This window comes from Macaca nemestrina, chromosome 7 (assembly GCF_043159975.1).
Source record: "Macaca nemestrina isolate mMacNem1 chromosome 7, mMacNem.hap1, whole genome shotgun sequence".
NCBI classification, from domain to species: domain Eukaryota; kingdom Metazoa; phylum Chordata; class Mammalia; order Primates; family Cercopithecidae; genus Macaca; species Macaca nemestrina.
The window spans coordinates 54,206,439-54,278,527 of record NC_092131.1 but is presented as its reverse complement, the minus strand read 5'-3'; the positions used below and the strand labels follow the sequence as shown (position 1 = coordinate 54,278,527).

The 72,089-nt window shown below is 38.1% G+C and overlaps 1 long non-coding RNA gene across 2 annotated transcripts; it reads right to left on the bottom strand.

Annotated features, from left to right (window-relative positions):
- Positions 1–18,672: 18,672 nt before the first annotated feature.
- On the bottom strand, positions 18,673–62,296 carry LOC105481802 (uncharacterized). 2 transcript variants are annotated; one of them, XR_011625360.1, is made up of 3 exons: positions 62,053–62,296; positions 34,485–34,563; positions 18,673–19,761 (listed from the first exon to the last, which is right to left on the bottom strand). It is a non-coding gene; the product is annotated as an uncharacterized lncRNA (long non-coding RNA). The 2 variants fall into 2 exon arrangements; XR_987190.2 differs by lacking the exons at positions 34,485–34,563; positions 62,053–62,296 and adding exons at positions 50,996–51,031; positions 54,594–54,676.
- Between the last annotated feature and the right edge of the window lie 9,793 nt (positions 62,297–72,089).

The following is a 72,089-nucleotide window of genomic DNA, read 5'->3' as shown; positions in this document are numbered from 1 at the left end:
AGGTTGGAGCTGGTCAGTCAGAAGTTCCAGAGTTCCAGACTTGGAACTGGTGCCTCAGGAGGCAGTCTTGGAGACTGAGTCTTCAACCGGTGGTATCTGACACCATCTTTAGGCAGACAGTGTTGGAATTGAATTACAGGACACCCACCTGATGACTGCTGCAGAATTAATTGTTTGCCTGGTGTGTGGGAATAACACCCCACACACATTTGGTCATGGAAGTGTTCTGTGATGACTGGAGTTGTGTTGAGGGAGAGAAGAGGAAAAAGCACATTGAGTGAGTGTGATTCTCCACTCACAATTTCGTATATCTAAATCCATTGTTTTCAGAGAATTTCAGTGTGAAATTTGTCATCAGCTTTCACACTGCTTTAGGAAATATAATGCAAAAGTAGAGAAATAGAACGTACCTCAAAAATGTGCTTTAAATTTCAAAGTAACTTAGATTTTAATACATATCTGTCTAGTTTGTACTAGAAGAGATCTATCAGTTTAGTTGTCACTAGTTTTGTTTTCCTTCCAATCTCTGTAAATAAATATTTCCACATACATAGACTCATATCTGATATTGTTATGTTGTATTATAAGTGTGTAGATCAATTGCTATTTCAAATAATCCTCATAAGACCCATGGAGCCTAAAGAAGCCATAAGACCTAAAGAAGAAAGGAGAGTGGTGGTTCCTATTTTGCGATTAGGGAAACCAAAGCAGAGAGGGGTTAAATGCCTTCCTTACCACAAGGTCACAGAGAGAATCTATGCCATGGCAGGAGAAGGAAGGGGCCTTTCCTTCATCGCATACTGTTTTATATGTTAACCATCATGCACATGCTAAGTCAATGGATGCTGGCACTTTACATAAATATATGATGATGCAGTGCTATATGCAATAAAATCTGAGGCATGAAATGTGGAAGCAATTCAAGAAAACAGATCTCACATTTTTGCCTTTGTCAGAGTCAGAATCTGACATGCTCTGATTAAAATTCAACATCTGCAGGCATTTAAAATTAAAATATACAGGTATTCATGTTTTCCTCCTTCCACAATGTTTTATTGCTGCTTTTTTCATCTTTAATATTAAAAAAATTACATTATTTTATTTCATATGTCAAATTCCATGTCTCTGTATATTACATGTTGCCCTTTCACCCCTGAGCTCTGGTTCAAATCCAGCTCTTAGCTGAGGAAATAAAAAACATCTGAAAATATTTAGTAGACTCATCTCAAGGCCTAATGGACTACAGTTTACATTAACTTGACAAACACAACAAACAAACAGATTTTCCACAAATTAAAAATGTTTACATGAAAACATTCAGGAATGAACAGTATGTGAAGTCCTCTCAGACAGACCTGAAGGCTGTGCTTTTATTTCATAGAGAATTTGCAACAAAGATTGAGAAAATCTGGGCTGCACCTGTCCCACCCAAAGCAGGTGAAGAATGAGGGACCTGGATTGTAGAAATCCTCCTCTGCCACTTTGTGGTGGGGAAGACTGAAGTTTGGAAGGGCTCAGGGGATGAGAAGATAAGAGAAAGCAGCCGTAAAATAAATCGTCAGCTGTATCACATTACTTTTTTTTCATGTAAAAATTATTTATTGAGGCATGCACTGCATTAAAACACTTTGCCAGGTACTATTTCATTGGCGCCTTCCAGTAAGTCAGAAAAGTAAAAGTAAACCTGGTTTAAAGGCAAATCAAAGAAAAAGCCTGTTCAATGCTCTTGAACTTTCATAAACACGTTCATATCCATCCATAATTTAAAAACAAGGAGACAATAGGCCATTTAATGTTAAATCTGCCACCTTCCCCAGGAGTTGATGATCAAGTGTCTTCAAAGGCAAGGGGATGAACGAGTAGGCAGTGATGAGTTGTGGAAGACTGAAGAGGATACGCCCAGTATAAAGGCATTTTGATTTTTAAAAATTTTAAATGCTGTGTAATTCAAATAAAACATATGTGCAGGTCACCAGTGTGGAATCCTTGCCTTACAGCTACTCTCAAAGTCCATTTGACCTCAACATCACCCTTCCAAAGGGTCCAGTCTCTGTCTCTTCCACTACCCCATCTACTCCCTCCCCTGTAGCTTCTTCTTCAGGAAGCACCTGGTCTAAACAATTGCGACTACAAACAAAAGAGGAAACCCAAATCTCAAGTAGAAATGCAGGGTACACCAAAGTCCCTTGGGGAATCTTAAAATGCATATTCCCAGGCCTCACTCCCAGAGATTCTAATACTGTATATTTAGCACAGGGCCTGAGAATATGCATTTTAAAGGCTTGTTTGATGATGCTGATGCAGGTAGCTCAAGGACCACACTCTAGGGGAAACTTTATGCTGTTCTGTGGAACTGACTATCTGTTCTCAATAGATGTATCAAGGTGATGGGAAGAGACCAACACAGTGCAAACACTCATCCCCCATCATTGCTGCCTTTCCTCTGCCTTTAGGGCCTGCAATCTAGCAAGGTTTCACCAAGGACTAGAATTCTTATTGACAGAGGATCTGGTATGGCTGGAGAGAAAACAGCATTTCAGGTGAGGCAGAGTGGTAACAAACGGTAACAAGCTATATTCCAGCCTAAGTTTCTCTGAGCTGACAACTCACACCCTTCCTCAAATCCACTCTTACCAGCACGTTCTAGAGTTAAATGACTTCACTGGCAGAAAGTCCTGCCTCGCAGCTTACCTGCACGGTGCGTACTTGAAATTTGGAGCCATTTTTTGTTGTTTTTAATTCTGCACTCAACAGCAACAGTGACATCAGGCACCATCCTCAGATAGTTAAGAACCATTTATGCAGTATTAAGTAACACACTCAGAAAGGCCATGGTAAGGGAAATGCTAAGTTCAAGTATGCTCTGAATCAAAATTTTGCATGAATTCTTCCATGGTTTGAATTCCTCTTTATAATAACAGTTTGGAAGGTCTTCCATAGGTCCTTTCTGCTTTCAGTAGTGCAACTTGGAAATAGTTTATTCTCTCATAACTCATATGGGAAGTGTCTGCCAAGCCTCAAACAGTCTTTTTTTTTTTTTCCCTGACAAATACTTCAAGACAGGGCTGCACTCAAGCATTCAAATTTGGTAGCATTAACTCTAGTAACATAACTCTGACATTCCACTTAAGGAAGGGGAGAAAAATCATAAAACCCTTCTGCTTCACTTAATTTAATGTTTGACAAGTCCCTTAAAGAATAACTGGGATATTCTCACCAAATGCTTTAAGTCCTGTTTTTACCACATCTGTCCCTGGAGTTTGTTCATGGACATCTTATGATATAATAAATCCTTCTTTCCTGACACCCAGCCCCCAAACAAGGAATGTGTTCGACAGACGGTATTAATCACTGGGTGGCAATCTAATTTCGAGGCAGATATCCTGTGACAGGAGAATGGCATGGTTCATTTTGCATTGTCTTCACCATGAGATGCCTTTTAGTCAAAGCTGGTCAGGTGAGAACAAATATTTTTCTCTATTTAAGAATTTAATGGGATCAGCCCAAATTCAGTTCATGAACTCAACTTAGTCACATGTGATTGTGGCTAGACATCAAATCCAGCAACAGAGGCTGGATTTTTGTAGTGGAGAATAAAATGGGGATAATTGTGGTGTTTTTTTTTTCCTGTGGTCTTCTATGGATTCTGGTAGGCATTCCAAAATCGGAAAATTGGTATTTTTCTGATGGTGGACATTGCTATTTGAGTCAGTCACATTATGCAGATGCATTTCAGACTTTCTGTAGAGAGTTTTGTTGTTAGAAAAACTACCCTACTAAGTCAAAGGCACTTTCTCCTGCAGAGTAGTTTTCAAGGAGAAGATAAAAGCAATTTTTATTGGTAAAAGCTAACTCACATTTAGTTAACCAACAAGCCAACCGGAAATCATTTATTGAGCCTCTATTATTGCTATTATACTATAACTCTATATTTATAACAGTATAACAATACAATAGGACCAGTCCTTACTTTCCAGAAGTATAAAATCTGGGTAAACAGACAAGACTTACTTAGGCTGAGGGAACAATGATAACTCCCATATCCAGCCCTGTGTATGCTTGGTCCATGACAGATATTTAATCACTTCTTACATATACAATAATTGACTGCTAAACTTTAAGGTACAGATAATGAATTCTAGTCATCAGACAAGAGATAGTGTGAGGTTTTCTCAAGCTTCTTTGACCACGGAACCCAGCTTTCAGGAAGCTCTTCAAGGAATCATGTTCCATAGAACTCACTTTGGGAACTTTGGCTTAAATGCACATGGGAGAGGTGGAATTCCTACTATATCAATTCCAGGGAGAGGAGCAAAGAATTAAATGGATGGAAATGAGGGGAGAATTGAGGCAGAGAGAATAACAAAAACATAAGGTAGAGGACAAAATTAATCTGAAGCATGGAGAGGTCAAAAAAATTTACCTAAATGGTTATAACTGAAATCATTAGAGAATTAAGTGGCTTTTATAATATTCCATGTTTCTAAATAGCATCTGTTTTAGCTGAAATAGTGAAAGCCTGAGAGAGGCAAACTTGTGGCAGTACAGTAAACACTTGGTTTTATATTCTTACGGAAAACTAGCAATCAGTTAAACCATGTTTAGGGTGCAGAGCACAGACCACCAGGCCCGATAGTCTCATAATTCTCTATGGAAGCTTCTGTAGAAAACAGGGATAGGGGATGGGTGGGGGGACCTGGGGAGGAACATGGGGAAGAAGGAGAAAGTCTTATTTTTTGTACCTTTTTCTAAAGTAGGGATGCCAATACGACATTTGTAGCTCTAGATGTTTTTGTTTCTTCACTGATTTTTCTATATTTTATAATGGTCTTCTAAGGGCATTCTCATTTCTTACCATCTCCTTTACTTTCTTTTTTTTTTCTTTTTTTTTTTCTTTCCTGGCTGTTTCTTCTTCCAAATGAATCTTCAGGAAAATTCAGGTTTGCTACAGGAGTTAGACAACTTTTTCTGTTCTGTCTTGAATGTGCAATTAATCAGTCATGTGTTGAGCGCATCTCCTAAATTCTTTATTTCAGCTTCCTCTTTTGCAATAAAAGAGGTAAACTGGAAGATAGCCTCTAAAATCTTATTCTCCCTACTAAGAGAGTTATTTCTGATATTGAGACAAGTCCTGTCAAACAAAGAAAATCCACATTCCACCTAAGCCCTGTCCCAATGATCACCGCCACCTGGGGGCAGCCCTTTTGCTGTGTTTACAGCCTTTCCACAAAGTTCCATCACTACACTCAATCAGCCTATATTCTTATGGTGTTTCTGCAGATCTGTCTTTTCTACTAGAATGTGAAGTGCTTGATTCAGGGGCCATATGTTTTTCATCTTTGCTTAGCTAATCTTACTCCAGGAGGCAACACTCCAATGCAATATGGCCTAATGGTTAAGAACCTGGTGATTTCAGTCTTGGCTCAGCCACTTACATGTTGTACGGCCTTTGGAAAATTGCTTATGCTCCCTTTGCCTCTGTTTCTTCACCTGTAAAAGGAGGATTAAAATAATAGCTTTTATTTTGTGATCCCATTAAACAAACACAGAGCCCAAAGCACAGTGATTTAAAAAAATAGCTTACTTTCAGTAACCAACACATACCGAATGACAAAATCTTTGAATAAAAGAATAAGTCTACCAAAAGAAGGTATGGGAATGGATTGGTAGATTGGTTTTATATTTATAAAACCAATGTTATTATATATTTACACAAATACACATATATATGTTTCCCTGTAAATTTTATATATAATATGTTAATATGTGTATATATTATTTAAATATATTAACATATTTGTATGTCTATTATTTATATATTAATATATGTGTGTGTATATACAAATGTATAGAAATCATAGGGAAAACGAAGTTGAACAAGACATAAAGTTCATGCCACTATGAAAATTACAGACTAGAAGGGAAATTAAGACACACACACATGAATAAATAAAATGCTAGATAAAATCAGTACTCCATAAGAAAAAGCAAAGTGTAGCAATAGTTCAGGGGAGAGGAGAAGATAAATGATTTCTAACAGAGGGATCAGTACACGTTCCGTGGCTGAGCTGATATATCTTTCAACATAATAGAACTGTGTTTACACAGCATCTGTTTCATCGGCTCCCTTGGAATTCTCCCCCATGATTAAAAAAAAATCCTCCTTTACAATACATAGAAATGGAGATTGAGAGGGTAAATTTGTGTCTTGTTTAGGGCTAACAACTTAAATTCCAATATGTTTTGAACAACAAGAACATGGGATGGGTATTCCCAAAGGGTGGTTTACTATTTTGTGCAACCAGAAAATTTTTGCTGCCAAGCACCAAAGGCATATTCATGAGCGTAACACCAGGAGAGCAGCCAAGGCCCCACTTGAGCTGCTTTTATTGTTTGTCTAAAGTGGATGTTTATCCAAGCAAACTGCATTGTGTTCCAAAAGGAGATTCATCATACTTGTCTTTGTGGTTACATAGCAGGAATCAAACTGATGGGGTGATGGGTGCCTGGGCCAAAGAGAGAGATGCTCCAGATCAGAGATCCCTCTCTTTGCCTGGTCCTTTTCAAGAACAAGAAAATCTTTGGAATGAAAATGTAGTGACTGACCTTAAAGGAACCCATCCCCAGGGTTTGACTTTCAGGGAGTTTTGGACACTTGGGAAACCCAGTTCAGCCACTGGGAACTTTCATGCAGACCACATAGAGTGCAGAACCAGTTTACATTTGTCCAGCAATGTAAAGTCTTCTCAAATTCTCCAGAATTAAATCTCATTTGGGAAGTTTGGGTGATTCTGGAGTACCCAGCCCAGATTTCCAAACCCAGCACATACATGCAAATGGAACATGGCCAAAGCACTCCTAACTGCATCAAGGTTATTGTTAAGTAGTTTCTGAAAGTTAAAGCCATACATTTCTCAAATTTGAGCCAAAATATATTCCTGTCCTTAAAAGTTCATGAGGTTATTTGGGGTGTGACTTCTCAACTAGCCCTAGATTTGAAATTATGATCTTGCCTTTCAGTGCCTCAAATAACACATTAGGTTGTTTCAAATGACCAAATCTGAGTCAAGTGCAGATTTGTTTTTACAGTATTTTACTATGCTGCCCAGGCTGGACTCAACCTCCCAGGTTCAAGATATCCTCCTGCCTCAGGCTTCAGAGTATCTGGTTCTACAGGCATGCACCACTATGCCTAGCTTCAAGTGCAAAGTTTTAAGATATTAGCCTAGTACCAGTCCCTAAGAATATATCCAGGGTGTTCAGTGTGAATGAGCACCCTTCTTTCCTCACTGGGCCCTCACCTTATCTCATCCCAAGCTCCCTCAGAGAAATTAATTTCAAGTACCATCTACCCAAGCTGCTCCTACAACCATTTTGACAGATGACTGTCCCATCCCTTTCTTCTTCTTCCCTGCAGTTCTGGAAAAGGATGATGTCTTTATCTCCAGAAATATTGATCTCTTTAAGTACCTGAATTGAGAATATCTTTCCTCCTCACTAAAGGGAGATTTGCTATAGTCCTATATTCTCTCTCAGGCAGCAACTTTTCCAGTTCTTTCTCCTTGTATCTAGAACATATACTCTTGTCTGTCTATTTTTTTAAGCAGTTATAACTTTGTTATAATTCTCATTTTCACGATCTATCATTTGTTGATACTATGTGCTAAGCTCTTTATGAACTATGTTACTTAATTGTCACAATGATACTATGTTAAATATTACTGTCTTTGCAGACTAACCTTCAAAACTCACTTCCTCGGATGAGTAGTCAAATTCTACTGTCTGGTTACTTCGTGCATTCCTCTTTGTTTACTATGATCTGTTTCTGTTCTGTTCATATTATTCTTCTAAAACCATTCCCACAAATGCCTTCGATAAAGTTGATACATACACACAAACACACACTCTTTTATCCCTGAAGATCCTGGGATTATTTCCCATTCCAATAACCTGTTTCTTCTTGATCACTGCCTTGGAAATCCTGCAAGCCAAAGCCCTTCCTCCTGTACTAACTCTCTTAGGTTGTTTAGTTGCTCTAAGCATTTAGTTATCATCGAAGATGTCTGAATTGACATTCAGGCCTAAAGCACTATCTCAAGCTTCTCTCCAATTTGCTAAGACACTATTTTCCAACGTTCAGACACAAATATCTTTAGTATTTCTATATGGATATCCATTTAGGGAAACATATAAACTATTTATTGAATTCAAGGTTCCATTGCTGCTTAGGAAATATTTAGGATTTTTAAAAAGTGAGCCAATAAAAATTAAGTAAACAAGAGCAAAGATAGTATGCAGACATGGGCCAAAAATTGTAAGGGTGACATTCAAATTATAAAAAATGTTATACCATCTTGTTCTATTGTCAAAAAGGAAGTGGCCCCCCAAATTCCTAAGTATTCCCTTTCTCTCAGTCTTTAAATCTTTCTATTTTACCTATTACATTCAACCTATTACGTCCTCTAACTTCTCAGTATTCCAAACTTGTAACCTTGAAATCCCTCTGTTTTCTTCATTTTTTATATGCAGTCTGTCTCCAAGTTTTGCCAAACATTCTGTAATCATATTTTTCTATATGTCTCTCAATTTGTAAACCCATGGGGAATATTCCAGTAAAAAAAAAAAAAAAGAAGAAGAAGAAGTAGAACAACTTTCTAACTTATCTCCCAGTAAAAGGTCTTCAAGAGCCATATTAAATTACAAGCCCAGTAAAAGACTCAGCAGAAGTTTGTAGCCACATGGCAACTATTGCTCCCTCCTCCATTTTCTTTGCCATGGAAGCTGGGAGAATGCCATTTACAGAAACACTTTATAGCTAGGGAGAGAAGTTTACAGGGGTAGGCTGTCTCAAACTTCCTGCAGTCATATCAGGACGAGTCACACTGCCTTTCTTTCCCAAAGGCTTGCCCTCAGCTTGTTGCCGACTCCTGCTCTATCATCATGCCTATATCCATAATCACTTCCCTGGGTGGCCTTTCACAGCCAGCTCCTCCTCCACTATCCGCTATGATGTTTAGTCTGCTACTTCCCCTTGTCAGTTCTGCCAGACCCAACCCTCTACTAACCTATGTAATCACAACCTGTGGAACTCCCAAGTTACTGGAGTCCACTCTTCTAAAGTTGTTCCCTTCGTCCCATGCTGATTTCTCAAGTTGACATCATTTCTCTTACAGTTCTCAGAGGAGGCTCTTGCTACCTGAGTCTCCTCCAATGCTCTCCCCCTCCTTGTCTAGAGCTTCAAACCATAATTTGTTTCCCTAATCACTCAGCAAACTCTCCTATTGAAGTCTACCATATTCTGTTATACCATCCTCTTTACTAATTTCAGATTTCTACCATTCTCCTCACATGCTTTCATGCTACTAAGAGGTTCCAGCACCTGGTGGAATGTTTTCTTCACCTTATGCGAGGCCACTGGCCTTGTTACCTGTAATATGCAGCACCATGTGCTTTTCTTACCCTTCTTAATTTCATCTCTCTGTCACTTGACAGAGGTGACTCTAATCCAGTCCTTGAATCCAAGTCCTCCTTTGTTTTTGTGACACTCATCATTCTGATCCTTCCTTTTTCATGCTGACCACTTCTTTTTGTTCTCCTTTTCTAGTTCTTTCTGCTCTGTTCTCTAAATTCATGTGTACTCCAGGATTCTGCCTTCGTTTCCTTTTTTTCTTTTTTTTTTTTGTCTTTACACTTTAGAAATATCTATTCTAATAAACCTAACCATTAATTCTACACTAACTCTGTAGTTCTGACACTTTATCGAGGCTTGGTGGCCAGTTCCACCTACATGTGTTTTTGGCATCTCAATATGTCATCAATTCCTCTTATTTCTGTTACTGGCAAAAATATTTTTCCAGTCATCCAAGTTGAAAACCTGACAATTATTACTGCATGCCCCTTTTCAATCCTGAGCCAAATCTATTAGTCCCTACTAATTTTTTGTTCTGTTTTACCCTTCCAACTGGTTTCATTCTTTTTATTTGTGTCCTTAAAATGTGAATACCAAGTAACTGGCAAGATGGCCAAATAGGAGCAGCTCCGGTCTGCAGCTCCCAGTGAGATCAGCACAGAAGGCGGGTGATTTCTGCATTTCCGACTGAGGTACCCAGCTCAGCTCACTGGAACTGGTGAGAGAGTGGGTGCAGCCCACAGAAGGTGAGCTGAAGCAGGGTGGGGCATCACCTTACCCGAGGAAGGGCAAGGGGTCAGGGAACTCCCTCCACTAGCCAAGGGAAGCCTTGAGGGACTGTGCCATGAGGAATGGTGCACTCCAGCCCAGATACTACACTTTTCCCATGCTCTTTGCAGCCTGCAAACCAGGAGATTCCCTCAGGTGCCTACGCCACCAGAGCCATGGGTTTTAAGCACAAAACTGGGTGGTCGTTTGGGCAGACATTGAGCTAACTACAGGAGTTTTTTTGTTTGTTTGTTTCATATTCTGGTGGCACCTGGAATGCCAGCGAGACAGAACCATTCACTCCTCTGGAAAGGGAGCTGAAGTCAGGGAATCAAGTGGTCTAGTTCAGCAGATCCCACCCCCATGGAGCCCAGCAAGCTAAGTTAACTGGCTTGAAATTCTTGCTGCCAGCACAGCAGTCTGAAGTCAACCTGGGATGCTCAAGCTTGGTGGGGCGAGGGGCATCCACCATTACTGAGGCTTGAGTAGGCAGTTTTCCCCTCACAGTGTAACAAAGTAAACAAAGCCACAGGGATGTTTCAACTGGGCAGAGCCCACCACAGCTTGGCAAAGTCGCTGTAGCCAGACTGCCTCTCCAGATACCTCCTCTCTGGACAGGGCATCTCTGAAAGAAAGGCAGCAGCTCCACTCAGGGGCTTATAGATAAAATTCCCATCTCCCTGGGACAGAACACCTGGGGTAAGGTGTGGCTGTGGACGCAGCTTCAGCAGACTTAAATATTCCCGCCTGCTGGCTCGGAAGAGAGCAGCGGATCTCCCAGTGCAGCGCTTGAACTCTGCTAAGAGATAGACTGCCTCCTCAAGTGGGTCCCTGACCCCTGCACCTCCTTACTGGGAGACATCTCTCAGCAGGGGTCTATAGACACCTCATAAGGCAGAGCTCTGGCTGGCATCTGGTGGGTGCCCCTATGGGATGAATCTTCCAGAGACAGGAACAGACAGCAATCTTTCCTGTTCTGCAGCCTCCGCTGGTAATACTCAGGCAAACAGGGTCTGGAGTGGACCTCCAGCAAACTCCAACAGACCTGCAGCAAAAGGGCCTGACTATTAGAAGGGAAACTAACAAACAGAAAGGAAAAGCATCAACATCAACAAAAAGGACATCCACACAGAAACCCCATCCAAAGGTCACTAACATCAAAGACCAAAGGTAGATAAATCCACAAAGATGAGGAAAAACCAGTGCACAGTGGCTGAAAATTCCAAAAACCAGAATGCCTCTTCTCCTCCAAAGGATCACAACTCCTTGCCAGCAAGGGAACAAAACTGGACAGAGAATGAGTTTGACAAATTGACAGAAGTAGGCTTCAGAAGGTGGGTAATAAAATCCTCCGAGCTAAAGGAGCATGTTCTAACCCAATGCAAGGAAGCTAAGAACCTTGAAAAAAGGTTAGAGAAATTGCTAACTAGAATAACCAGTGTAGAGAAGAATGTAAGTGACTTGACGGAGCTCAAAAACACAGCATGAGAACTTTATGAAGCATACACAGTATGAATAGCTGAATCCATCAAGAAGAAAGGATATCAGAGACTGAAGATCAATTTAATGAAATAAAGCATCAAGACAAGATTAGAGAAAAAAGAATGAGAAGGAATGAACAAAACCTCCAAGAAATATGTGATTATGTGAAAAGATAAAACCTATGTTTGACTGGTGTACCTGAAAGTGACAGAGAGAATGGAACCAAGTTGGAAAACACTCTTCAGGATATTATCCAGGAGAACTTCCCCAACCTAGCAAGACAGCCCAACATTCAAATACAGGAAATACAGAGAACACCACAAAGATACTCCTCGAGAAGAGCAACCCCAAGACACATAATCATCAGATTCACCAAGGCTGAAATGAAGGAAAAAATGTTAAGGGCAGCCAGAGAAAAAGGTTGGGCTACCCACAAAGGGAAGCCCATCAGACTAACAGTGGATCTCTCTGCAGAAACCCTACAAGCCAGAAGAGAGTGGGGGCCAATATTCAACATTTTAAAGAAAAGAATTTTCAACCCAGAATTTCATATCCAGCCAAACTAAGCTCCATAAGTGAAGGAAAAATAAAATCCTTTACTGACAAGCAAATGCTGAGAGAGTTCATCACCACCAGGGCTGCCTTACAAGAGTTCCTGAAGGAAGCACTAAATATGGAAAGGAAAAACTGGTACCAGCCACTGCAAAAACATACCAAATTGTAAAGACCATTGACACTATGAAGAAACTGCATCAACTAGTGGGCAAAATAACCAGCTAGCATCATAATGACAGGATCAAATTCACATATAACAATATTAACCTAAATGTAAACAGGCTAAATGCCCCAATTAAAAGACACAGACTGGCAAATTGGATAGAGTCAAGACCCAATGGAGTGCTGTATTCAGGAGACCCATCTCATGTGCAAAGACACACATAGGCTCAAAATAAAGGGAAGGAGGAATATTTACCAAGCAAATTAAAAGAAAAAAAAAAAAAAAAAAAAAAAAGCAGAGTTTGCAATCCTAGTCTCTGATAAAACAGACTTTAAACCAACAAATCAAAAAAGACAAAGAAGGGCATTACATAATGATAACGGGATCAATGCAACAAGAAGAGCTAACTATCCTAAATATATATGCGCCCAATACAGGATCACCCAGATTCCTAAGGCAAGTTCTTAGAAACCTACAAAGAGACTTAGACCCCCACACAATAAAAGTGGGAGCTTTAACACCCCACTGTCAATATTAGACAGATCAACGAGACAGAAAACTAACAAGGATATCCAGGACTTGAACTTGGCTCTGGACCAAGTGGACCTAATAGACTTCTACAGAACTCTCCACCCAAAATCAACAGAATATACATTCTTCTCAGCACTACATCACACTTATTGTAAAATTGACCACATAATTGGAAGTAAAACACTCCTCATCAAATGCAAAAGAACGGAAATCATAACAAACAGTCTCTCAGACCACAGTGCAATCAAATTAGAACTCAGGATTAAGAAACTCACTCAAAATCACACAACTACATGGAAACTGAACAACCTGCTCCTGAATGACTACTGGGTAAATAACGAAATGAAGGCAGAAGTAAATAAGTTCTTTGAAACCAATGAGAAAAAAGACACAATGTCCCAAAATCTCTGGGACACAGCTAAAGCAGTGTTTAGAGGGACATTTATAGCACTAATCACACACAAGAGAAGGGAGGAAAGATCTAAAACCAACACCCTAATATCACAATTAGAAGAATTAGAGAAGCAAGAGCAAACAAATTCAAAAGCTAGGAGAAGACAAGAAATAACTAAGATCAGAGCAGAACTGAAGAAGATAGGGATATGAAAAACCCTTCAAAAAAATCAATGAATACAGAAGCTGGTTTTTTGAAAATATTAACAAACTAGATAGACCACTAGCCAGACTAATATAGAAGAAAAGAGAGAAGAATCAAATAGGCACAATAAAAAATGATAAAGGGAATATCACCACTGATCCTGCAGAAATACAAACTACCATCAGAGAATACCATAAACACCTCTATGCAAATAAACTAGAAAATCTAGAAGAAATGGATAAATTCCTGGACACATACACCCTACCAAGACTAAACCAGGGAGAAGTGAAATCCCTCAATAGAGCAATAACAAGTTCTGAAATTGAGGCAGTAATTAATAGCCTAGCAACCAAAAAAAAAGCCCGGGACCAGACAGATTCACAGCCAAAGTCTACCAGAGGTACAAAGAGGTACCATTTCTTCTGAAACTATTCCAAAGATTAGAAAAAGAGGGTCTCCTCCCTAATTCATTTTATGAGGCCAACATCATCCTGATACCAAAACCTGGGAGAGACAAAACAAAACAAGAAAATTTCAGGCCAATATCCCTAATGAATATCAATGTGAAAACCCTCAATAAAATACTGGCAAACTGAATCCAGCAGCACATCGCAAAGCTTATCCACCACGATCAAGTTGGCTTCATCCCTGGGATGCAAGGCTGGTTTAACATAGGCAAATCAATAAACATAATCCATCACATAAACAGAACCAATGACAAAAACCAGATGATTATCTCAATAGATGCAGAAAAGGCCTTTGATAAAATTCAACACCCCCATGCTAAAAACTCTCAATAAACTAGGTATCAATGGAACGTATCTCAAAATAATAAGAGCTATTTATAACAAACCCACAGCCAATATCATACTGAATGGAAGCATTCCCTTTGAAAACTGGCACAAGACAAGGACGTCCTCTCTCACCACTCCTATTCAACATAGTATTGGATATCCTGACCAGGACAATCAGGCAAGATAAATAAAGGGTATTCAAATAAGAAAAGAGGAAGTCAAATTGTCTCTGTTTACAGATGACCTGACTGTATATTTAGAAAACCCCATTGTCTCAGCCCAAAATATCCTTACGCTGATAAGCAACTTCAGCAAAGTCTCAAGATACAAAATCAATGTGCAAAAATCACAAGTGTTCCTACATTGCAATAATAGACAAACAGAGAGCCAAATCATGAGTGAAATCCCATTGCTCAAGGAAATAAGAGAGGATACAAACAAATGGAAAGACATTCCATGCTCATGGATAGAAAGAATCAATATTGTGAAAATGGCCATACTGCCCAAAGTAATTTACAGATACAATGCTATCTGCATCAAGCTACCATTAACTTTCTTCACAGAATTTGAAAAAACTACTTCAAATTTCATATGGAGCCAAAAAGGAGCCCATATAGCCAAAACAATCCTAAGCAAAAAGAACAAAGCTGGAGGCATCACGTTACCTGACTTCAGACTATACTACAAGGCTACAGTAACCAAAACAGCATGGTACTGGCACCAAAATAGATATATAGACCAATGGAACTGAACAGAGGCCTCAGAAATAACACCACACATCTGCAACCATCTGATCTTTGACAAACCTGACAAAAACAAGCAATGGGGAAAGGATTCTCTATTTCATAAATGATGTTGGGAAAACTGGCTAGCTATATGCAGAAAACCGAAACTGGACCCCTTCCTTACACCTTATAGAAAAATTAACTCAAGATGGATTAAAGACTTAAATATAAGACCTAAAACCATAAAAACTCCAGAAGAATATACAAAAAAAAAAAAAAAAAAAGCCCATCAAAAAGTGGGCCAAGGATATGAACAGACACTTGTCAAAATAAAACATTTATGTGGCCAAGAAACATATGAAGAAAAGTTCATCATCACTGGTCATTAGAGAAATGAAAATCAAAACCACAATGAGATACCATCTCACGCCAGTTAGAATGGTGATCGTTAAAAAGTCAGGAAACAACAGATGCTGTAGAGAGTGTGGAGAAATAGGAACGCTTTTACACTGTTGGTGGGCGTGTAAATTAGTTCAACCTTTGTGGAAGATAGTGTGGAGATTCCTCAAGGATCTAGATCCAGAAATATCATTTGACCCAGCAATCCCATGACTAGGTGTATACCCAAAGGATTATAAATCATTCTACTATGAAGACACATGCACACATATGTTTATTGCAGCACTATTCACAATAGCGAAGACTTGGAACCAACCCAAATGCCCATCAATGACAGACTGGATAAAGAAAATGTGGCACATATACAGCATGGAATACTATGGAGTCATAATAAAGGATGAGTTCATGTCCTTTGCAAGGACATAGACGAAGCTGGAAACCATCATTCTCAGCAAACTGGCACAGGAACAGAAAACCAAATACCTCATGTTCTCACTCGTCAGTGGGAGTTGAACAATGAGAACACATGGGCACAGGGAGGGAACTATCACACACCAGGGCCTGTCAGGGGGTGGGGGGTTAGGGGAGGGATAGCATTAGGATAAATACCTAATGTAGATGATGGATTGATGGGTGCAGCAAACCACCATGGCGCATGTATACCTATGCAACAAATCTGCACGTTCCGCAAATGTATCCCAGAAGTTAAGGTACAATTTTAAAACGTGTAAAATAAATAAAATGTGAATGCCATTATTATCATTTTAGAAGTAAAGGCTTGGATGGTAAGTAAAGGCTTGGACTTTACCAGCGTTAGAAATCTGGTGCATCATAAGGGCAGGATTAAAGTCCAGGCCAGTTTTAGGCCAGAATCTGATCTTTTCCTCTCATCAAAGGGCTTCTTAGAAAATAGCAACATTGTTACATAAAATAAGAACAATATCAAAATATGGACAATTGGAAATAAATATTTCCACTTTTATAATTCTGTCCTTTTTTATAATAGATCATATTAATTAACTGAGTCCTTATTTCCAAATGTCAACTCTCATAAACATATGTAAATTACAAAAGCAACTTAGGGTGAGGTCGAAGAAAATCAACTTTAGAATGAAGCTTGCCATGGGTTCTACTCCCAATTCCACACTCTAATGGTGTCAATTTTGGTGTAACCTTTGGCAAGTTGCCCAATCTCTCTGTTCCTTGCTTTCTTTGTCTGCAATAGCTGGGCTCACCTTCTGCAGTAATTGTGAGGCATCCATGAAATCTAATGTGGGCAAAGCACTTGACATATACTACGTGCTCAAAAGAAGTGATGTGACACAAAGCATATGTTTAGCCAGCTTTGGGTGTGTAGGAGAGGACGATGTATTGCATCTTCTGGACTTTCACAGGTGGGAGGTACCTATGAACAAGGAGGGGCCCTGGACGACACACAGATATGGATATTCCAAATGTAGGAAACGGGAAGGTACCTAAACTTATTGATCAGCAATACCAATATTTGACTCCGATATATGATATATAGGTCTATTTATTCACAGTATAGAGCCAGGCATATAAATAAGATATACTCAATATGTTAAATCTAAGTGCCTTCTGACTACTAAAATGATTAAATGCCAGTGCCTGACTACATTCTATGACTTAAGCTTTGGATCTCCAAAGTAGTTACAAATAATTAGATCTAATTCAAATTCACCTAGTCATATGAGTATGTGAAAAGTATAATGTAATTTCACAGCCTAAGTGCTATCCTCCCCTCTAAGCCAAACCTTAGTCTGAATCTTTGATGCCCTATTTCATCACTTCCATCCAAATTGGATGACTGTTCACTACTCTCCAATGGCCTTCGGGTCTTCCCCAGCACTCACCTTCTATCAACATCATCTTCCATCACTGTAGCTATCCATCTTACTTATCCTTATAAATACAGATCCTTTTATTTACCACCCAATAATTTTTCTCATTTCCCTTTCCATTAGGTTTAAATGCCTACAAACTACCAACTCCTATTCATCAACTCCTTTTTTACTTTTCTGTATAGCCGCTGCTTTGTTTTAACTAACCTTCTCATTAGTCCTTTTGAACTTTTCCTTAACTGTTTATAAATAATACCTCCTATGTGACCTATTCCACAACAAATCACCCAATCTGACTTCTCTCCATTGAAAACCTGAAAATTCCTCTTCTTCTACAAAGTCCTCCAGGGTTAAACCACAAATAACAATAATAATAATAATAATAATAATAATAATACTTTTTCTTTAACCCAATAACTTACTCATATATTCATCCACCTGAAATTAAAAACAGTTCACTCAGCAAGTTATCTAAATATTCATTTTTTTAAATTACTAGACTTTCCACTTTACTGTCAAGTCTATTAATCCCTGCTATATTTTGTTCTCATTTTACCCTTTCAACTGATCTCTTTTATTTTCATTCACGTCATTCATTCGTGTCATACCATTTCTTACTTCTTGTACTCTACATCTGTCCTGTTATAAAATTATTTGGGGTGACTATAATCTACCTTAGGCAGTGAACATCTAAAGTATTGTTTCTTAACTAGTACCTCCTAACTCTAAGAGGCATGATATCATCCTCAGAGAGAAATATTCACTTCTGCCAACTTCTGAGTAGGGACTTGGGGTGCGTAGATGATGCAGTGTAGACATGGCAGGAAACAGAGATGTCACAAAGTAAAATCATATCTAAATACACTGTATATGCCTGAACATTAGGCAAAGCTTCCTCAAAACATTACCTCTTAAAACACAGTCACTTCATATTTGAGCCTTTGCCAAATATCTCATAGCATGTGGATGCCTTTTCAAGGACTTTATTATGAACAATAAATGCCATTGGATGGAGATTCATTAAGCAAAACAGATATCAATTCTAGGTTTGGAAGTTTGTGGAAGTATTATAATGTGACCAGATTTTCAAAAGGAGAAAAGTTACTATAGACTGAGTTATTAATCCTAGGTCTTTGACAATTCTATACATTAGATATCATGTTGATGAGACTTTCAGGATTCACTTAAATAGTTATATTAAAGGGATCACAGGGTGATTTTATTTTTTAAGAAAAAATATAATTTTAATACTACACACATGGGTAGATGTGGCTGGGCTAAATTTCCAGAAACAGTATTACACATTCAGATTCAAAAAATGAAATAGAAGTAAAGGCAACAGTCTTTAGAAAACTGTATTAAGCAATTTGAAAAATAGCTCTCAGAATGACAAAAGCTCTGATGCTTCTTGCCTGTCTCCACCATGCACATGAAGAGTTCAAATAAAAATGATCTTGTCAAATGTGAACTCAAAAAATTCGTTCTAAAATACTACATCATTACATAGAAGATGTGATTTTAATCATATGAGATTAAATTAATACACTAAATATCATAAGTAAATATTTAACTCAACAATATCCATTACTCTTACCATATTAAGCTAGCCAAAAGGCTTTTTTGGGGATTATATCATGAGAAAAATGGTGTCTCACTATATCTTAAGGTTGGCCTTACTTTCGGGCACCCATGGGGAGCATGATTACACATAATGTGGGCGGGGGTGGAAGGCTTGGAATGGACAGACAGCTGGACGAGGGGCTGGCTCAGGAAAAAAGAATGGTGACATATTTTCTTATTTTTTCACAGCAAGGTCACAAGTGTGTCCTGTACTAAGAAATACTGGGACACTCTGGTCTAGAAGACAAGAACTGATTCACTTGAGCTCATTTTGTTCTATTCTCAGAACGGCTAGTGCTCATGGAATATTATTCATTGATGCTTAGGATGTGCCATGAGACTGTTGACTGCAGTAGCTTTCTAATTTGTTACATAACAAAAGAATGGAATCTGAAAAACACAAAAGATGGAGAAACGTTCAGTATAGTAAAATCATATGTGATACATATTTAACCCTCTTTACAAGTTTCTCTAGCTAGTTCTTTAAACCCACTGTTGGGCTTTTTCCCAGATAAAAGTCCTTTTGTTGAACAATTTCAATGTATAGTCACATTTTGAATTGTTGCCAGGTAAAATTCTTGCATTAGGCTCCATGGCTGTCTGTTCCACCAAGACAAATAAGAACTGGCCCAACTCCTCATGTGAGTACATTGTTCACGGTGCTGAGCAGTGATTTTCCATATCTGACTGTCTTTGTGTTCACCCCAGGAGGAAGGGTGAGCCTGGTTTATTGAGTTCTCATTTCTCACAAAGCAGCAACATCTGGAGGGCTGAGCAGTTTGTTGGCAGGTCCAGCCCGAAGGAATTCGGCCATGGTTCCGATTGGCGCTTATCAGTAGGTGTCACTAAAGACAGCTTCAGAGACAGAAAAATAAATAGGCCAATTAAGCAATGCCAAGAACAAACCATTTTATAGTCATCTCTGCTCTCTTTATTGTTATTCCAACTGCAGAAGTTTCAAGACTCTAATTATTCCCTGGCTTTTTCCCCGCCACTGCAAATGAACATTTTTCCATTTTCCAAGTACCTCCCTTTAGATTTTAGAGAGTGAGACATTTAATTAATAAACTTATTTTGTGGTGCCTGATGTAGTGGGTTAGCAAAATGAAAACAGATGAAGAAGATTAATTCTAACACTTTATTGCAGTGAAGCTCCAGCCACTGCTCATCTGCAAACTGGCTGATTCATGCCTCACCAGCTCCTTTCTCTCTGCAATATGAGACACTCAGCATATTAGGGAGCATGAGTGCATCTCACCCGGCCATGTTTTTGTGTCCCCAGAGGATGCAAGCATAGAAACTTTGGTGTGAGACCACATATTTCTGAGACGCTCGGAGGGGGATCTTCCAGGCTACTTCCAGGAGAGGGGCCAGACTTGTCTACAGTGGTCATTCACGGTCAATGAAGCTCATTGGCTTTATTTTTGGTGACTAAGGTTTTTCTACCTGCAAAGACAAAAACTCAGTGGGGAACTCTAAATTTGATCTCCAAATCCAAGCGACACCACAAAACTAAGCATAGTTTAAATGAGAAAAACAAGTTGGGAAACATTCAAATAGATGGACTTAATTGGTAAAATAAGCTGCGGACAATACTTGGGCATGGGTCCCAGTACCAGCACATTTGTAGCACATGGCAGATGCCCCAGGCAATGTTGATGAAATGAATGAGGGATCTGCCAACTTAGAATATCAATAAACTGTTCTATAGGGATCATAGATAGCTATGTGATAGAGTCTATATATATGATCCTTACAGAACAGTTTATTGATATTCTAAGTTGAACAGTAAGTGTGCTATAGAACACTATGTGTGCTAAATTTGCATGCATTTTGGTGGGTGCTTTTTTTCTTTCTAATTTTAAAAATATCCCCACTTCATCTGGTGGGTAGGTTCTTAGGTTTAAAGACCAAACCAAATATTTTTAATTCCAAATTACTTACAATTACAAATGTAAAGGTAAATGACAACTAATAATAATAATAATAGCAGCTGCCATTCATTGAGTACTTTCTTTGCGCCACACTGTTCTGTGTATTATTTCATGTAATTTCACAGCTCTAAAAAAAAGATGTGATTGGTATCCCCATTCTACATATAAGAAAACTGAGACCTAGCCCTGTTAAGTTATTTGTTCAAGAGGATACAGCTAGAAAATCGTAGAGCCAGGTTTAAGACAAGTCTGTCTGACTCTAAACCTGTTCCCTTAACTGAGTACTTTACAACCTTCTCTTCTAACATGGAATTATTAGTAGTGAATGGCGGGTATATTTGGAGGAGGAAAAATGGAGAGTGAAAGCAAATGAGTGAGGTTTAAATCTATACTGTGAGATTTGTTACTGGGATGTTGGTGTTTAATACATGCTGGGCACAAGAAGGCATTGCTTGTTGTCATGCCTGAGAGTTATTTATATTCACAGCACTGTCGTCTAGCCCCCAAACTTAACAATGAATGGCTAGTGGCCTGAATTTTTACCATGAACCTTCTTCTCTTTGCATCTTTCTGCAATTTTTGACTCCCAAGTCCAAGCTACAAGATGTCATTTTCCTTTGTTGAATATAGTTACCAAATTATACAGGCCACAAATCTATATTTTTTGTTCTCCAAAAAAAAAAAAAAATGGTTTTGTGAATTGAAAATTACATACCAGAACGCAGAACCCAGTGGCCCCAGGATGTTCCAACATCCACGGTCCCTCTACACAGAACTCACAGAGAATTCTATAATAAAAATGTAAAAAGGCAATATTGCACTCCTATTTTAGGTTGAAAGTTTCAAAATCTAAAGGAGCACATATGCAGCTAAAATCTAACAAAGGTATTTCTCACACATTTTCATAGATTTCATTATTTGAAAACTATCAGAATACTTAGTTTTAAAAGGATTTTTTTCAGAAATATTGTATCCTCTAGCAAGGCATAACATGTCCACCATCGACATGCTCCACCATGCTTCAAAGAATATTGCTTGTCTATTATCCCAGATAAGGAAGATCCTTATGGAATTTTATTTGTAACAGGATTATGTTCAGAAAACTAGGTTTGGAAGTTAATTCTTCACACCTTTAAGGGTCATCCTGATGTCAAGTAAGAGATGAGTATTTAGTGGGTGATTATCATCCTTTTGTAAAAGTTCATAATATGTTTTATCCAGATGACTCAAAATATAGGGAAGGATTCAATAAGGGTATACCTTGTCAGTCATAACAAAAGAATTTAGAACAGGCTTTGCTAGAAGCTCTGATCCTCAAAGATTCATTTACAAAACCCAGATCTGCAGACATTGAAGTGTCCTATTCATAATTTTTGCCTTCAAGATCAGCATACAATTAAAATAAAAGCAAGACGAGTGTTACAAAAGATTCGTCTTGGGAGGAATGAAGGACGATCTCCACTAGAGGCATCAGGAAAGGCTTTTTTGCAGAGGTTGCCTTTGAAATGGTCCTTGAAAGATATGGAGAATTCATTGTTGAAAAGTAAATAAAATGGAACAGCATTAAGCAAGGGTCAAGCAGAAACTGCAGAACATATTGGGAGATGCATATAACTTAGTAAGAATGGGGCTGGAGATTAGGCTCAAATGATGTTGGCTAGAGAGCCCTGAAGGCAGACTGAGAATTCTGTACATAAATAATTAGGCAGAAAGGAGCTATTGAAGTTTGTAAGGCGAAAGTGTAGTCAGATCAATCCCAAGCTTCTGGATAAATCTGACAGCAATGTCTTACATGAGATGCAAAGATGGCAGAAAGGAGTGCAGGCTGTGGATCTGTTAGGTTGCTATTGCAGCAATACAGATATTAGGGCCTGGAAAATGATACATTTTAGTAAATCCTGGAAGATGGAAACACAGAGGTAGAATCTATGTGGAGACTCCCCAATGAATTGCTTGGGGCAGGGTGGGACTGCTTAAGGAAAATAAGGGAGGAAACGAAGGTTTAGAATTGGTGATAGAAAAGATGGTGGCACTGTTATTAGAAATGAGAAAGTCAGGAGGAGAGCAAGCTTTTCCATGGGTAGAAGTCACAGAGTTTAACTTGGATCATAGGTGGTTCAGTTGCCATTAGTACACGCATAGGCATTTTGAATGGGTCTAGAATTTGACCCTGGGGTTATAAACTTGGAATCTTCCACCTCAGCAGTAGCAATAGAAGCCATAGAAGCTAGTCAATCTTCAGGAAATAGTGGATGGAGAAGTTGACCTTGTATGGGCATGGAGGCAAAACACCAGAAGACTGTAACAGAGTATAGAAACAAACAGTACAGTAACAGAAACCTGGATTCAAATCCAGACCCTGTCTCTTAACCATGTGGCCTTCAAGAGTCTTTTTTGAGAATTAAATAAGATATATATGTAAAGTAACAGTAAAAGTTTTTAAAATCCAATTAAAAACTGAGTGAAAGAGACAGTTGATCCAAGAGAATGTACAGATGGCAAATAAACACATGAAAAGATATTCAAGTTCTTTAGCCACTAGGGAAGTGTTAATTCAAACCACAAAGAGCTAGCACTATGCACCTATCAGAATGGCTAAAACAAGATATAGCAACAACACCATAAAAGCAGGCAAACTACATCACTTCTATGTTATTACTGGCAGGGATGGACACCCTGGAACACAGTTTGGCAGTTTCTTTAAAAAATACATACAACTACCATGTAACTTTGCAGTTGTACTCCTGGGCATTTATCCCACAGAAATAAACACTTATGTTCACAAATATTCAAACAGCTTTATTCATAATAGCCTAAAACTGGAAACAGCCCAGATGCCCTTTAACAGGTAAATGGTAAGACAAACCATGGTACATCCATATCATGAAATATTACTCAACAATGAAAAGAAACAAACTACTAATACATGAAACAATTTGAATGAATACCCAGAGAATTATGTTGAGTGAACAAAGTCAATCTCAACAAGTTACATACTATATGATTCCATTTATATAACATGCATGAAATGACAAAATTATAGAAATCAATTAGTGATTGACAGTGATTTCCAGTGGTTAAGAAGAGAGTTGGAATGGGAAGGTTGTGGTTGTAGCTACATAAAAGAGCAAAATAAGAGATGACTGTAGTGATGGAAATCTTCTGTATTTTGCCTGCATTAATGTCACAATCCCGGTTGTGACATTGTATGATAGTTTTGCAAGATATTTCCATTGGAGCAACAGTGATGTATACATGGTATCTCCCTTTCTTACAACTGAATGTAAATCTATAAATATTTCAAAATAAAACATTTAATTACAAAAAACTTAATCTCAGTCATCCTCTCATATTTAGATGAGATTCTGCAGAGAATCACTATATGTTAAATGGCTCTTTGAAAGAGGGGAAGGAAACAGGAAAGAAGGAGGAGAGAAAAGAAGAGAGGGAGGGAAAAAGGGATGGTTGGGAGGGATAGGAGAAATGGAAGAGAAAAAATAGGAACAGATTTTGCAAAAAATTACCAGACCATTCTTCAAAAACTCTGGGCGAAATGGAGGCAGGAAGAATAGCTAGGAGCTTCCAATAGGGTTCTAGGAGGTGAAATATGATATATTTGATAATGGAGAATAAACTGAACCCTTACCAACAAAGAGCATAAACTTACTGAATGTAAACTCAGGAATTCCTCTTGGCATGAAGTCCCTGGAGCGTCCAAGAAAAATTGATGGCCCACGGGGTATAATTTTGCAAATTTAAAAGTTAAAATGAAATCTCCCTATCTGTTCCAGCACATGTGTGTCCTTGCAACATGATATTTATTATGTGAATTGGGCTGATTACATCCATTTTAGGGTTCAGGGATTTGCACAACCTAAATATCCTGGTTCTCAGGGAATGAAGAGCTTCATATTTCCTTCGCATATTTAGTCTTAGTGACATCAATAGGAAGCTGTTAGTGATAAGGAGAACTCGGCATGGGAGATTGGGGGGTGGGAAATTTAGCTATGCACAGTCAAATGTCAACCTGAATACAAGACTCCTCAGCCATGATTTCATGAAACCTCTTTTATGAGCCCCCACCTGGGACTTTCATACACAGATGGTATATATGAGAAAGTTTGACATGAGATGTTTCTCAGAGTTAGTAAACACAGAAGTGATGGACGCTAGAGATAGAGTAAACCTCATCATGAAATCTGGAGGAAGGTAACATTCCTGCTGGAGACTAAAAAGGAAAAGGCAAATTAACCAGTGAATTAGACTCAATGCTGAAACCAAAATCATTACACATGCCAAGCCCAAACTCATAACCAAAACTTACAAAGTAAAACACAATAGAACAAATTATTATCCTCCTGCAAAGTCAGCTCTGGTAGACCCTATATCACATAATGGCAAGAACTTAGTAACCCCCTGAAATAAACAGATCTGTTTCAAAGGAGCCAAAGAAAGGTCCAGGCAGTATATTATCTTCACTCTGGGCAACTCCCACTGGACAGGATTTTGAATACTGTACAGACCTAGCAAATCTTTGGGTGCGGAATCTCTCATGAAGCTGGACTTGTCAGACTCCTTGTTTCTCTTTATTAATATCAGACTGGAATTACAGTAACAGGCCAAATAATGATGTAAAACCGAAAAGGAAGAATGCTGTTAATTGCCAAATTTGTTATGGAATTATCACATTTTCTGTTTCAGTGCTAAGTTTTGGGAGATGCATTGAATGAAAGCTCAAAATAAACCATAGATCAATGTCAGTCATTAACATTGAGGCGGAAAAAATTCAGAAGGCAAGCCTGTAAGCTTGGGCATTTGATATGTCAACATAGACACCTTTGTGGAGAACAATCAATGGAAAGATATTTGCTGCTGAGCACAGTAATGAACAAAATTTTTCGCATATAAACTTGAAAGTATAATGGATGTTTAGATGGCAAAAATCTGGTTCTTCTCTAAAGATTTAGGCAAGTCTTTTATTAAGATTCATTTCTGTCTTGACCTCCAACCTGTCACTGCTTCCTTTCTGCCTTTCATGTTTTCTCACCTTGATGCAAGTCAAAATACTGTCTTGCTATATTGCTGACATTTTATTTTAGGTAACTGTACAGTTCAACTTTGCTCACCACCGTTCTTAACATATGGAAACAATTAATTCATTTTCTTTGCCATCATTAGGATTGCAATCCTAGGATATTCTACATGTAACCTCATCACAGATTTCCCTTAACTAATTACATAATATCTAACCCATTTTATTAAAAGTAAAACTTACTAGTTAAGGAATAAAGAAATGGCATTGCTTAGAATGAACTCTGCCTGTTACAGTGTAATTTAAACTGTACTGTTATGTATGGTGAAGGACTGAAAGTTTAGAGTTCCTCCTCTTGGCCAAGGTTTTTTTTTTTTTTTTTTTTTTTTTTTTTTTTTTTAGGTTGCTTAAATAAGCAGTACAGAAACCAGATGTCATTTGGTAAGAGTATCTGAATGACCAAAAATTTGCTGTCTGGGTATTTTTTCCTTTATAAAAACAAGAAAAATTCTTTGGATTTATATCATATTTAGCAGCTGTGAAACAGTGCAAACATCTGTTTGTACCTATGGGGAGCTGACCCACGGGGCCCTCATCTCTTAATCACCAAGCATCAAGCCAGTCTCACATGCACAGTTTATTGTTTTATTTGCAGTTGCCTCCCACACTTCAAAGTTTTCATACACTCATATTCTATTGGCAGAATGGAGGAACTAATCCATTCATTATAAGACCAGATGATTAGAATTTTTTGACACATGATCACAGCATTCTCTCCACCAAGCCCATGTCCAGAAACACATTCATATTTGCCTCTAAATTCATTTTGGAGTGTCTACACTTACTCCAAATAATGTAAGATTTATGAGCCTGAAGCAAGCTTGTAGTAGCACATATACTAGACTGCACAAGACTTACAGTCACCATTTGGGGCCATAACCTTTAAAAGGCCATCTTAAAATAATTTGTCCCTTTTTAAATATGAGTACAGACATTACACTAAGTCTTATTTTGGAGTTTTTCTGTTAGGATTTTGCTACAGTTTTTTTTTTTTTTTTTTTTTTTTTAAGAGCAATAACAACAACAACAACAAAAAGTCTTTACCGCACTTGCACATCCAGGGACTATCAGTTTCTAAAGGCCAACATTTTTACTGCACTTTATAAATAGGAAAAGTATGCTGGATTGGAATTGAAGCTTGCCAGGTCAAATCAGCTGTTTTATTTATACATTCATGTAAAAAAAATCTGCCAGATAAAGCATTCCTATTGCAAAACAAGGTAAGAATCAGCTTCATTTTCCTATATTTATAAAAACTAGTTAAAACAAGGTGTCATTACAATTACTTCCATTACAAACAATTACATGTTCTATATATCAATTTTATTTGTGAAAATGATCCAATCATTAAAATACTCTATTAATAGGGGAATAATGTTATCTGTAACAATTGAGTTTTGATCAATGAATGCCTTCAGTTGCCCCTATTTCTGTAACAGACATTCTCTACACTATGTGTTATTTGCATTGCACTGTGGAAACAAAGAGGAGGTCATATTATATCTGTATGCTCACCACCTAGAAACTACATTTTGTTGGTTTCTCTGTTTTACGCATTCTGACCACCTCCATAGAATGGAGTGTGAGGGGAATGTACCCAACAAATTAAAGCCATAGGAATAGCTACGAACTTGAAGCAAGATGCTAAAGTAAAAACCACATGCACTACACCTCCTTTATTATCCTGCTGAGTTCAAAGCACTTCTGTAACTTGATGAGACACTAAAGAAAGACTAAATCTTTATAGTAGAATGATTTATAATCCTTTGGGTATATACCCAGTCATGGGATTGCTGGGTCAAATGGTATTTCTGGTTCTAGATCCTTGAGGAATCGCCACACTGTCTTCCACAATGGTTGAACTAATTTACATGCCCACCAACAGTGTAAAAGCGTTCCTATTTCTCCACATCCTCTCCAGCATCTATTGTTTCCTGACTTTTTAATGATTGCCATTCTAACTGGCATGAGATGGTATCTCATTGTGGTTTTGATTTGCATTTCTCTAACGACCAGTGATGATGAACTTTTTTCATTTGTTTATTGGCAGCATAAAGGTCTGCTTTTGAGAAGTGCCTGTTCGTATCTTTGGCCCACTTTTTGATGGGCTTGTTTGTCTTTTTCTAAGTTTGTTTGAGTTCCTTATAGATTCTGGATATTAGCCCTTTGTCAGATGGATAGATTGCAAAAATTTTCTCCCATTCTGTAGGTTGCCCATTCGCTCTGATGACAGTTTATTTTGCTGTGCAGAAGCTCTTTAGTTTAATTAGATCCCAATTGTCAATTTTGGCTTTTGTTGCCATTGCTTTTGGTATTGTAGTCCTGAAGTCTTTGCCCATGTATATCTCTTGAATGGTGTTGCCTAGGTTTTCTTTTAGGATTTTTATGGTTTTAGGTCTTACATTTAAGTCTTTAATCCATCTTGAGTAAATTTTTCTATAAGGTGTAAGAAGGAGTCCAGTTTCAGTTTTCTGCATATGGCTAGTCAGTTTTCCCAACATCATTTATGAAATAAAGAATCGTTTCCCCATTGCTTCTTTTTGTCAGGTTTGTAAAAGATCAGATGGTTGTAAACGTTTGATGTTATTTCTCAGGCCTCCGTTCCGTTCCATTGGTCTATATATCTGTTTTGGTGTCATTACCATGCTCTTTTGGTTACTGTAGCCTTGTAGTATAGTTTGAAGTCAGATAGCATGATGCCTCCAGCTTTGTTCTTTTTGCTTAGGATTGTCTTGGCTATATGGGCTCTTTTTTGGCTCTGTATGAAATTTAAAGCAGTTTTTTTTTCTAATTCTGTGAAGAAAGTCAATGGTAGCTTGATGGAGATAGCATTGAATCTATGTATGTTTATTGTGGCACTGTTCACAATAGTAAAGACTTGGAACCAACGCAAATGTCCATCAATGACAGAGTGGATTAAGAAAATGTGGCACATATACACCATGGAATACTATGCAGCAATAAAAAAGGATGAGTTTATGTCCTTTGCAGAGACATGGATGAAGCTGGAAACCATCATTCTCAGCAAACTAACATAGGAACAGAAAACCAACCACCACATGTTCTGACTCATAAGTGGGAGTTGAACAATGAGAACACATGGACACAGGGAGGGGAACATCACACACTGGGGCCTGTCAGGGGTTGGGAGTGCTAGGGGAAGGATACCATTAGGAGAAATAGCTAATGTAGATGACAGGTTGATAGGTGCCGCAAACCAGCATGGCACGTATATACCTATGTAACAAACCTGCACGTTCTGCACATGTACCCCAGAACTTAAAGTATAATTAAAAAGAAAAAAAAAAAAGAAAGACTAGACCTTGAATTTGTCTCATCTGTATAAGCAGTATGGTCTAATGTATATTTTCTGAATCTGGGATTCATGAAACAAGACTAACACCCAAAATACCAATAGATGTTCCTGGGGGGAAAAAGAAAAGGTTTCATGCTCAATTAAACTTGGGAAACACTCATAGAATGCCCCCTTTTTTGGATAAACACAAAGCCTATTAGCAAATTAAAGTCCCTGAGAACTATTGCAATAAAGGCATCTTACATTATTATTTGTAAAACATTAGGACAACTTTTAAGACATAAGAAGATGTAAAGAATGATCAAATAAACCTACCTAGCAGCTTACAAACTAAATATTACAAATACAGTCGGCAACTCTGTATACCCTTCTGTCATCATACCTGTTCCCTCTCTCAGAGGTAACAAAATTCTGAATGTTATACAGATTGTTCATGCTGTTACTAATATCTTTATTACGTTTCTATATATACCTAAACAAAAGGTATACTTTTGTTTGTTTGTTTTTTGAGACAGAGTCTCACACTGTCACCCAGGCTGGAATGCAATGGTGTGATCTCGGCCCACTGCGACCTCTGCTTCCCAGGTTCAAGCAATTCTCCTGCCTCAGCCTCCCTAGTAGCTGGGACTACAGGCACCAGCCACCATGCTCAGCTAATTTTTTGTATTTTTAGTAGAGACGGGGCCTCACCGTGATGGCCACGCTGGTCTCGTATTCCTGACCTCAGGTAATCCGCCCACCTTGGCCTCCCAAAGTGCTGGGATTAACATATACTATTTTTTACTGTTTTAATTTTACAAAAATGGTATCATGCTCTAGGTATTATTTTGATAATTCTCTTGAGGAGAGGAGCTCAACATTATATTTATGAGATTTTAATGTGTGTAGCTCAAGTTTATTTTCACTGTTGTGTAGTACTTAGTTGTACATATATACCACGATTTATTTATCTAGTTTCCTCTTGAGTATTTAGATTGGTTTTTTTTTTCAATTACAAATAGTGCTGGTATTGGCATATGTACGACAGAATAACCAAATGTCACAGTATAGAGAGGCCAGAACAGATCACTAATGTGTAGAAATTCCACAGATGATGGAGGTAACTCCTGAAGGTCTGTGATCAAATGTTGCAGGGGCAGTTATTTATCCATATGGGAAAAAAATTAAATTAGATCTTTATCTCACACTATAGCACCAAATCAGTTCCAGGTATATTATCATCAATTCTAGGTATATTGTATATTGACTAAATGTAAAAAGCAAAACAGGCCGGGTGTGTTGACTCACACCTGTAATCCCAGCACTTTGGGAGGCCTAGGTGAGTGAATCACTTGAGGTCAGGAGTTCAAGACCAGCCTGCCCAACATGGTAAAACCCCATTTCTACTAAAAATACAAAAAATAAGCTGACATAGTGGTTGGTGCCTGTTATCCCAGCTACTCAGGAGGCTGAGGCAGGAGAATAGCTTGAACCCAAGAGGCGGAGGTCGCAGTGAGCTGAGATCTCGCCACTGCGCTCAAGCCTGGGGAACAAGAACAAAACTCTGTCTCAAAAAACACACAAAAAAAGCAAAACATTGAATTTCTAGTGGAGAATATATGACACTACATGAGAGTATGGAGGAATTCCTAAAACAAAACACTGAAAGCGTATACTATGAAAAAAGCATTAATAAATTAATCAACTGTTTAATTTATAACTTCTATTCATCAAAAGACACTGTATAAAAGTAAAAAGACACGGCTCAGAATGAGGAAAGACATTTACAAAACACATAACTAATAACAAGTTAAATCAAGAATGCTTTTAAAAAATACTTTAAAATTTAAACCAGGATTGCCTAAATTACTTGACCCTTCCTCAGAGGAATACTTGTTGACATCTCATTTTTTAAAAAAAGATTACGTGAGGCACAATTTAGGAAACATTTATATTAACAAACTTGGAAAAGATCTTGGTTTAGGCCTCCACCCAGCTCTTTATTCTTCAACAATGTGACACTAGACCAACAATTTGCTAATCTGAGCCTTGATGTTTCATTTATGATATGGAAACTAGCTCTATCCTGGGTATACAAAACTAAATATCATGGAAATATGGAAACTCAGCTAACAGTCACAAAGCCACATTAAATAGTCCTTTAACTCCTTGCAGTGACCTCTCAGAACTTCTTTAACTTTACAAACAGTAGCAAGAGATAGCTTAGGGGTTAGGTAGAAAAAGAATCAATTCTCGGCAAATTTTGTCTGAAAGATTTTCTATTCTTATGAAAATTTCTTCTCATGGTACTTATTCAATTTCTCACTACCAAATACTACAGTTGTAGATAGCAAAATAAAAGGAACAAAACACCCCTGAGGATGGAACTTAGCTAAACTTTCAAACAAACTATTGCTGTTTATATCCTGACGTCTACATTTAGGCCACATAGATATGGCCACAATGCTTATGAGAAATAAGTGAGAGTATGAAACATAAGTAAAGGAAGCAAAAATAATTTTACTAAGATTTTCAACCCCAAAGTACTCCCAATGAACTATGCAAAAGCCATTTCAAATGAGAGACCAATACATTTTTATTCTTGAAGATTAACCCCATTATCCATGGAGACGCCATTCTTAACGAGGGTCTACACAGACTTTCTCTTCTGTCTTGTCATGAAGAGAGAGATTATCAATGCTTATGAGAAAGGCTATTTTGTATGCAAAACAAGGGCAAAATCTTCATTTGCATAATGAATTAGTTCTTTTTTAAAATGTAAAGTCTATATTTTACAATATTAAAGCAAAATAGAGGGTATAAAGGAATCCCCTGTAGTTCAGATATTAGGGACCAACTAAAGAATTACAGTAAGAAACAAGTTTAGGATAAGTATTATAGTTGACTTATTTTAAGTCCACTAGAATTAACTTTGCGACTTTGATTTCCAGTAATATCACAAACTACAAATCTAGAAATGTTTTTGTTTTTAAAAGTGGTGAATAAAATGTACCAAATATTTTAGTAGCAAGAAAGTAAGGAAGTGGCAAAGGTTAAAATGAAGTAAGAATTCTCTAAAGTTATCTACCATTTGTCTAGCTTCTAGAAATATAATAGGAAGAAGAAACAACTTTCAAAGAGATAACAGCTGAGACTTTCCCAGAATTGTTGAAATATACCAATTATCAGATTCAGAGATCCCAACAAATCACAAGAAAAAAAGAATTATACTCCTGTACATAATGATAGTGATACTTAAAAATACAAATGACAAAAAGTTTTCTTCAAACAAGCCAGAGAGAAGACATTATATTAAAAGAAATAACAATTAGACTGATAGCTGTTACTTTCAACAACCACAATGTCACCAAACAATAGAATGATTCCTCCAATGAGCTTAAAGAAAATGTAACTGGACCTCTGTATCTGCGGCTTCCGCATTGGCGGATTCAACCAACCCTGGATGGAAAATGTAGTTAAGCCTAGAATGATTGTAACTGTACTGAACGTGTATAGACTTCTCTTCCTTGTAATTCTTTCCTAAACAATGCAGTATAACAACCGTATAGCATTTACAGTATATCAGCTATTATAAGTAATTCTAGAGATGGTCTAAAGTGTATGGAAGGATGTGTGTAGGTTATATGCAAATACTACAACTTTTATATGAGGACTCAGCCATCTTCAGATTTGAATATTGGCAGGGAGTCATGGAACCAATGCCCTGTGAATACTGAGGGACAACTGTAACTCTCAATCCAGAATTATAAATCCAATAAATTATCACTTTAAAACACAGGAAAAAATAGGGACTTTTCTCAGATTTACCAGAAACCAAACCAAACCAAAACAGATTTGTTACCTTTTGCCCTATAGACTCATTAAAGAAAATTCTAAATTATTTATTTTAGGGAGAAGAAAAATGATGGAAGTGTGAAATATGACAGAGCAGTTAAAAAAAAAAAGATACTTTTAAATAAGTGGGTAGATCTAAATCTGTGATTTTGAACCAAGAGCAATTTCCCCCCTTGGAACATTTGACAATACCTGGAGACATTTCTGCTTGTGGCAACTGGGGGAGGGGTGTGCTGCTGGCATCCCGTGTGGCAGCCAGGCCTACTGCTGAACATTCGCAGTGTATCAGACAGCTCCACACAACAAACAACTATTGCCCAAAATGTCAGTAGTGCTGATGCTGAGAAATGCTGATCTAAATTAATACTGTGTACACCAATAACAATAATTTGTCTTGTACAGTTAGAACTAAAATATCATCCACTAAAACATAAAGTATAAGCAGAAAGGATGATGATTAAAGTGTTCTAAGGTGTTTGTCTAATTTGGGAGGAGGGAAAAGGTACTGATTAACTATAGGCTTTGATAAGTTAAGTGACCATATTAAAATATTAAAGACAACTACCAAATAAATACACCTTAGAAGTTATGTTCTCTATCCAAATATAGGGTAATATGGAAAGAGAATAGAAAGAAAAACAATAAAGAAGAAGCAAGAAAGGAGAAAGAAAACTAAAAAGGTGGAAAAAATGTAAAGAATATGGCAGAAATAAATACGAATATCAGTAATCAAAATAACTATAAATAGACTAAAACTCTCCAGTGCAAAGAAAAATCTTCTCAGTCTAGAGTGAGGGCAGTGCCATACACTTTTAAACAACCAGCTCTCATGAGAAGTCATTCACTATCACAAGAACAACACCAAGGGGATGGTGCTAAACCATTCGTGAGAAACCATCCCTATGATCCAATCACCTCCCACCATACCCCACTCTCCAACACTGGGGATAACAATTTGGATGGGGACACAGATCCAAACCATATCACTCCCCAACTCATTGAGTAAGGCTAATACACCTGTAACATCAAAATAGATAAGAATAGTACACCAAAGGAAATCACAAGATAACAGGCATAGATAAAAAAAATAACAATTCTAAGCAAAACATTAGGACCCAAATCATTAGCATCCAAATCTGTCAATGTATAAAAGAAAATTTCATGAATAAGTAGAGTTTATCCTAGACATGCAAAGTTGGTTTAATATTAGAAAATCTGATATAATTTACCACATTAATAATTTAAAAGCAGAAAAAACGAGGACCAACTCAATAGATGCAGAAAATTTATTTAATAAAATTTAACATATTTTTCTTTTTATGATTCAAGAAAACAAGAATAGAATAAGATGCTACTAAATGATAAAAGACTTTTGCAAAAAGTAGGTACAAAAATTATGTACTTGTAAAATATTAAGAGCTTCAAATCCAATACAAATATGTCCATTCTCACCTCATCAATTCAAAGATACATGGAAAAACCTAGACAAGAAAAAGTAAAGAATAAAAAAGTAAAGATCAGAAAGAAAAAAATCTGGTATTTTTGGTAGATGATGTGATTGTCTAATTGAAAAATTCAAAAGAATTTCCATATAAATTATGAAAATTAATAAGAAAGTTTGTTAGTTTAGTGAGTTTTCTGGATATAAAGTCAAAGTTAATTGCATTTCTATACACCAGCAACAAACTATACAAAATACATATGTATATTTAGATATATATATGTGTATATGTATGCATATGTATAGATATAATTTGTAAATATAAAATGTATATATAATTTTCTAAAGTGTTGTTCACTACAGCAACAAAAATAACATACCTAGGAATAAATCTTCAAAATGTACACAAGATTTTTATGAAGTAAATTATAAAATGTTACTGAAATACATTAAATGAGATCTTTATAAATTAAGAGATATCACATTTACGGATAGAAAGACTCAGTAATAAAAACATGTCAATTTCCCCAGTTGACTTAGAGATTTTATATAATTTCAATCGAAATTCTTTTTTTTTGTTGTTGTTGTTTGTTTTTTAAGACGGAGTCTCGCTCTGCCACCCAGGCTGGGGTGCAGTGGCCGGATCTCAGCTCACTGCAAGCTCCGCCTCCCGGGTTCACGCCATTCTCCTGCCTCAGCCTCCCAAGTAGCTGGGACTACAGGCGCCCGCCACCTCGCCCGGCTAGTTTTTTGTATTTTTTAGTAGAGACGGGGTTTCACCGTGTCAGCCAGGATGGTCTCGATCTCCTGACCTCGTGATCCGCCCGTCTCGGCCTCCCAAAGTGCTGGGATTACAGGCTTGAGCCACCGCGCCCGGCTCAATCGAAATTCTATAGAACTTTTTTATTGCATTAATCAGGACAATTTTAAAATAGAGAAACACGAAGAACCAAGAATCGCCAAAACACTCCTGAAGAAACACAAGCTGAGGAGACTGCATCTACCAGATAGAAAGACGTTTTATATGGCTGTAATAAAAATAATATAATGTTAGTTAAAAGAGAGACAAAAGACCAATGGAACAGATTAGAGAATCCAGAAATAGAACCATAGTAATATAGATAAATCTGCTTTATGAAAGAGCAGGCAGGGCAAATCAGTGAGTATGAACTCTAAGATATGGCACTGGGACAATTAGATCTCCATAAGGAAAAAGATTAGCGAAATTGTATCTTCATCTCACACTATTTACAAAAGTTCATTGCAAGCATTATACTAGGAAAATTATAAAACTTTAAGAAGACATTGTAGAAGAATAAATGTATGCCTTTGGTTAAGGAAGGATTTCTTAAAGAGCATACAAAATGTGCAAGCCATAAGAAAAAAAGTTTAAGTGAAATTAAATGAAGAGAAAGATCTTTGTTCTTTAAAGGATGCTATGATGAAAGTGAAATTACCAGCTACAAATTGGGATAACTTATTTGCCACACATATAATGGACTAAGAATGACAATCAAAATATTGTAAAAACTCCTAAAAATCAATTTTAAAAAATCAAACAATCCAGTAGAAAAATGCACGAAGAACTTAGACATTTTGAGGAAGAAAAAGCAATGATGACCATTGAATATATAAAAGTATGGGCAACCTCATTTATCACTAACTCGATATGTTAGATTATCTTGTATCAACGTAGTTAAGCTGGGAGCTCTTTTTCCCAGAGTCACTGTCCTTATATCATAATTGATTAGAGTTGATAAAACATAGTAATCTGCACTATATTTGGAAGGTGGATGTGAAATGGTTATAACTCTCTGAAGGTCTTAGTGATGAAGAAATGCAAAGGTACCCCACAGGTTATAGTTTAACCAAGAGCTGTGACCAACTCTTCTTCACTACTGGCCCAGTAGTCAATGGCCCAGGCCCCTCAACCAAATGCTTGGCTGTGGAGCCACCAGACAGTTTCTGCACAGAAGCAAGAGTTTCCTCTGCACCTCTTCACAAACTTCCTCTTATGGTCCTACTTTCTCAGCAGGATGTGCTTGATTTATCAATCGCCCTGCAAGCTTTAGCTTGCCCCTCATGCCAGTGCTGTGGGAAGCTGGTTAGGGACTAGCCATCTCTGACCCCTCAACTCCTTCTAGTCTTTCACGTCCCTGGTTCCTCCCACATTCATGTAAGCTCTAATTGCAATGATAAATTCTTTATCTTGTAATAGTTATCATGACTGTGCTTCCCGGACTAGACTCTGATTGATACATCAAACAAAACACAACAGTGCTATTGGTATAACTTCCTCCACCTCCTTCTGGTCTTTGTTCAAATGCCCACCTGACCACTCTATTGAAGTTCAGTCCCACCCCAGCACCAGCACTACCTAGTCCCACTCTGTTTTAATTTTCTCTTTAGCACTTACCAGATACTACAACACTAAATAACTTTCATATATATTTTATTTGCTGTGTGTATTCTCCACTAGAATGTAAGTTCTATGAGGGCAAGGGCTTTGGATTTTGTTTTGTTTTTGTTTATTTTGTCTGTTTTATTCACTGATACGTCTCTATCAAGCACTTAATGAATATTTGTTAGGTTAAAAAAAATGGGATTTAATTTTGCATACATTAGATTGGAAAAATAAAAAGTCAGAACATGCCCAAAATTCACAAGGATGTAGAGCAAAGGGCATTTTGGTACATTTATACTACAATCACTCTAAGAAAAACTTGGCATTACCTAAAAATTTAAATATGTATATATCCTACAACACAGGGGTCCTCAACCTCTAGGAACTGAGCCGCACAGCAAGAGGTGAGTGGCAAGCAAGCGAGCAAAGCTTCATCTGTATTTAGCCGCTCCCCATGGCTTGCATTACTGTGTGAGCTCCACCTCTTGTCAGATCAGTGATTCTATTAGATCTTCACAGAAGCGCGAACACTATGGTGAACTGCACATATGAAGGATCTTTGTTGTGCTCTCCTTATGAGAATCTAACTAATGCCTAATGATCTGTCACTATTTCGCATCGCTCCCAGATGGGACCATCTAGATGCAGGAAAACAAGCTCAGGGCTCCCACTGATCCTACATTATGGTGAGTTGTATAATTATTTCATTACCCATTACAATGCAATAATAATAGAAATAAAGTGCACAATAAATATAATGTGCTTGAATCATCCCAAAACCATCCCCCGCACAACCCCTGGTCTATGGAAAAATTGTCTTCCACGAAACGAGTCCCTGGTGCCAAAAAGGTTGGGGACCACTGCTACAACACAGAAATTCCACTTCTAACTCCTCACTGAAGGGATAAAGGATAAGCTGTGCCATAGTTGTAAAACAGGAATCTATACAGCAGTGAAAATGAATGAATTAGATTTGTACACCAAAATGTAATTAATCTCTTAGGTATAAAGTTGAGCAAAGAGGTATTCATAGCATAGAGCATTATTCCATTAACATAAAGCTCAAAAGTATGAAAAACTAAACATTGTATTTCTAGCGAGACATACAGATGTGGTAAAACTATTTAAAGAAAGGAAACAATGATAGATACAAAATTCAGTCTAGTGGCTGTCTTTGGGGCAGGGAGAGGGATGAAATTGAGGAGGAGTACCTGGAATTTTTCAGGAGATTATTAATGTTCTATTTACTAAGCAGGATGGCATTTTAGTTTTATTTTGATATATTTAATATTTTACCTAAATTTTTATTTATTTTTTGTTTTGATTTGTAAATTTCTATATATTCATAGTGTACAAGTGCAATTTTGCTACATCGATGTATTACATTGCAGTGAAGGCAGGACCTTTGGCGCATCTATCACTAGAGTGATGCACATTGTACCCACCAAGTGACCACCCATCATTCACCCCCTTAAAATTTTATTTTAAAACTTTGCCAAAGAGATGATACATTGTCCACAAACATTAAAACTTTGTCATGAATTAGTATAAAATTGAATCCTAGTTTTTATGCCTTTTATTCATCCTTAAGATAGTACTTGAACTGACAAATACTTCTTAAATTCTTCCAAAATTGTATATTTGAAGTTTTGGCCTAGACTTTTGGATTGCAAGAAACAGAAGTCCTCTCAAGCCAGCTTAAACAAAAGTAGAAATGAATTTTAAGGAATATACTGTATGTCTCATGGACCCCAAGGATAAGAATGTAGCCAAGCCTGGAATCGGGAATGGAAAGAGGTCATGACAGTTTCTCTGTTTCTGCTTCTTTCCTCAACTGGTCTCATTCCTTCCTCTTTTCACAGTGGCTTTCCTTGCTATTCAGTCCACATTGTAAAACCATACTCCCTGGCAGCTATGGTTTATTTGTTAGAGTTCCAGTGTGAGACAGTGATTAATTAGTTCCAAACCCCAAATTAAAAATTTCACAAAAGAGAATCTGATCACCCCAGCTTGAGTTGGGTGTAATATTGGGCCAGTTGGCTATAACAACAGGGTCTGGTTCACATAGCACAAACATAGCTTCCATGAGCACTGCAGTTTTAGTGAAAGTTCAAGGTAAAGGGAGTTCTACTGCAAAGGCTGCAAAGGCTGCTACTACAACTGGACAAAATGTAAGGCATAAATGGGGGGATCATCATTTTACACATTTAATCTTCTAAGTGTTTCTGCCTTATTTATCAAGCAATCTTACTGGCATTTATAAAATCTATTCCAAAAGAGTCTTCCATGTCTTGAGTAGTCATCACAGACTTTGAAAAATCACTTTGGATAAGCACAGTGGCTCATGTCTGTAATCCCAGTGTTTTGGAAGGCTGAGGTGGGAGGACTACTTGAAGCCAGGAGTTCGAGACCAGCCTGGGCAGTACAGCAAGATCCTGTTTCTATGAAAAAATTAAAAATTAGCCTGGGTGTCACGGCGTGAGTCTATTAGAGTCCAGGAGCTTGAGGTTAAAGTGAGCTGTGATCATTGCACTCTGGGCTGAGTAAAAGAGCAATAAGTGGTCTCTAAAACAAAAGAAAAAGAAAAATCACTTTAATAAAGATGTAGGATTTCATTACAGGTATTTTGAAAATTTACTTCTGATAAAAATGTAAATCTATAGGTTCAATAACACTAGGGAAATCTCCTTTCCTCACCCTCAATCCATATTTTGAATTAAAACTACCATCCTCCTACAAGAATTTACATCCTTGGCCACAGTGTTCGGGCCACAGATAGTCATATGACCCAAGCCAGGCTATTAAGAGCCTTTTCGTGAGATTTTTTTTCAAATTGGAGCTGGGAATAAAGAGTTCTTTCCTTTCTAGTTGCAGAGCTGTTAACGAGTGAATCTGAACTGTGCCATATGTGATGTGATATAATATTTGAAGTTTGACTATGATATGTTAAAAATACACATTATAATGATTACAGTGATCACTAAAATGGCAAAACAAAGATGTATGGCTAATAATCTTTTAGTGAACTAATAAGCCAATAGTGAACATAAAAATGGAACACTAACAAATAATCCAAAAGCAGGAAGAAAAGAGAAAGAGGGAACAAAACCCACAAGACTAAAATAAGACAAATAGCTGGATGACAGATTTGAATCCAATCATATTAGTATTTATATTAGATGTAGATGGTCCCTCCAAAATGAAACTATGATGATGGTTGAACAATCCTGTGAATATACTGGAACACATTACATTGTACACTTTAAATGGGTTAGCTATATTGTATGCCAATCATATCTAAATAAAGCTGTTTTTAAAATGTAAATGGTCTAAACAAACACCCTCATAAAAAAGGCAGCAACAAAAGAGCAATGTCCAACCTAATTTTTAAAAGCACTTACAATATCCTGTCTATAAGAAATCTACTCTAAAAATAAAGATACAGGTAGGACAAAAGTAATAGGTTTTAAAAAGTTATTCCAGAAGAACACTAGAGTAACTTTATTAACATCACATAAAATATTACTCAGAACAAGTAACTTTACCAGGAATAAAGGGCATTCAATTATAATGAAAGAATCAATTAATTAAGACAACCTAACAATTCTAAATGTATATCCTCCTAATAATAGAGCTTCAAAACACATTAAGCAAAAACTAACAGAACTGCAAAAAGAAATAGAAGAATTTATAATTATACTTGAAAATTTTAATACCCTTCTCTTAATAATTGATAGAACAAGAAGACATAAAGTCAGTAATTAATTTGGAAAACTTGAGCAGGGAAAGGGAGGAAGATGGCAGATAGGAGGCAGAGCTAACTTGCAACTCTTGCTTGGACACACAGAACAGAGTATGGAGACTCACACATGAATGTTTTCTCCAAGAACCAGTGTGGGAACATACCAGGACAACCAAAAGAATTCACACATCTCACACATCCTTTGAAAGAAGCAGCACGCCACTGCCAATTCTGCGAGATGTGAAACACTGTGAGTACCCAAAGTGTGAGGGGAAAAATCTGCCTCTGAACATACATCTCCACCACGGACTCTGAAAGCCAGGTCACAGAAGAAGGATTTAACCTTACCTAGAGCTGAAACAAATTTGGGGAGTCAGCAAAATATAAAAGTAGAAGCACCAGTGGGAAGAGCCTTGTAGGCACTCCCAGTCCCCAACTTGAGCCCAGGGAAGCCATCCCTGACTATATCTAACAGGGGCCCTCAGGGAAGGCAGCCAGTGGAATTAGGGAGGGGTCATGGGGTAAAAGAAGCTTCCAACTGAATTTTGTAATAATTTCGACCGGGAACAAACTGTCTTGAGCAGAATTCGGGGAGCAAACAGGAACTGCTGCAGATATAAGCACAGGAGCTGCCACCAACATTAGGCAGACAGGGAGGGACAAGGCCTGAAAACAGTGCTTGCTTTCTCAGTGGGGAAGCTTTAGGCCTGGGGCAAGGTCTGAGTTCCATGTGCAGACTGACTGGATCTAAACTTGGTGCTATTAGCGGGGTACTGTGGGAATGAGACTGGCCTTGCCAACTGTGTGGGAACTGGCTGAGGCCTTTCACTACCAGCTATCCCCCTCTTCCATTGCAAACTATATGGCAGCAGAGGCAGCCATAATCCCCTCTGGAACATAACCCTATTGGCCTGAGAACCATCCTCGCATCTCTCACAGTAGCCGTGACAAACCCTGCCCAAGGAGGGTCTGAGGTCAGGCCTGTCTAAACCTTTCCCTACCTGGTAGCATTTCTCTACCTGCCCTGGTAACTGAACACAAAAGACATAAGCTCTTTGGAGCATTATGGTCCTGCTCATCACCAGACAAACCAGAATACCTACCTGGCTAACTTAGGGCAAACTTATATCCCCCTTCTACTACTGCAGCTGGTGTTCTCTTGAAAGCATCACCTCCAGGCAGGAGGCCAACCAATTGAGGCTATTACAGCAATGCATGACAGAGTAACCCTGCTCCCAGGAAGGAGAAAACAACAGCTAATACCACTGCCTGGCATATCCTGGTTACCCAGAGGTCCTTAGTCTGCCCACATGACAGCTTCACTGTTAGCATAACCAGCATTCAAGAAAGCCAGAATGCTGAACAAAACTACAATGAAGGACTCTCACAGAGTCTACTTCATTCCCCTGCCAACTCCACCAAACCAAGTGCTGGTATCCACAGGTGGGAAACCTGAAGACAAATCATATCACATGACTCTTTTCAGACATTCCCCAGCACCAGTCCAGAACCTGGTAGCTCCGCTGGAAGGCTAAACCTAGAAGAGCAACAACAATCACTGCAGTCTGGCTCTCAGGAAGCCCCATCCCTAGGAGAAAGGGGAGGGAACCACATCAAGGGATCACATCATAAGACTAAAGAATCTGAACAGCAGCTGTTGAGTTCCAGATCTTTCCACTGAAATAGTCCACCCAAATGAGAAGGAACCAGGAAAGCAATTCTGGTAACAGGGTTCTATAACACCCCTAAAAGATCACACTAGCTCCCCAGCAATGGATCCAAACCAAGAAGAAAGCTCTGAATTGCCAGAAAAAGAATTTAGAAGGTTGATTATTAAGCTACTCAAGGAGACACCAGAGAAAGGTAAAAAACAACTTAAAGAAATTTTTTTAAAAAACAGGATATGGATGAAAAATTCTCCAGAGAAATAGATATATTAAATAAAAACTAATCACGACTTTGGGAAATCAAAGACACACTTAGAGAAATGCCAAATGCTCTGGAAAGTTTTAACGTAGAGTAGAACAAGTAGAAGAAAGAACTTCAGAGCTTGAAGATTCAGCTTTCAAATTAACCCAATCAGACAAAGACAAAAAAAAAAAAAAATCTAAAAAATGGACAAAGCCTCCAAGAAATTTGGAATTCTATTAAATGGCCAAACCTAAGAATAACTGGTGTTCCTGATGAAGAAGGGAAATCTAAAAGTTTGAAAAACTTATTTGAAGGAATAATTGAGGAAATTTTCCTTGGCCTTGCTAGAGATTTGGACATCCAAATACAAGAAGCTCAAATACCACCTCGGAAATTTACAAAAAGATATTCACCTAGGCACTTAGCCATCAGGTTATCTGAAGTCAAGCTGTGAGACAAAAGCATCTGCTAACCTATAAAGGAAAACTTATCAGATTAACAACAGATTTCTCAGCAGAAACCTTACAAGCCAGAAAGGATTAGGGTCCTATCTTTAGCCTCCTTAAACAAATTGATAATGAGCCAAGAATTTTGCATCCAGGAAAACTAAGATTCATAAATGAAGGAGATAAAGTCTTTTTCAGACAAGCAAATGCTGAGAGAATTTACCACTACCAAGTCAGCACTACAAGAAATGCTAAAAGGAGTTCTAAATCTTGAAACAAATCCTCGAAATACACCAAAATAGAACCTCCTTAATGCATAAACCTCATAGGGCCTATAAAACAATAACACAATGAAAAAAAAAAAAACAAGGTATTTAGACAAACACTAATATGATGAATAGAACTACACCTCACATCTCAATACCCACTTTGAATGTAAATGGCCTAAATGCTCCACTTAAAAGATACAGAATGGCAGAATGGATAAATATCCACCAACCAAGTATCTGCTGGATTCAAGAGACACTCCTACCACATAAGGACTCACATAAACTTAAGGTAAGGGGGTGGAAAAAGATATTCTACATAAATGGAAACCAAAAGGAAGCAGGAGTAGCTATTCTTATATCAGACAAAACAGACTTTAAAGCAACAGCAGTTAAAAAAGACAAAGAGGGGCATTATATAATGATAAAAGGATCAGTCCAACAGGAATATCACAATGCTAAATAAAAATGCAACTAACACTGGAGCTCCCAGATTTATAAAACAATTATTACTATATCTAAGAAATGAGATAGACAGCAACACAATAATAGTGGGGAACTTCAATATTCCAGTGACAGCACTAGAGAGGTCATCAAAACAGAAAGTCAATAAAGGAACAATGGGCTTAAACTGTACCCTAGGACAAATGGCCTTAACAGATATTTACAGAACATTCTACCCAACAACTGCAGAATATATATTCTAATCATCAGTGCATGGAACATTCTCCAAGATAGACCATATGATAGGCCATAAAACAAGTCTCAATAAATTTAAGAAAATCAAAATTATATCAAGTATTCTCTCAGACCACAGTGGAATAAAACTGGAAATTAACTCCAAAAGGAACTGTCAAAACCATACAAATACATGGGAATTAAATAACCTGCTCTTGAATTATCTTTGCGTCAACTATGAAACCAAGATGGAAATTTAAAAATTCTTTGAACTGAACAATAATGGTGACACAACTTATCAAAATCTCTGGGATACAGCAAAAGTAGTGCTAAGAGGAAAGTTCGTAGCATTACATGCCTACATCAAAAAGTCTGAAAGAGCACAAATAAACAATCTAAGGTCACACCTCAAGGAACTAGAGAAACAAGAACAATCCAAACCCAAACTCAACATATACACTATGGAATACTACTCAGCCATAAAAAGGAATTAAATAATGGCATTCACAGTAACCTGGACGGAATTGGAGACCATTAGTCTAAGTGAAGTAACTCAGGAATGAAAAACCAAATATCATATGTTCTCACATATAAGTGGGAGCTAAGCTATAAGGGCACAAAGGCATAAGAATGATATAATAAACTTTGAAATTCAAGGGGAAGGATGGGAGGGCATTGCGGGATAAAAGACTACACACTGGGTACAGTGTACACTGCTTGGGTGATGGGTGTACCAAAATCTCAGAAATTACTACTAAATAGCTTATCTATGTAACCAAAAGCCACCTGTTCTCCCAAAACTATTGAAATAATTTTTTTAATTGAAAGACACCACTAAGCAATTAGACTTAATTGACATTTTTAGGACACTTCACCTAAATATAACAAAACACATTCTTTTCAAGTGCACATGGGACATTTACCAGATAAATAATAAGCTGTGCCATAAAACAAATCTTGATAAATTTAAAAGAAATGAAATTATACAATATGTTCTCTGATGAACATAAAGTAATTACATTAGAAATCAATAACAAAAATCTAGAAAATTCCCCCAAATATTTAGATATTAAACAGCACACTTCTAAATAATTCCTGGAACAAAGAAAAATTACAAGAGAATTTGGGAAATATTTTGAACTGAATGGAAAGGAAAACATGATATCTCAAAATTTATGGGATGCACCTAAAGTATGCTTAGAGGGAAATTTATAACTTTAAATGCTTATGTTAGAAAAGAAAAAATGATCTATAATTAATCATCTAAAGTTTCATTTTGAAAAGATGGAAAACAAAAAGCACATTAAGCAAAAGTAAATATAATAAGTAATAGAATAAAGATAAATGTGGATATCAATGTAATAGAAAACCAAAAATTAAGAAAATCAGCAAAGTCAAATTGTTCTCTGACAAAAATTAATGAAATTGATAAAATGCTGAGAAGACTGATTAAGACAAAAAAGAGATAAAACAAAATTACCAATAACTGAAAGGTAAGTGGAGATATCACTGGAGATTATACAGATAGTAAGAGAATAAAAAGACTATATTATAATCAACTTCATGCAAATAAGTTCTAAATTTCTTAGATAACAAGGAACTTACCAAATTATTAAATAAAAATGCACTTGTTCCTCAAAAGATAAACTTACCCAAAGTGAAACCAAAAGAAATAGAGTATTTAAATAGTCCTATATATGTTACAGAAATTGAGTTTGTAAATATAAATCTTCCCACAGAGAAAACATTGGGCCCAGATAGCTTCACTGATGAATTCTACCAAACATTTAAGGAAGAAATAATATCAATTCTACACACTTGCAAAATATGGAGGACAAATACATGAGGCCACCATGACCCTGATACTAAAACTTCACAAGGATATAGCACAAAAAAGGAAATGAAATTTATTGACCAATATCCAATATTTTTTATGAATGTACATACAAAATATTAGTAAGGTGGTGAAAATGTTGAGTAACTGAAACTCTGTTACCTTGCTAGTGACAGTGTAAAGTGATACAACCACTTTGAAAAACTCTTGGACAGTTTCTTTTAAAGTTAAGCATAGGTTTAACCTATGATACAGTAATTACATTCCTAGTTATATATTCTAGATAAATGAAACTACATGCCCACAAAAATATTTGTGCAAAAATCTTTATAGTACTCATATTTATAATAGCCCCAAAATAGAAACAGCCCAAATATTCATGAATAGGATAATGGATGAGCAAATTGTATATTTATATTATAAACTGTAGTTGTTAATTTAAAAAACACTACTCACACACATGAAAGCATGGATAGATCTCAAAATCATTATGCTAAATGAAAGAACCCAGACACAAAAGAGAATATACTTCATGATTTTATTGAAATTAAATTCAAGAACATTATCTATGATAATGGAAGTCAGAACAGTGGTTATGTCTGGGGTAGAGGGAACTGGAGATATGAGGAAACCTTAAGATGTTTATTGCATGGATGTAAATATGTCTTAAAACTCTCATAGACCTACACACTTAAAATCTGTGCATTGGTTGTATATAAATTTACTTCATTGAAACATGACATTAAGAAAAGAGCAAAAAACACAAGGGACTTCCACTAATTAACAGTCCCTTCATTCTCTTCTCTTGACACAGTTTTCATTAGAGCAAATCTATTCACAGCCTCTACTGCCACATCTATTCCCAAATGGACTTCCCTGAACATCATTATTTATCTGCCAAGTACACCAACATTTTCCCTTTCTCTCAAGCTTGAAACATTATACTCAAACATCTGCAGACATAGAGATTGAGCGAAAAAAGACAGTCACAACTCTTTCAAATCCTCCCTTTTCCAATATTCTTAGCATTTAACTTCTTTCCTCTCTCCTGTCATCTTTCTTGCTCAAGTCTATTCACCTCAAACTTGATTCATTGTAAGAATTTCCTGACTCAATCTCTTTCACTCTAATCTGTCTCACAAACCCACTGCTATCAAATTAATTTTCCTGATATATTTTTTTAACTGTGTTATCTACCTACTCAAAATCTTTAGCAGGTGCCCATTCCTTAGAATGGAACTCAAGACTCATAATTTGGCCAACTCAGCTCTATCCACTGATGTGCTGATCGATGCTAAACAGCTGGGAAAGGGGCCTGTTTCTCTGGTGTACATGCACCTACCATGACTAATTTTGAGCTACCAACGGCTTAACAACTGACTCACAAAACTCTTAGAAATTTAACAATCAGCTCTCTCATGAGCCAGTATGACCTGACTCCAGTATTCCATTGTCTCTACCTGTTGGAATTGCAATAATATCTTCTTTTCTAGCTAAGCTATTCTGCTGATTACCCTGACAAGTTCACAAATATTGTATAAAACATACTCACACTAAAACAAAATTTATTGTTTATCTAAAGTTAAATTTAATAAAGTGTCCTGTATTTTATCTGGCAATTCTAACCTGGATTGTCTTTTCCCCTCCCATAGTTTAAATATTTTCTCACTTGTCCCTAGAGTCACTCACACCCTTTATAGCATTCCTTAGCACATTAAAAAATACCACTATTAAACTATCCAAGCTATATAAGAACCACAATGTATAAACACCCCCCAAGAAAATTAAAATAACAGTCTCTTTGGAGTTATGTTATAAAGTGAAATGAGGATGGATCCAATCCAACGATGGATTCCTACAAAGTTATAAAAAATCAAATTAAAGAAAGAGACATGGGACTACGCATTATCAAACAGATATCAACTCTTTGTATGGTCTGTAAAGATATCTATGTCAATAATCCCTAATTTCAGTGCAATTTAATCAAATTCCCTTAAAGATTTCATGAACTTAACAAATTCATTCTGAAATTTACACAAAATAATCAAATTGCAGAAATCAATCAATTTAATACCATTTAACATGAAAAACAATATGGGTCGGGGGCAGGTAATACAAGGAAGAAAACAGCACCTTTTCCTTCACCTTCCTTAGGCTTATGGCTGAGGTTCCTATAATAAAATATAAATTAACAAGAGAAAGCATACAAATTTATTTAATAAGTTTTATGTGACATAAAAGCCTTCACAAGAAAATGAACACCTGAAGAAATGGATAAATCTGTGTATCTTTAAGCTAGGTTTGATGAAGAGCAGAAAAAATGTGGAGAAAAATGGTAGGGAAAAAAGGGTATGAGCTAATGGTAATGAACTGGGGGAATGTTTGCAAGGCCTATTTCTTCAGATTCTTGTCTGTGAACCCTAAACAACCAAATCTCACGTGAACACAGAACAAGAACTCACTCATTATCTTGAAGACAGCACCAAGTCACTCAGGAGGGATCTTTGGAGATAAGGATACTTTTTCCTCCAAGTCTACAGAGGGCGCCTCTCAATGAGGGTCTTAGGACCTGCTGCAGGGGAAGGTCAGATGATCCTTCCCAGATTTTATGACCTGCTTTGGGGAAGAAGGGCTGGGAAAGGTGAGCATGACCTTCCTGTTTCAGTCATCTCCTCAAGTTATTTCAGCTTAAAATATTCTAGGGTATTGTTTTTCTGAATCCTATCAGAAGGTTTTTTTTTTTTTTAAATAAAATAATCAAGATGTATTATAAACTTCTTGGAACTAAGAAAATGTGTTACACATTTATTAAAATAGTTGTAGACAAATAGGCCAATGGGACAAGATGCACAGCCCAGACACAGACCCACATTTACATAGAAACTTAATACCCACAGGTCTTACCTACAGATCTGATTAAAATGTAGACTCTGATTCATTAGGTCTGGGATAAGTCTAGGATTCTGCATTTCTAACAAGCCTTCAGGTGATGCTGATGCCCTGGTCTGTCACCCACACTTTGAGAGCTAGGTTAATCTGGGATATTAACCATGGTGAGGAGATATAAATAAATAAGGAACTTCTAAGTAGGCCAATCAGAATTTTGTCAGCAGAGGGAAATGTTTCTCCTCACTGAGTTCCTTGGCCTATGAAATAGGAACTTCTACCAGTCATTCTGCACTCTCAAAGAAATAAAACGTGATTCTTACACGCTCTACACCCCTCAGCCAACCCTTTCCATAGGACACTGCAGTGATTTCCATACATCCTCTGAAAGCTAGGCAGAGGCTCCCAAACCTCAACTCTTACCCTCCGTGTACCTGCAGCCCCAACACCATGTGGAAGCCACTAGGGCTTGGGACTTCCACCCTCTGAAGGAATAGACCAAGCTGTACCTTGGCCCCTTTTAGCCACAGCTGGAGCTGGAGTGGCTAGGATACAGAGTGCCATATTGTGAGGCTGCAGAGATCAGCGGGGCCCTGCACCTGGTGCACAAAACCATGTTTCCCTCTTGAGCCTCTAGGCCTGTGATGGAAGGGGCTGCTTTGAAGTCTCTGAAATGCCCTGGAGGCATTTCCCCATTGTCTTGGTTATTAACATTTGGCTCCTCTTTACTTATGCAAATGTCTGCAGCCTTGAATTCCTCTTAAGAAAATGTGTTTTTTCATAGGCCAAGGCGGGCGGATCACGAGGTCAGGAGAGAAAGACCATCCTGGCTAACACAGTGAAACCCCATCTCTACTAAAAATACTAAAAATTAGCTGGGCATGGTGGCGGGTGCCTGTAATTCCAGCTACTCAGGAGGCTGAGGCAGGAGAATGGTGTGAACCTGGGAGGTGGAGCTTGCAGTGAGCCGAGATCGCGCCACTGCACTCCAGCCTGGGCCACAGAGCGAGACTCTGTTTCAAAAAAAAAAAAAAAATGTGTTTTTCTTTTCTACCACATGATCAGTCTGAAAATTTTGAAACTTTTATGCTCTGCTTCCCTTTTAAATATGAGTTCCAGTTTCAGATCCTCTCTTTGTGCACATATATGAGCATATGCTGTTAGAAGCAGCCAGGCCACATCTTGAATGCTTTGCTGCTTAGAAATGTCTTCCACCAGAAAGACACTGTGGTGATTCCTCAAGGATCTAGAGCTAGAAATGTCATTTGACCCAGCCATCCCATTACTAGGTGTACACGCAAAGGATTATAAATCATGCTACTATAAAGACACATGCACACGTATGTTTATTGCAGCACTATTCACAATAGCAAAGATTTGGAACCAACCCAAATGTCCATCAATGATAGACTAGATTAAGAAAATGTGGCACATATACACCATGGAATACTATGCAGCCATAAAAAAGGATAAGTTCATGTCTTTTGCAGGGACATGGATGAAGCTGGAAACCATCATTCTCAGCAAACTATCACAAGGACAGAAAACCAAACACCACGTGTTCTCACTCATAGGTGGGAATTGAACAATGAGAACACTTGGACACAGGGCGGGGAACATCACACACTGGGGCCTGTCATGGGGTGGGGGCTGGGGGAGGGACAGCATTGTGAGAAATACCTAATGTAAATGAGGAGTTGATGGGTGCAGCAAGCCAACATGGCACATGTATACCTATGTATGAAACCTGCATGTTCTGCACATGTGCCCTAGCACTTAAAGTATAATTTAAAAGAAAAGAAATGTCTTCTACCAGATACCCTAAATCATCTCACTCAAGTTCAAAGTTCCACAGATCCCTAGAGCAGGGGCATAATGCTGCCAGCTCTTTGCTAAAGCACAGTAAGTGTGGCCTTTGCTCCAGTTCCTAATAAGTTCCTCATCTCCATCTGATACTTACTCAGCCTGGACTTCACTGTCCATATCACTATCAGCATTTTGGTCACTACCATTCAACAAGTCTCTAGGAAGTTCCAAACTTTCCTTCATCTTTCTGTCTTCTTCTGAGACCTCCAAACTGTTCCAAATATGCCCATTACCCAGTTTTAAAGCTGTTTCCACTTTTTCAGGTATCTTTATAGTCATGCCCCACTTCTCTGGTACCAATTTTCTGTATTAGTCCATTCTTACACTGCTATAAAGATGCACCTGAGACTGGGTCATTGATAAAGAAAAGAGGTTTAGTTGGCTCACGGTTCCACAGGCTGCATAGGAAGCATGGCTGGGGAGGTCTCAGGAAACTTACAATCATGGCAGAAGTCAAAGGCGAAGCCAGCACATCCTACATGGTTGGAACAGGAGGAAAAGAGACAGAGTGAGGGGGGAAATGCTATGCACTTTTAAACAACCAGATCTGTGAGAACTCACTCACTATCATGAGAACAGCAAGGGGGAAATCCACCCCCCATTACCTCCCACCAGGTCTCTTCCCAAATATTGGGAATTACTACTTGACATGAGATTTGAGTGAGGATGCACAGCCAAACTATATCACCTATAGATAGAAATGAGAATAAAACAGGGAAAGAAAGATACAGGTTTCTGAAAGGAATGAATTAGTTAATGACTGAGATGCACTTCCCATGGGAGAAGGGAGCAGAAAGAGGATGCTCAGGTGCCAGGACAGGTGTCTCTGAGCAGGTGAAAGCAGTGGGACATCAGGCCACTCATGGACAGAGACCATTGCCCAATGTCTCCACCCAGATATGTCACTGCTGTGTCTTATAGAAAGGGTTGAGTGAAGGGGGTAGAGTGTGGAAGAAGCACCCTTTACTTCTTTGAGAGGGCAGAGGAATTGGTAGACGTTCCTATTTCATGGACCAAGGAACTCAGTGAGGAGAAACATTTCCCTCTACTGATAAAATTCTGATCGGCCTACTTAGAACTTCCTTATTTGTTTATGTCTCCCGGCCATGACTGATCTCCTGGATTAACCTGCCTACTCAAAGTGTGGGTGGCAGACCAGGGCATCAGCATCACTTGAAGCTTGTTAAAAATGCAGAATCCTAGACCTACCTCAGAATTAGTGTTTTAGTTTGTTTTGTGCTGTTATAATGGAATACCTGAGACTGGGTAAATTTTTAAAGAACTAAGATTTATTTCTTACAAGTCTGGAGGCTAAGAAGACCAAGATTGAGGGGCCAACATCTCACACTGGCCTTTATGCTCTATCATTCCATGACAGAAGGCGGAAGGGCAACAGAGGGTGAGAGAGAAAGCAAGAGATCATACTTGCAGCCTCAAGCCCTTTTATAACTGGCATTAGTCAATCCATGAAGGTAGACTCCTCATGACCTAAACACCTCCCATTAGTCCTCTTCTCCCAACACTGTTGCTTTGGGGAGTAAGTTTCCAGCACAGGTTTTTTTGGGGACACATTCAATCCATAACACCTAGTAAATCAGAATCTGAATTTTAGTCAGATCCCTAGGTAAGTTCTATACATATCATAGTTTGAGCAGTGTTCTCTAGGAGATTCTCAGACCAAGTCAATTTTCTTGGCATATACTGCTTAATTTGTTCTGTCAGTGAGATTCCTCTAGATAGCTACTGTCCAAAAGGGAAGCCACTAGCCACTTATTGCTATTAAACATTTGAGATGTCCTGTCAGTGTAAAACATATACTGGATTTCAAAGACTTAATAAACAAAAGCAAATGCAAAATATATTATTTTTTATATTACATTTTGAAATAATACTTTAGAGATACTGGGTTAATTAAGATACATTATTAAAATTAATGTCATCTGTTTCCTTTTACTTTTTTATCATGGCTTCTAGAAATTTAAAAATTATATATGTGTCCTCCATTTGTGGCTCAAATTATATTTCTACTGGCCAGCACTGCTCTTGATCCTGGTCTCTGCCTCCTCATCTGAGATTGTATGACTCATACACCCATCTCCATAGTAATTAACTTCCTGGCTGCAATCCCCTGATGTTCACCCCTTGATATGACTAATAACCCCTTGGTCTGACAAGCCTTCTAGTCCTGGTCATCCCCATCAGGTTGTTAATGCTCCTGCAAAATGCAAATTTTTTTCTTAGTTTAGGTTTTGCTGAGGTCTGAAAAGGCCCTATAAATAAGAGAACAGGGAACAGGGCTCTAGTTCAGGCTATGCCTCTAACCTTTTGCATTCTCTATGACCTTGGCCACAATATTTTACTGCTAAGTATCTCTTCCTCCAACCTAACCCTGTTATTTGAAAAGTGAGAGGTTTCAACTAGATGATCTTTATGATTCTAGAAATTCCTAACACAAACAATTGTTTATTCTCAATTATTATTTATGCTCATTTACTGTCACTCCAATTAGATTGTAAACTTCTTGAAGGCAGGCATTTTATCTTATAATTCTACCTCTAACTATTTATGCTATGACTAATCTTCAGGGTTCTCAAGAATTGTCTTTGATGATGACTTTTGTGCTGAAAGACAAAACACTCATTCAACTAATCTAAGCTTTAGAAAAAACTTGAGGTCCTATAAGGAAACAGAAGTAGAGACATAATCCAGAAGCAGTTGCATTTTGAGGTAAATCATGCCTGCCTACTTGTGTGTGCACATTTGTTTTTGAAAATTTGACCATCTGACTGTAACCTGAGGAATCTTGGTTAAATATTTCTTTATGCAAAACAAAGAATGTTGAGTAGTTAAATATTTTACCTCTGAGGCTAAAATTGGGTTATTTTTTGTTTCCTTCCCTCTGAGTATTTAAGGTGGAAAACCAAGTGTAAATGTTCAAATGATTTCCAGAGACAAAAATCCCATCATCTATGAAAGAATAGTGGTTACCTTTGGATGGTTAATTAATTCGACAAACATGGATTACACACCTTCTATTGTAACTGAATGAATCAGCAATCTTTGCTGAGAATCTTCTAAATACAGAGAGCCCTTAGGTAATACAGAGGAAATTGAAGACCAGTCCTTCTTCTCAAGCATCTTACAACCTCACTGAGGAAAACCAAACATATAAATTGAAGAGAACTAAATGGATATTTACACAATACAATAGTAAAGAATGAATATTTGTTGAGTTCCTGCTATATGCAAAGTGCTCAGCAGATACTAATAGGAACGAGGCTAATATATGCACTCTCAACCTATGTTCAGGTACTAAAGATTCAAAGGGAGGTCAGATTAGCTGGATATTCAAAGGGTTAAGGAATTGTTTGAAAAAGTAGGAAGCCAGGAGAAGGCAACTGTGCTGTCGGCAACAGGGCAGATCCAAGGACCTTTAGGTAGCAGTGCATTTCAATCCTTTGCCCAGAGAAACTGGAAAAGATAGGAAACCCCAGAAAAGGAGTTCAGTCATCTGAAGTCCACCTGTGGCCTTGTGGCTTGAGGACCACCTGTGGAGAATCACTTGGTAATTTTGTTATAAATGCAGTCTTCCCTAGCCTACTCCAGGGCCATCACATCAGAACCTTTGAGGGTGAGCTCCAAAAATCTGCACTTTGAATACACTGCAGGTGATTCTTATGCACACAGAAATTCTCAAACCATGCATTTAATGAGAACAAGGATATCAGACTGATTCTGACCCAAGTTCCAGGCCTGTCTTTTTTCCTCTTTTTTTCTTTTGAGACAGGGTCTTACTCTATCACTCGGGCTAGAGTGCAGCAGTGCCATCAGCTCACTGCAGCATCAACCACCTGGGCTCAAGTGATCCTCCTGCCTCAGCCTCCCAAAATGCTGGGATTACAGGCATGAGCCACCATGCCTGGCCAAAACCAGGCCTGTCTTCACAAATTTATGATCAATTGTCCCCCTCCTTCTGTACAACCTGTCTAAGCTTCAGTGTCCCTATCCATCAAATGGAAAAAATAAATACTACTTACCTATAGTCTCATTGTGAGGATCAAACGATGAACAATCTAAGATGCTTAGATGTAGTGTGCACTCAATAAGTGCAATAAAAACTATAATAAGCTCAAAAAGAATTCACCAAACAGGTGAACAGGTAAAGGAGATGTGATGACAAAATGAGACAGAAGAAAATTCTGAAAGGGCAGAGTTAGAAGTCCAAGTAGGAGGTTGGTGCTCTCAGATTGTGTTTCCAATGAAAACCTCCAGTTACCGATCAAGGTCTATTGCCAAGTTACATTCACATTGACTCAAATGACCCTTAAAGCCACCCTGTGAAATAGGAATTTAATAGGACGTTAGCTAAAGATTGGCAAGGTTAAGCCTCTTGAGCAAAGCAACCCAGCTAGTAAGACATACAACACACATTAGGCAATAATTTGTGTCACCATCAAATGGCCAGAATCCAACTGTGAAGCACCCAGCATGCCTTTCTCTGGATGGAGATGAACCAGGCCAACACCAAGCAAACTCTGCAATAGAGCTACATTCTGAGACTAAAGAGTACACAAAGGTATCAGGGCTCAGGAATGTGGGGTCAACAGTAGAGACGTATTACACAGTCTGCCAAGAACTTTCCTTATTGCCCAAGCTATTGTTAGTACCCATAGAGATGAGGAAATAGCAGACATTTATTTCCTGCCACATTTCTAGAAGTGATGAAATTTGAACCATCCTGTTACTCTTCAGTCATGATTTTCTATTAGTATTAAGTGAAAATGTCATATTTCACAGTATTTTTGATACAGGTGGGTAGGGTTCAAAATCCAAATACAGAAATAAGAACTCTGAAAGGATCACAGTCTGCCTAGGAAGGAGATTATAATGGACATTTGTGTTTGCCTAGCCAGCATTCATTCCCGCATCTTCTGTACTAACACCCTTCTTTTCATTTGGATACCACTTCCCCCACCTAAGTTCTCCTGGTTTTGGTTCGAACTGGTTCAATTAAGAGCTGATCTGAAAGGTTGCACTGCAATGTCAGGAAGGAAAAGGTTTTCTTCTGCTGGGATTGGATTTGTCAGTTTTGCCAGGCCCACCTCACGGAGGAAGTCGGAAGTTTGCACCGCTGGATCCACACATGCCAAAAGTTCCACCCCTAGACTTTTCAGGTCTGTGAGCCAATGATTTTTTTCTCTAAGTCTGATTAAATAAGAAGTTTTGTAATTTGGGAAAAATAATCCTGACATTGAGAGCTACATGTAACTCAAAGGCTATCAATTTTGTCACCAATTTACACTTAAAGTGAACTGATTGTGTGAGTATAGTGCACGGGTAGGTAGAGAATGGTGTGAAAAAAGGAAGATTGGTCCTTAGTCCATGGTCTAGGATAATGATATTGAGGAGAGAAAGAACTCAAGCAAATGAACAAGCCAAACAAAATGAAGCTACAAGCCATATGGGTGAGAGGCATCAAAAGAAAAAGAGTGGGGAACATGCACCCTCACTCTCTGAAAAATAGAAAAAATTTAAATATGAAAACAGAGGCTTTGCAAATACATGTGTCCCTGCCCTAAGGTACAAAGGAGAGAGTGTTGGGAGGGGCTAAATGTTTTTAAAAACACAAGGAGACTAGAATGGAATAAGACAAGGACAAAGCATTTCTATGTGGGGCATATTTGAGACAACATTCAGCAGATGGAGGCATTAAAGTCTAGGATCTTCCCTTAAAATTTAAATTAAGCAGTTAATTTAGTCTGCTGCTTAGTGGACAAACTTAGAAAAATCTATCTGAATTTATCACCAGCAAATATCCTATTTTCACATGTAGTAGAGGGGAATTGGGAAAATCACCAGCACAAAATTCATAATGCTAGAATGCGTTCATAACCAAGACACCATGCTGACAGACAAAAGCAAAAACAATTTCAGCATATAATTTCATTTAAATACAAAAAAACTCCCTAAATTATCTCAGGCAAAGAAATAATCTCTGTCTTCATAGATGGATTTAATTCCATGCGACTCAGTAGTATTTGCTTTTAATATTTTTCATGAGCAGCAATTAATAAGATATATAATTCCGCATACCTCTTCATGTGCCACACAATCAAATAAAAATAGATTAAATGGAGGGAAAGCAAGAGCTGAAAGCCACTTATTTGGTAATTTGGGGCTGGGCGTGGTGGCTCACGCCTGTAATCTCAGCACTTTGGGAGGCCAAGAGGGGAGGATCTCTTGAATCCAGGAGTTCAAGACTAGCCTGGGCAACATAGTGAGACCCCAGCTCTACAAAAAACAAAACTAAAAATTGAAAAAAAAAATTAAAACAGTAATTCATTCCAACCGGAAATCTGATTCAAGGCCTAACTATAGCTAGATGGCATGAAATGCCTCATTTTGATCTCAAGGACAAGGACTTAGTTACAATAGAAAATACAGATGAAAAGATGTTAAAATTTAAGAGACTACATAAACTTAAAAGTCAGATAACTAGGATGAAAAATGGAAAAACACATTAGTACTGTGGTGAAATTGTATTCTATCCCTTTCAAATACTTAAACTCCAGACATATTTGCTGTATAAACTTAGGAGTGACTCCAAGATGCAGCAGAAGTTAATGTACCGTAATTCTAAGTAATTGTATTAATTACAACCACATGAAAATTAATAACTGGGCATCAATATGGAGGCATCTGATGGCTAAAGTTGGGAGAGACTATAAATATTTTCTTCTCTGGTGATTTCTTCCACTCACTGATTCCTTGCATTTTATTTATGCCGCTTAGATCCCTGTACATATTGTATCACAGTTGACTGTTTACATGGCCACATGTGTCCCCAGACTGTCAACTTTTTCAGAGCAAGAACTGCTTCTTGCTCGTTATCCTACATCTAAGGTTTTTCCACAGGGATTTCCATCTTAGTAGAGTTAAGGGGAGAGACAGGGGCTATCAAAAAGATTAGTATTGTTCTTGAATAGCAATAATATAAATGCCTTAAAAACTCAGGGGTCGTAAAAGTCATATAGTGTGGGGTCCAACTTCTGGCTTCTTCGCTTATTGGCTAAGGTATCTTGGAGCAGTCACTTAATTCTTCACACTGTATTGTTCTCTCTAAAATTGGGATAAAGGTGACACCCACACTTAAAAAGTTGTTAAACAGACTTCATGAGATGATGAATTTGGAAGCACCACATATATCATAATATATGTTTACAATTTAGCATTATGATAATTTACTATTATTCTATCTATAGGATAATGACTAGAGTTTAAGTATATCACTCTTCAGTCTTCCTCTTGGTAAATGCATTTCACTCTGGTTTATTGTTACTTGGCTTAGTTGCAGTCCTGTGTGAACCAATGAAAAACTACTCCAGGTGTGAAGACAGTTCCTAGGTACTGTATTGCACAGCCCATAACCTGGATACTGATGCACTAGACAGCTTAATAAAGACAGTCATTTGGTAATACATTGGAATGTGTTAGTATGATTTTGCTTTGTAAAATTTCCTCATACTTGACAGGAAAAAAAACTGCTCCAAGGAAAAGAGTAAAGGGAAGAGGGAAGCAAAAAACTAATATTTGAGACCCTACTGTGTGCCAGGCACCCAGTTAAAGAAACAGAATCCAGACCAGCACAACCTTCACAGCCCAAGGGTCAGTGCCAGAGGCATGGCAGAACCTTCCCAAGGTCAAGGCCAGGTTACAGAAACTGGCCTTTTTTAAATGTTTACATTTAACAAAGCAATGCCTTTAACAAGAAAAAAAATCCAACGCACTGTAATGTGCTAGTCATAAGATAATTATTTTTAATATCAACTCAAGTGCATCCCAGTCATGTCGTGTGATAATAGGACACACATAGAAAGGTTTGTGATGAATCACTTCTACTTTCCTGGTAACTGTAGTTACAAGATCACTTGGAGATAAAGTCAAAGGCTTACTTTGTGAGTGTGAGGTTTGATCCTGCAATGCCCAAGCCTCGCCCCTGGGATGGGTCTGGTTCAAAGCAGGGCATTTTGATCTAACACTTTAATGCAGCCATTTGATGTCAAACCACCTTGTAAACATGTAAAATCTCCGTGTTTTCAAAAACATGAAAATAATATCCTTTACTAGTGTTGGAGTCAAGTCTTGTAGGACCTAAGTCTTATATTTGATTTTTTTTAAAGGCTAAATTAGATATGAAAACAAATATTTGTTTAAAATGAGAAAAAAAACAAATAATTTGTTTAAGTTGGAAAAGCACAAACATCAACAACAAGGAAACAATTTTTTAATGAACTGCCTAGCATACCTCTGAATAATTTTTTCTACGTTTCTTGACTACATTTCTTGATTATCTTCCTGATAATCCCTTCATATGCCATTGTTTTTGTAAGATCAATCCTTAAAAGAGAAAGATAATTCTCTTTCTTCTAGGATCATTGATCAAAATCTATTTTTGATTACTAATAGTTTAGAAAAGTTGCTCTTAGCATCATAATTTTTACAGGCAATGCATATATTAATAAATTCTTAGGATGTTGTCAAATTTGAGGAACCTTCTATCAGGTTTTTCATATATGAACTGTAAGATTTCAGCACATCTCAAGTTTTCTCTATGCAGTGACCACTCTTAAATACTCTTTGAATGGACAAAACTGAATAACTAGTCAATGTACTTGATATAAGTCTTATGTTATTGTTGCTGTCAGCATTTTAAGTCAGACATGTAAATATTTTTCCAATATATCCATGTAATTGACATGTTGGGATGAATGAAATATGTAACTTCACAAAGATTGTTTGTAGTACTTCTACATATGTGTGTCCTACAAACATAGTAATTCTGATAAATTTCCTCTTGAGAGATTTCTAAAATACCTCTAAATATATCGAATACTTTTTTTTTTTTTTTTGAGATGGAGTCTCACTTTATTGCCCAGGCTGGAGCGCAGTTGGCACAATCTTGGCTCACTGCAACCTCTGCCTCCTGGGTTCAAGTGATTCTCCTGCCTCAGTCTCCCTACTAGGTGGGATTACAGGTATGCACCACCACACCCAGCTAATTTTTTGTGTTTTTAGTAGAGACAGGTTTCACCATGTTGGCCAGGCTGGTCTTGAACTCCTGACCTAAGGCAATCCACCTGCCTCGGCTTCCCAAAGTGCTGGGATTACAGGTGTTAGCCACCATGACCGGCCTATCAAATACATTTTTAAGCAGCTTCCTGGAAGCAGAGAACTTGTTTTGATGAGCACTGAATGATTCTCTTAAAATTGTACTTGCCTGATGATTGGAAAAATCTTCCACACACTAGCTTCTGGCTTTGTATATTTCAAACCGTATTTCTCCTCCATCACCCACAGACTTTCAGCGCTTGCAGCCATTGCTCGAGCACGTGCCCACATGCAAGCTCTGGCTCCACACTTTTGTTTCATAATGTTGGCAGGTCGGAGCAATGGATGGTAGGAGTGGTTCTGGAAGTAATTTCTACACCAAAACATATGGCTAAATAGCTCTACCTGGATCTGACCGCAAACAGCAGATCCTGTGACCTAAACCTAAATGGATCCCCAACTCAGCTGTCCTGTACCCCGCTCTCCAAAATGCCTGTGGCAACCCAGTGCCACTCCAGAGCAGGCGACAGTGGAAAGAAAAGCCTTCATTGGTTGAAGTTAAAATATTTTATTTTTATCCATTTTATAGAAGTAAGGGACTATATGGACATATGACTGGGGCCCTCCTAGGTCTCCTGAAAGGGCCCATGCAAGTCACAGACCGTGAAGCTTCTGCATCAGCAATTCACAATCAATTTGCTTTGGTTCCTGACTTTTACTCCATCCCTAACCTCAGACTTGATAATGGAGAATGTTCCTGTTTTAAAATCTCACCTCTAGATTATTTGAATATAGAAAGTATGTTATTCTGTATGAATATATTCTAATTTTAAAATCAGAAAAGCAGCCGGGCGCGGTGGCTCAAGCCTGTAATCCCAGCACTTTGGGAGGCCGAGACGGGCGGATTACGAGGTCAGGAGATCGAGACCATCCTGGCTAACACGGTGAAACCCCGTCTCTACTAAGAAATACAAAAAAAAAACTAGCCGGGCGAGGTGGCGGGCGCCTGTGGTCCCAGCTACTCGGGAGGCTGAGGCAGGAGAATGGCGGGAACCCGGGAGGCGGAGCTTGCAGTGAGCTGAGATCCGGCCACTGCACTCCAGCCTGGGCTACAGAGTGAGACTCCGTCTCAAAAAAAAAAAAAAAAAAAAAAATCAGAAAAGCAGTACAGGCTTTTAAAGTATATTAGAGTTGATCGGGTTAGGCTATAACGCTGATCACCTGTTTCCCCAAAAACTCCATTTTGAAGGAGTTTAACAATAAATTAGATGCTTAAATATAAAGGGCTACTGAGGAAACTGTTAGAAATTGAACTGAGTGTTTTCTGTAAAATCTGGAGAATATGAGATCCTATTGTGCTACAAATATCCTCTTCCTGCTACCACCTCCACCTTGCCCAGTGGATAATCTGTAACCACTCAAATAGGCTCATAGAATCAAGCAGTCAACTTAAAACAGAGGTGTTCATCCTACAGGTTTTTCAAATAAAAAGACCAGAATGAGTATCTCCATTAAATGAACACATCTATGTATTAACTAAAAGAAAATGGCAATAACAATGATCATTTCCGAGAGAAATCTGAGGCACTGAGGTACACATAATACAAGTGAATTCACTGAAAACAAGCAGCCTCCTGACTTAGAATGATGGGTGGCTCCTTCTGAGATGTGCAAGTGTGGTAAGAATGTGATTCCTCTTTCAATGTAGTTTGCCAGCCTTTTGAGTCCTCATTTCTATACCCTCCCTCCCCCCGCCTTGTCACTGGCCCATCCCTGATCTCATCTCAGCCCTAATCCCTACCCTGGGGAGTATAGGTTGAAGACGGGGCGAAGTTCAAAGATGGGATAAATCTGAGTCATAATGTATTCATAATTAAAATAGATACATTTTTAGAGTTTGCTTTTTAGACTATGTCAAACTATTTTCCACCAAAACCAAACGACCACATTCAAACCTCAGGAGCTCTAGTGAATTAATTACATTACGAAGCAAAAATCATAGAAGATTGTATAAATTTTTGTTAAATTCTTAAGGAATGAATTTATCCTCATATTGCATAATATTTTCTGGGTGGAACACAAAACACATTTCTATAACTCTATCATGTCTCTTATTGTTCCTTAGCAGCTTATTTTATGCATGTGTCTCAACAGCTATTTTCAATAGAACTACATTTTAAGAAACTTAAAAAGCATACTCTCTCTTTCCATTCTGATGTCAGATTATACAATAAAGCAGCCCACTGTGATTATCAGGACATAAATTTTACCTTTGTAGGGAAGAGGAGTAGTGAAAAATGCCAGGGGAGCATCTCCTGGTGGGAGAAAGCTAAAGAAATCCCTGCGTGTTCCAAGACAGGTGGCTAGGCATTCATATATCATACATACTTTCTTTGGGGACCCTTTTGCTGAGTCAGCAGAGTGAAATCTGGTGAAACAGATCCACAAATCTTCCACTGGCATCCGTTTCCTTCATCTAACCTTTGTTGCAAGTCGATGTCTCCAAGACTAGGCATTCATTCATTCTTTCATCCGTCAAAAAATGATGACTTTCTATGTGTTAGGAAACGAAGATACTTCAAGTGAACAAAGCAGGCATGGCTGTTGCCTTCATGGAACTAACAGTTGAGCAGGAAAGCTGGAAAATAAACAAAACATTACTCAAATAACTAATCATAGAAGATTTCCCCCAGTTGCCAGGAGTGCTGGGTTTGACCCTGTGAGGTGGGGGGAGAAAGATGGTTGCCAAGAGCTTCAAATTCGTACCTTTCCACTATGAAACCAGAGGCAAAGCTGCTCCTACTCTGGCCCCCAAAATTGTAAGGCAGGAGGACCCTTGATAACCTGGAAGGCTTGGATCACCATCCGCACCCCGAGAGACCTGATCATATGCCCACCCGGTAGGTTGGGGGTCAGGAAGATATGTTCCAGAGGAGTACAGATGAGGAAATTAGCTGATCAGACCAAAACAAACAAAAACTCTACCCCTATATTCACATATGTATAGGCCATAAGTATCTGTGGCTTATTTTAAAATCAAGCAGAAAGCCAGTGCAATGTTTAAGCAAGGAAGTGATTGATCGGATATATTTAAATCGCCCTGGCTGCATTGTGGACAATGGCTTGGATATAACCTAAGAATAGAGGCAACGAGAACAGTTAGAAGATTATTTCAGGCCAGTGAAGATGGTACCTTGGTGATGGCTTTGATGATAAAAACAGAGTCAAGAGCTATTTAGTAGATGAAATATCAACAGGTGGCTGACTATAAAAGGATAATGAGAAGGGAGAGATCAAGACAAATGGATTTCCAAGTTGAGCAACATATTCAGCAAGTCTTAACCTCGCCGTACCTTAAACTCATGTGGAGACCTTCACAACAGAAATTCTGATTTAACTGGTTCAGCAGAGCGTCCAGGAGCAGGTATATTTCAAAGCCCTCATATGTTTCAAAGGTGTACTCAGGTTAGAGAGTCCCTCTAAATTAGGCAATAGTTCCAAGGTAGATAACACTGGACAGGGAGGAAGTTGCAGAGAAAATGCCATACATTCCATCCTCTATGGATTTTTTTCAGAGAGGCTTGTAACTCTTCCAAGTGAGATATCAAATTAAGAGTTGAATTACATATCCGGGTGTTAGAGGAAAGATCTAAATTGAAGACAGGTGAAAGTGATTGACATTTCTATTGTAACAGAAGTCATGGTAGAAAAGGCAATGGCCAAGGAAAAGAATGTAGTGAGAAAATAAAAGGGCCCTGAAAAACCTCTACATTAAAGATAGAGGATGAGTCAGCAAAAGAGACCATGAAGGAATGTTGGTAAGTTAGAAGGAAACCAGGAAAATAGGCGTTGCCAAAGTCAATGTAAGAGAATGTTTCAAGAAAAAAGTGCATAAGCGGGCTGAAAGTTGTGTTTAATTTTGACAAGTCCTGGAACTCCATCCTTCTCCCAACCATCTAACCTCTCGGTTGATTTTAGGCTCTCCCCGTGATAAGGCTCTACTTTGGCAAGATAACCATTAGCAGAGAATCATGATTTCAAAGTCAAATTGTAGGAAACTCCAAAGCCCATTTTTTGAAGATTTGGAAAATAATTACAATCTCATTTCAGATACTAGACACAAAAGATAGCATTCTATGTTCACATGCACTCATGATTTCTAGCACTTTCATATATTATGTTCGCCTGTTTGTGGGTTTGCAATTGGCAAGGATTGCAACTCTTTTAGTGTTTGCTAGCATTCTCTCTGTCGCCAAGCGGACACAGGACAGCATGAACACAGAGTGATCTTTCAGGACTTGTCTTCTCTTTGGGCTCTTGCTGTAACATATACAGATTTTTTTTTACTGTCACAGTATCCATGTCATTTTTTTTCTTTACATGTGTGTCTTCTTATGCTTTCCCTGATAGAAGGTAATATTATTAGATGAGCTTGTAACTCTGGGGCCTGTCACAGTGCCTAGCACTGTGGACTGAATACGTGTTTGCTGAATGAATGGAAAGTTGTGCAATTTTTCTGTGAACTCATGAACAGCCAATCTGGAAATTCCATCTCTAAGTACTCTTTCATCGTAGACTGTAAAATATTGTTTAAATAAAGGATGTGGTTTATCCATGTTTAAATTTTAGGTCCATTTTCTATGGAGTTAGTAAAATCTCGTTCCAACACAAATTGTTTAATCCCTTGGTGCTGGGGATTTTCTGCCTATAAAATAAGAATGGCAATGCTGATTTCCCTTGGCACTGCAGTGAAGACTGTAAAACTCAGAACTCTACTTGTCTGTAAGAGGTACTTGGGTTTGACAACCAGTTGATAACCATTTTTGTCTTATTCTCTCTCTCTGAGTGTATGTTGGTTCAGGCACTGTGAAGGGCAACAGATAAATTCTCTGGATCTGTTTACAGCCGTTCCTGGAGCAGTTGCTGAAGGCTGGGTCGTGTTGAGTGTGTGTGTGTGTGTGTGTGTGTGTGTTTTCAATCATTGTTTGTTTGCCACAGGAATGATTTTTCTAGAGTTCTCCAGCCCCTTTTGGGCTGGCCAATAGGAAGTAGGGCAGACCTAGGCCAGCTACAGCAAATGTAGTCAATACTGCCTTTAAGGTCCATCAGACTTGGGTAAGATTTTCAGAACTAATCTCCCATCTAGTTCAATTCTGCTATCCAGTTGATGTAAGGGTCTCTTGATAGAAAACATGTAAAAGAAGTGAGAGATTACCTTATCCAAGGGCAATCTTTCTGACTACAATTTAAATAATAAAACGTATCAACTCATTAGAAGCATTGATTGATTGCCAGGCTCCTGAAGTGACTTAACACATTGTCTCATTTTATATTCATGCAGGTATTGTAGCTATCCCCATTTTACACATGCAGAGAGTGAGGCTCAGAGATGTTAAACAATCTGCCTAGCATCACACAGCTGGCAATAGGCAGAGACCACACAGAAACTCAAATCTCCCTGACTCCCAGCTCAGCCTCTTTACTACTATTCAATATTGCCCAGTAGATGCTCATTTTCTCTGTGTAGGCTTCTAATGTGCTTTTATCGTAAAGCTAATTTTCATTAATAGGCTGAATATATGCAATCTGACCTCAAAGGACATACATAGGGGTTTTCTTCCCATTTAAGATTAGTTTGAGGCAAAAACGAAATATGAAATAAGATCAAGTATAGTTGACCTTTGAACAGCACGGGTTAGAACTGTGTGGGTCCACTCATACAATTATTTTCTTTTGCCTCTGCCACCCCTGAGATACCAAGTCCAAACCTCTCCTCTTTCTCCTTCTCCTTAGCCTACTCAACATGAAGACCACAAGCATAAAGACCTTTATGATGATTCACTTCCACTTAATAAATAGGAAATATATTTTATTTCCGTATGATTTTCTTAACATTTTCTTTTCTCTAGCTTACCTTATTGTAAGAATATAGGATATAATACATATAAGATAAAAATATGCGTTAATTGACAGTTTATGTTATTGGTAAGGCTTCCAGTCAACAGTAGGCTTCCAGTTAATAGTTAAGTTTTGGAGGAGTCAAAAGTCAGACATGTATTTTCCAGTGCACAGGGGTTGGTGCCCTTAACTCCTGTGTTGTTCAAGAGACAACTGTAAAATATTTATTCTGATGAATAATCTTGTTAGATTTTAACTGAAATCTAGCTTTCCATTCCTTTTAGCAATTTTTATCATCTACTTTTAAAAGAAAGCCAATTATCTTACTTCTATAGCTTTTCAAATTCCCTTTCTTAATTCTCATACCATTTGTGCGTCTCATTAGATTTATCAGTAGTTTAAGGCAAATAGGTAGTGCATTGAATATTTTAGTAGGTACTCTACTCACGTATAGATGATAGTGGCCCCTGCTCTTGAAACCTACAAGTCTGGATTTCGGGGCTTTTAACATTATACCCAGAAGGATGATTGCAGATTCTTAAATTTTCGTCTACAAGAACCTAACAGCTTCATGGGAGCAAGATAAAAATTAATAAAGGTCATGTTGTGGTCCCTAGGGAAAGACAGTTCCATTTTGTTCAAGAAGTACTAGGTAGACTACAGGGTCAATGTAAGAACGCAGGTCAAATTAATGCTGGGGATTGAAGATAGTGAATAGTTTTCTTGTTAGAGATCAACTCCAAATGTTTGGTACTAGTTCCCTGAAATTCTGGAATGAGCAACATTCTGAGGCTGTGTCCAACTTAGTGACAAAGAATGCTATGATCAGTTTGTGATGTCTTCCACTGGTGATATGGAGTTGTGGCAAGGTTGCGTACATGCTAGAATTTGCCATCATAAGAGAGAGCAATGGCCCAAAAAAGACTAAGCCCCAAATGAGGAGGTACATCACTTTGACAGTGGCAAGAGCCCCATTCCACAAGTTACCCAGAAGAAAACCTGTGAATGAGACACTTTTAGGTTTTGGGTTTTTTTAACTGAAGTACAAAGAAATGTAGGGACAGGTATATCCTTCAGGGAGGGAATAAACAGATCACATTCCTGTAATGTCTCTTCATGTGCAAGGACAAAGGAACTATGTCCAGTGAGTAGGGAGGGACACCAGATCTGGTAAGACTTTCCCTGCTGCAAACGTAGAGAACAGCCTAGTTGATGAGATGAGTGGGAAGCCTAGATTAATACATTCCAGCAGAGAAAGAGAGGGGTTGTGCTGGCAGGGCAAACATTTGACACATGAGCTGAGCAAAATAGATGTCCAAGTCTTCACAGATCCCTATATGGAAAGCTTCTCTTCCGAGGACCCTGAGCATGACTCCTCATGGGACTCAGAGAACTACTAGATGCTTTTTACTGCTGCTTTTTTTTTTAATGGACTGTTCTTTCTAAATACCCTGTGTCTGTCTGATTCATTTCCCTGCCTTGAAACATTCACAGTGTGGTAGAGAGAAACAGGCAGGTACAAAGCAGTGACTGTTATCCCAGAGTTACCAGTGAGGGGCAATTGGAGATAAAAGCCTTTGTCTCTGTCTGGAAGGGGCAGGGACAGCTTCTTAGAGAAGAAGATATTAGAGCCAGTTTACTGGGTGGAAAAGTATAAGAAGGTCATTCTAGTCCTAGAGAAAAGGATGGGCAGAGACATAGAAGCAACAGCACCATCAGCCAATTGCAAATAGTTAGTTCAAGGCTCTTGGAGAACAGAGTGAGATAAAGGAGTGGGTAGAGGGTCCAGATTATAAGGGGTCTGAAAGTCACTGAAGGCTTTTAAGCAGAGAAGCAGAGATGTGGCATGAATATCTTTGTTCCTAGAACCATCACCCTGGCAGCACTGTAAAGATTCCATTGGAAGAGAGATAGAGACACCATTAAGAAATGATAGCAGTTGTCCAGATAAAAAATGATGACTACAGGCAGATTCAAGAAACACTACAAATTAAAATCAAGACTTAAAGACTGATGAATGAGGGGAAGTGGGCAGAGAGAAATACAGAGGTTAAAGTGACTCCCAGGTTTCTGGCTTAGGAAGATAATAGGGCCATTAACAAACTACAGAATATTGGAGGAGCTGTGGGCTTTGACTTTCTAGCACACTTAGTCCAACACCAGGAGCTATAACAATAGTGACTCATCAAAAGCATGAGCTTTGGAGTCAGAGATTAGGATTCAAATTAGTAGTTCATCACAATCTCAAATCTTGAAATCCCAAAAAATCAGGTTACCAAAAATTTGATTCTGGAAAAAAATAATTTTAAAATTATTTAAAAGTATTTATTTACATTTTTAAAAGGGATTTATTTCAGAAACATAGAAACATGACAGAACATGTTGTAGGCTACTTTACACAATAAAACAAGCAATAATGACACACATATTTCTGCAGGCACAAACATTCAGGTATACCAACAACAGTTGCATGAGTACAACAGTTATGAGCTGGCAAACTGTATTTATGAAGCAATAGGGCCAGGTGCAGTGACACGCCTGTAATCCCAGCACTTTGGGAGACCAAGGCAGGTGGATCACTTGAGTCCAGGAATTTGAGACCAGCCTGGGCAACACAGTGAGACTTTGTCTCTACCAAAAATACAAAAATAAAAAATAAAAAATGAAAAAGAACAGGCATGGTTGTGCATGCCTGTAGTCCCAGTTACTCCAGTGGCTGAGGTGGGAGGAGTTCAAGGCTGCAATGTGCTGTAATCACACCACTGTGCTCCAGCCTAAGTGACAGAGTGGGACCATGTCAAAAGGAAGAAAAGGAAAGAAAGAAGAAGGAAGGAAGGAAAGAAGGAAGGAAGGAAGGAAGGAAGGAAGGAAGGAGGGATGGAGGGAGGGAGGGAGGGAGGGAGGGAGGGAAGGAAGGAAGGAAGGAAGGAAGGAAGGAAGGAAGGAAGGAAGGAAGGAAGGAAGGAAGGAAGGAAGGAGAGAGGTCAAAAAGGGAAATGTATAAATGCATATCAATATGTTTGGAACTGTGTGAACCCAGCTTTATAACTGCATACCAGGGTAACAATTTAAGTCTTTTGATGAGATCAATCAAAAACCACGATGGGTCACCACAACATATGCACTTGCCCAAAGAGTCCAGATCTCAAGAAATTTTATCTTTCACAAATGTAGATGTACAAAAAAGACATCTCTTCATTTATTGGGGAAGTTTCAACACTTTTACATACATACACTATGCTCACACAAGAAGTCAACTTTGAAATAATGCACTTCCAGGGAGTTAAATTTGCAAAAAAAAAAAAAAAAAAATGCATAAAATGAATTAGAACTCTCTGAAAGTCTCTACACAATTTATATCTTCAGTATTGGAAATTATATGAAGATGAAATATACAGCAAATTATAAAAATAATGCTGAAAATTTAAAATAGTGAAGAAAAACTAAAAGAAAAGAAAAAAACTAAAAAGAAAATTCAAACTATGAAAAAGTATATGACAGGGGTAAATTATTGGCAATTGCGCAGAGATAGTCCATAAAAGCTGGCCAACTTTCATAATCGTTAACTCTAAATATTTTAAAGTCTTATATCCCAATGAATAGCTCCTTTTTTTCTTTTAGGATGTGGCTCTCCTCAGGGAATACATTCACATTCATTTTCTACATGGCATTGCTCTTTTTGAAGTTCTTCTATTATTTGGTAGACATACCCAAAATAATGCTTTGCCAGGTTTCTAGGTATCCCTTAATCCAGTCAAGTTGACACCTAAAATTAAATCCACAAGTCCAGCCCTTGTCAACTTGGCACCCATATGTGTCTCCTTAAACGGTACTTAATAAACACAATAACAGGGTAATAGTTCTACCTAACATGATGCAACTATCCTATGATTATGATCTTCAGGATTTTAGATATTAAGAAGTTTAGGGATTTAGACTTTAAGGATTTTGATCTTTCAGGATTTCAACATTTGAGATTATGGCATTCAGGATTATGATCCAAACCGATTCAAAGTTACCTTCTCCCCACCCATTCAAAAGCTACATGATGTTGAATAAGGTAGTTAGCCTCTCTGTGCCTTAATTTCCTAATGGTAAAACTGAGATAATAATAGTATGCAGCTTATAGGGCTGATTTTGGAGATTAAATGAGAGTGTGTATATAAGATGCTCAGTACAGCTCTTGGTACATTGTAAGCACTCAATAATGCCAGCTACGTTTGAACCAATGGATACATTCTTTTTCTCTTTCTACAAAGTAAGTAAGTAATGGGATAAAAAAAAAATTTTATTCTCCTAGTCACATAAAACTCACTATTTTCATTTCTCTAGTTTAACTGAATTTCTGCTAAGGCATTTATGATACGGCACATAAAAACTGCTCTTGAGTTATCCTCCAATCTGAGGATTTACCATTGACTTCATGACCAAATGGTCTGTAGAGCCTCCTGGGAACCTGACTCCTGGGAATCCACACATAATAGATTAGACCATACTCCTTGGCTTGTGCCAGGATCCATCTCAATCTAATCAGTACTAAGATTTGACTTCATATTTCCTTTCATATAGCTCTTGTGAGCTATCCCTAACAATTGCTAGCAATGTACAAATTGTAAAGTCCATGGGGCAGATGACAGTAATATCTGTAGTATCCAACACAGAGCTTGGCATGTAGTGGTTACTCAGTAAATTTTGGTGGAATAAATGCATGCACTCCCTCCACCTCCACTCCAATGCCTACCCCTAGGAAGCATCATCTGCACCATGCAGATCCCTATACAGTTCATCCTTCTACCTGGCCCACGTGCCCTAAGCATGAATAATTTTGGCATTAGCTATTCTTTCTAGACCTTTCAAGGCATGTAACTGAAGTGTTTAATCTGCCAATCCTAAAATGAAGACAATAAAGTAAATATGGATTAAGAGACCAGTGTTCATATGGATACATTTCCTCAAGTAGACACTGGTAAACAAAAATGTTTTTGTCACGTAGAGATTCAGCACACTGACCAAGTTTCTCTGTTTGAATGTGAATGTATCCACCCAGACAACTCACCACAGTGTGAATTAGCAGAACTTACGGGTGTTTGTGTGTTTTTCAAACCTTGCTTTAAGGATCTGTGATTTAATGCGCCTTTCAAAGCAGAAAATATATCCTACTGAGATATAAAACAGAAAATAGATTTAAAATATAACAAAATAAAACAAAGCTAGTTTTGTTTCAGGGGCACAGAAAGGTGCTAGAATTATTTACTGCTTTCTGGACTTTGCATTATGACCAAATTGATATTTTCCAGGTTTTTCATTAACTTAAAATGTTCTGAGGTAAACACATCATTTTCCATGATTAAATCCAAGCTGTTTCTGCAGCTTCCTTCTGAGCAGTTAAAAATTAGACTGAGGGGTAAGCATTCTAATTGACTCCTTTGTTGAGGTAGCATGACAGAAAATGCACAGATTTCACCCAGTAACTGGACTGAGATTCTAACAGATACAGCAAGCAGAAGTTCTAAAGTAGAATCACATGGTAAAATTTCCTAATCTAGAACTCTCACCTCCAGAACCAGAATTCATTGCATCTTATCTTAGAAATTCACACAGAGTCACCAAATTATTAAAAAACTTGGAGTTGGTATACCTCACCTTCATATCTGCTACATCATCCCTCTGTAGAAGGGCTCTTCAAGAATAAAGCTTCTACCACCTCTTCTGGAATGGTTCTAGCTAGGTCCAAGTTACTGAAAATATAGCTCTCAGAATTCACTAGGATTTCAAATTTCCTTCTCTCTCGGAACTAGATGTATTAAAATAGCTTCTGTTAATAGCCAGTCTTTTAAAAGAGATGCAAGATCATGAGGATGAATAGAAAAGCCAATTCAGTACAGCCCTTTCTTCCTCTTCCTCTACATTCAACTCCTTAGTCTTGGAGACAGGGACATCTCTAGGACGAGACTCCGCTGGGTTTTGTAAAGTCCATCTCATGGACAAACACGGGATGCTATAAAACTAGCCCTCACTTGCCATCAATTTTAGATGCCCAGCTGGTCACCCAGCATGGCCTTGAGTAAATTATCTAGAGGAGATGGTGAAGAACACTCAACACTGGAGTGCCCAGAACACTTTTCAAAAAAACCTTTTCCCTGATCCTGGCTACCTGATTTGGTATGCAGTAAAATTTTGAATGCTCATCTCTTGGCCCTTCAATAGGGCTTGAATCACAAGCACAGCCCCTATTCATTTATCTTATAATTGCATCCCCCATACTTTACATTCACCCAAGACAAGGCAGACCTTTTTTCACAATGCTTGTCCAGAATGGATCCTTACTTTGACATTCTAAGACATTAGTATATGTTGACTAATTAGACTTTACAAACATTACTTGGTTCACACATATAGATAAAACCCTCGGCCGGGCGCGGTGGCTCAAGCCTGTAATCCCAGCACTTTGGGAGGCCGAGACAGGCGGATCACGAGGTCAGGAGATCGAGACCATCCTGGCTAACATGGTGAAACCCCGTCTCTAT